This window comes from Coptis chinensis, chromosome 8 (genome assembly GCF_015680905.1).
Source record: "Coptis chinensis isolate HL-2020 chromosome 8, ASM1568090v1, whole genome shotgun sequence".
In the NCBI taxonomy this organism is placed as follows: domain Eukaryota; kingdom Viridiplantae; phylum Streptophyta; class Magnoliopsida; order Ranunculales; family Ranunculaceae; genus Coptis; species Coptis chinensis.
The window spans coordinates 36,239,554-36,310,919 of NC_141463.1; the positions used below are offsets into that span (position 1 = coordinate 36,239,554).

General features: G+C 38.8%; 4 protein-coding genes and 3 long non-coding RNA genes across 11 annotated transcripts; 3 read left to right on the top strand and 4 right to left on the bottom strand.

Moving 5' to 3' along the window:
* Positions 1-531: 531 nt before the first annotated feature.
* On the bottom strand, positions 532-9,580 carry ROC4 (rotamase CYP 4). Its single transcript, XM_086577025.1, has 7 exons — positions 9,278-9,580; positions 8,994-9,173; positions 2,191-2,332; positions 1,994-2,082; positions 1,836-1,890; positions 1,524-1,609; positions 532-892 (listed from the first exon to the last, which is right to left on the bottom strand). Exons 1-7 carry the CDS (start codon positions 9,326-9,328, stop codon positions 737-739), a joined length of 759 nt encoding a protein of 252 aa, XP_086433151.1. The 5' UTR covers positions 9,329-9,580; the 3' UTR covers positions 532-736.
* A 4,248-nt stretch (positions 9,581-13,828) lies between these two features.
* On the bottom strand, positions 13,829-14,760 carry LOC147481320 (uncharacterized). Its single transcript, XR_015203849.1, has 3 exons — positions 14,709-14,760; positions 14,252-14,380; positions 13,829-14,080 (listed from the first exon to the last, which is right to left on the bottom strand). It is a non-coding gene; the product is annotated as an uncharacterized LOC147481320 (long non-coding RNA).
* Positions 14,761-23,442: 8,682 nt separating this feature from the next.
* Positions 23,443-26,282, top strand: LOC147481321 (Polyketide cyclase / dehydrase and lipid transport protein). 3 transcript variants are annotated; one of them, XM_086576797.1, is made up of 5 exons: positions 24,299-24,437; positions 24,748-24,795; positions 25,154-25,221; positions 25,459-25,626; positions 25,968-26,282. In XM_086576797.1, exons 2-5 carry the CDS (start codon positions 24,771-24,773, stop codon positions 26,172-26,174), a joined length of 468 nt encoding a protein of 155 aa, XP_086432923.1. In that variant the 5' UTR covers positions 24,299-24,437; positions 24,748-24,770; the 3' UTR covers positions 26,175-26,282. The 3 variants fall into 3 exon arrangements, with proteins under 3 accessions (XP_086432921.1, XP_086432922.1, XP_086432923.1); XM_086576795.1 differs by lacking the exon at positions 25,154-25,221 and having other exon boundaries at positions 23,443-24,437; XM_086576796.1 differs by lacking the exons at positions 24,748-24,795; positions 25,154-25,221 and having other exon boundaries at positions 23,443-24,437.
* A 51-nt stretch (positions 26,283-26,333) lies between these two features.
* On the top strand, positions 26,334-36,970 carry LOC147481322 (uncharacterized). Of its 2 annotated transcripts, none has more exons than XM_086576798.1 (3): positions 26,334-26,717; positions 36,318-36,569; positions 36,706-36,884. In XM_086576798.1, the coding sequence occupies exons 1-3, from the start codon at positions 26,579-26,581 to the stop codon at positions 36,765-36,767; spliced, it is 453 nt and encodes a 150-aa protein (XP_086432924.1). In that variant the 5' UTR covers positions 26,334-26,578; the 3' UTR covers positions 36,768-36,884. The 2 variants fall into 2 exon arrangements, 1 of the variants encoding a protein (XP_086432924.1); XR_015204224.1 differs by lacking the exon at positions 26,334-26,717 and adding an exon at positions 31,550-31,689 and having other exon boundaries at positions 35,543-36,569; positions 36,706-36,970.
* On the bottom strand, positions 31,497-32,662 carry LOC147481323 (uncharacterized). The gene is made up of 2 exons (XR_015204225.1): positions 31,983-32,662; positions 31,497-31,644 (listed from the first exon to the last, which is right to left on the bottom strand). It is a non-coding gene; the product is annotated as an uncharacterized LOC147481323 (long non-coding RNA).
* A 13,357-nt stretch (positions 36,971-50,327) lies between the features above and the next one.
* On the top strand, positions 50,328-57,221 carry LOC147481324 (uncharacterized). Its single transcript, XM_086580130.1, has 9 exons — positions 50,328-50,466; positions 50,545-50,586; positions 51,247-51,795; positions 51,940-52,011; positions 52,117-52,455; positions 52,599-52,679; positions 52,785-52,994; positions 53,132-53,347; positions 56,362-57,221. Exons 2-9 carry the CDS (start codon positions 50,547-50,549, stop codon positions 57,027-57,029), a joined length of 2,175 nt encoding a protein of 724 aa, XP_086436256.1. The 5' UTR covers positions 50,328-50,466; positions 50,545-50,546; the 3' UTR covers positions 57,030-57,221.
* A 3,534-nt stretch (positions 57,222-60,755) lies between these two features.
* On the bottom strand, positions 60,756-62,286 carry LOC147481325 (uncharacterized). 2 transcript variants are annotated; one of them, XR_015206244.1, is made up of 3 exons: positions 62,207-62,286; positions 61,318-61,519; positions 60,756-60,920 (listed from the first exon to the last, which is right to left on the bottom strand). It is a non-coding gene; the product is annotated as an uncharacterized LOC147481325 (long non-coding RNA). The 2 variants fall into 2 exon arrangements; XR_015206245.1 differs by lacking the exon at positions 62,207-62,286 and adding an exon at positions 62,062-62,173.
* Between the last annotated feature and the right edge of the window lie 9,080 nt (positions 62,287-71,366).

Genomic DNA, 71,366 nt, shown 5'->3' on the forward strand with positions numbered 1-71,366 from the left:
GACTTGGAGCGACATATTTCAGTGTGTATCCACTACTTGGGATCACATCAGTTTCCGACCTCTTTAAGACAGGATTTTAGTCCATACGATTAATGTGGAGTTGATTTTAGTCCATATGATAACTGTGGAGTTTTGAAAAAAATAAGACCATTTGACTTCGTAAGAGTAGGAGAGTCGGTCTAAGGTGGTGTCCTAAAACCCAAACCAGTTGATCTGGTTTGGCCACGGGTACCACAATGTATGGGATTAAAAGGAATCTATAATATGCTAGCTACTGAACACCAAAATAAGTAGTAACTAGGACCAACGAATCTCCATAGTCGATTTCCTAGTAATGCAAGAAGTTCAATTTCATTTACATTTCATACCCTTGCATTGTGGGGTTTAATAGCTCTAGAAAAACCAACAATTATGTCAGGGCCTGCAAAAGCCATTCCAGGATGGCCACCCCATTGTACGACGAAATTTCTTGTTTTTCTCCTGAGCAGGTAGACAATTTAAATCTTTAAGATAAGATAGTTGTTGAGCTAATAGTATAAAACCTCCCAGACTTTATTAAGAAATAGTCTCTGCAAGAAAAGATCCACAAATTTTGTAGAATGTTTTCAGAGGTTATCTCAGTATAACTACCATATACTCCAGCTCATGCAACTAAGTTGCAACTCACTAAACCAAAACTCAGATAGCCCGAACAAAAATACCCCCCACTTTGAAATTGTTGATACATGTGGATCAATCAGCCATCCAACGGAAGCTCCCCACTGTTTATAATCCTGCATGGCAATTGAGGAATGTCTGACCTGCTTGTTTCTTGTGATTCAAGCTTTCGGACAAAATTCATACCCTCAACAACGTGTCCAAACACAACATGACGTTTATCCAACCATGGAGTCTGTTTCACATGCATGCAAAAGAATATCAGTAGTATGAAAATTCACCATCTAAATTGGATTTTGATCCCACAGATTCACTGCCTTCCTGCCCAAGGCAATCGTCTATGATTACAATTTAGTAAGACAGATGAGGGATGAATTGTTGGCGTTATGATCAAAAGATAATATGAGCTAATACAATTGATATTTTTCAAAAACCAAGCTGTAACCGAGAGGCTTAGACTCTAGGATTTTTGTTTTGGATAGCTCGTCATATGCTTTGGTATTGAGTGGGTGACAAAAATGAAAAATGAGAGGAGGGCCTGTCATTTTGAGGAGCTATTATTTCAGAGAGATCTTCTTATGATAGCTGAACTTTTTATCCTTATTCTTATTTCTTTGTTAGGATCTTTGTCCATGTTTTTCTTGTTTTTGGTCTCTCGCCATGTTTCAGGTGGTGACTGGTGAGCGCTTGATCTTTCCACCTCCTTTTCTGTTGTATTTGTTTATATCCCCCCATCAATAAAAGTTTTACTCGTTAAAAATGAAATAAAATGGTAATGTACTGCCTAGAGAGACAAGAATCAATATCAAGCACGATGATAATGGCATCCATAGAAGAATTCTTACTTCAGGCTGCAGTTGACTCACCTTTACAGTGCAAATGAAAAACTGACTCCCATTAGTATCAGGACCTGCATTTGCCATGCTTAATACTCCAGGTCCAACATGCTTTACTGAAAAGAGGTACACCAAAACACACATTAGCAACTTAGACACCAAACAACCACACGAAGGTATGGGTACTTAAATAAGTGTGACATTCCTTAGAATATAAACAATAAAGAGTAGAGGTCTCCTATCGCTCCTGTCAGCAACTAAGTACTCCCACATTCTACCAGCAGAGGCGCACATCTAAAGTGCGTTCAACTAGCCAAGTTATGCTATAGGTTCATAACTTACAGTTGAAGTTCTCATCTTCAAATTTAGAACCATATATACTGACTCCTCCAGTTCCCTATGGCCAGACAAAATTGCAAAATTTTAGGGAGGGGAAAACAATGTTTCATTTAAAATATGAACTTTCCACCCTTTTAGTATGGAAAGAAGAAAAAACTCACATTTCCTTTTGTAAAGTCCCCACCCTGGATCATGAAGTCTTTAATAATACGGTGGAAAGAGCATCCCTTGTAGCCATATCCTTTCTCTCCTGCATGTGTGAACTACTTGGCATAAGTATAAGAATACTTCAGAGTGAAAGAACTTCAAATGTAACAATGCGTCTGGAAATTGGCTAGAATGTTGAAGTAATGCTTGCCTGTACACAAAGCGCGGAAATTCTCAACAGTTTTGGGCACATCATCTCCATAGAGACCTATTACAATTCGACCAATAGGCTCACCCCCAACGTCAACATCAAAGAAACACTTGGTTGTTACTTTTGCTTGCAACTCTACACCCTGACAAGCAAATATCATGTCAAATAAGTAAACCACAATATAAACAAGAGAATGCATAGAACCAGAAAGAAACAATGTTGCAAGGGAAAACTCTAGTTTTCTTTTTAATGATTTTATAGCCACTACCACAAAGCACAGCTTTCAACATTAACCAAATAATATAGACGATTTTGCATCCGATTAAGTTGATGGCAAAGCCATAGGAGACACACAACGTCCAAACAATCTTTACAAATCACTATCAAAATCCAAACACAATAGTTTTCATTACAGCAAGGGGTGAAAGTGATGAAAGGACAACTTAGCTGACATGACACATGATACCCACTATGGAAGTCAATCGAGGTTGAGCTGGCAGAATTTTCTCATCTTTATAAGGGTAGTAGTGTAGTATATAATGTAGCCACCACTTTTTCCGGCTAAATTTCTCTTACTCCTTATTAAAATTTCTAGTTTCCACGGTGTATAGAAGAAACACGCAACACTGCTTTCTTTTCTCTATTCGTTGTTTTGTTCTTTGCATCTTGGTGAGCATTAAATTCATTGTGAAGACAAAGAAGAAGTGCTCTAACTCTCTTTCTACAGATTGACTTGCAAAGTTTGTGACACATGTTTCTTGAAAGAAGCAAAGTTTCTCACAATATTGGCGCACTTGGTATATCTGACTCTTGTCCAAACAAAGTCTATTATATTCCATCTCTCTTTGCACCAATTTCAACTTGTAATAGTTAGTCTTCTCTTTGAAGGATTTAATCAGTGATACAGTTCGTATGTTATTACATTGTGGTGTTGCCTTCTCATTAGTTAATAGACAGAGTTATTATCTCACGTTTTAGTTGGTGTTCAGTGCAATCCCAGCAAGCCGCTAATCTCTCGCAAGTCTTCAATTCGAAAATTCTTGGCTGTACTAAGTCGTCCATATATACAGGAGATTGAACATGTCCATTTCTACTAATTATAGGGGGCCTCCCCAATATTTCTCAGAAGCACTAGGTTTTCTTGGAGTGCCTCTTGTTACTGGATCCTGTCAGCTATGTCATAGCATTGGGCATCTTGCTCCCACTTGTCCTATGTTGCCCTGTTTTATTTGTGGCTCCACACACTCTTCTTCTACAGGTTTACATGTGGCATCTCAGCAGGCTTATTTCTCTGGACAACCACCTGGCTATACTCCACATCAGTCTTATGATCCTGCGTATTATCTAGATACAGGTGCCTCCACTCACATGATAGGCAAGCCGGTCTATCTTCACCAGCGTACACCATATATTGGATCTGACTCTGTACTTCTTGGCAATGGTGACCAGCTCCTTATTACTTACACGGGTAACATGACACTTCCTATTGGGTCTTCTCAGTTTCGTCTTAACAATGTCTATGTTATCCCTTCTATGCGCAAAAACTTATTATCTATTGCTCAGTTTTGTCATGATAATAATGTATAGCGTGTTTTTGATTCTCACCACTCCTATGTATTTGCTAAATCTAATGGTTGTCTCCTCTTTCAAGGTCAATGTAAAGATGGTCTCTACAAACTACCTTCGCTTCCACCTCGAGTTCAAGCTTTACATGCATCTCACCAATCTTCGTCACTATGGCATAGTAGGTTAGGACACCCGTCTAGCAAAGTTATGTCTTTCTTAGGGTCCAATAAATTATTGTCATCTGAGTTTAAGCACAAGCAGTCTTTCTATATAAATACTGTTTAAAATATCTAACGATATAAATACTGTTTCACCTTTTACTCTTGTCCACTCTGATGTTTGGCAATCTCCTACTGTTTCACATTCTGGCTACAAGTGCTATGTTTTGTTCACTGATGATTTTACACGCTTTACCTATTTGTATTTTATGAAACATAAATCGGAGGTGTTCAGTCATTTTCAAAATTTTCTTGCCCATATCAAAACTCAATTCTCCACTACACTTCAAAATTTCCAAAGTGATGGAGGAAGGGAATTTGATTATGGTAACTTTAAGCAACTCTGCTCCTCCCTTGGCATCCATCATCATTTTTCTTGTCCGCACACGCCAGAACAGAATGGTTTGGCAGAAAGAAAACATCGCCACATAGCTGATATGGCTCGTACTCTTTTGTTCACTAGTCATGTTTCTTTGACTCATTGGGTTGATGTCGTTTCTACTGCAATCTATCTCATCAACCATCTTCCATCTCCTATTTTTCAGTGGTCATCACCTTATTCTCGTCTCTATGGGAAGTCCCCATCCTACTCTGAGTTACGTATTTTTGGTTGTGCATGTTATCCACATTTAGGAGCTTATGTGATTAATAAACTTTTGCCAAGAACTACTGAGTGTGTATTTTTAGGTTACAGCCTGCAGCATAAGGGGTACAAGTGCTTTGACTACTCTACTGGCAGAGTATATATATCTCGGCATGTCCGCTTTGATAAGCAGACTTTTCCTTTTCAATCGTCTTCACCTTCAAGCCCTTCTACAGCTCCTACAAATTGGGTTCTTGTTCCAGTACTTAATCCAGCCACTAGACAATCCTCTCAGCAAGTTCCCTATAGCACTCCTGCCATTGCTCTTCCTCCAGTGAGTGATCCTGCTATTGTTCAGCCTACAGTGACTGCGCCAGGTCCAGTACTTGCTCATGATCTTCCTACAGTGACTGCACCACCTCCAGTCTCTTCTCAGCCTAGTAATTCTTCTCTGGCTACTAATTCAGACACCTCTCAACCACCCACTGCCGCTACTACAGATGGGTACTCTTCTGATCCAAGGTCTGGACCTTCTCCTATTGGATATACTATGGTCACTCGTCACAGGGATGGCATTCACCGACCTACGGTTCGCACTGATGGTACGGTGCGGTACCCTCTTCCTCCTGCACTTGCTACCTAGCTTACCTCCTCCATTGAGGAACCCACTTGTTACTCACAGGCTGTTCGTTTTCCTAAATGGCGTCAGGAAATGACAAACGAGTTTAATGCTCTTTTGAAGAACAAGATATGGACTCTTGTCCCTCCTCCCAAGGGTGAGCTTATTGTACCAAACAAATGGGTGTTCAGACTAAGCTGAAATCGGATGGTTCTATTGAGCGACCTAAGGCTCAGTTAGTTGCTAAAGGCTTTCATCAACAGCCTGGCATTAACTATGACGAGACATTTAGTCCAGTAGTAAAACCCACTACTATTTGGACAGGATTGAGTTTGGCTGTATCTTATGGTTGGTCCTTAAGACAGTTGGATGTCAAGAATGCATTTCTCCACGGTTTTCTTGATGCTACGGTTTTTATGTGCCAGCCACCTGGCTTTGTTGATCCTACTCGTCCCAATCATGTATGCCGACTTCATAAAGCTATTTATGGTCTTAAGCAGGCTCCTCGAGCTTGGTTTCAACGTCTCAGCACCTTTCTTATTCATTATGAGTTTCTTCAAAGCCGTGCAGATCCGTCTATGTTTGTTTTTCGCCGCTCATCAAAGATAATGGTTTTGTTACTATATGTTGATGACATTATTCTGACTGGAAATGTTTCATCTCTACTGTCCTCCTTCATCTCTATTCTTAGAGCAGAATTTGAGATTAAGGACCTTTGGATCTCTCTCATACTTCTTAGGTATTGTATTGAGATCACCTCCACTACCACTGGTCTTCATCTGTTACAAACCAAGTACATTGTTGATCTACTTTGGCATTACTCTATGATGGAATTTAAACCTTGTGGCACCCCTGTGTGTGCCAAGTCTTAACTCTCTACCTCGAGTGGGGACCCCTTACCTAATGCAATTGAGTATCGTCAGCTTGTTGGCTCTCTTCAGTATTTGGCTTTCACTCGCCCTGACATTACATATGCAGTTCATCACGTTGCTCAGTTTATGAGTGCTCCACGTACTCTACATTTGATTGCGGCCAAACGTATTCTTCGGTACCTTAAGGGTTCTTTAGAGTGTGGTCTACTGATTCGTCATTCTCCTACTCCCCTCGCCATTCGGGCGTATTCTGATGCTGACTGGGCGGGGTGTCCGGATTCTCGCCGCTCTACCACTGGGTTTTGTGTCTTCTTGGGTTCCACCCTGGTTTCTAGGACTGCCAAGAAGCAACCTACTGTCTCACGTTCCAGTGCTGAGACTGAGTACCGATCTCTTGCTCATGTGTGTGCTGAAACTATTTGAGTCTCTCATCTGTTGCAAGAGCTCTAACTGTTGGTTTCAGGCCCTATCACCCTTTTCTGTGACAACATAAGCGCTACTTACATGGCTGCAAACCCAGTGTTTCATGCCCGGACTAAACACATTGAGTTGGACTATCACTTCATTTGAGAGCGTCTTATTGTTGGGACTCACCGGGTCCAATTTGTTCCCACCCTGATCAGCTAGCTGATATTTTCACCAAAGGGCTACACAAGCCTCGTTTTCAACTTTTGCGGTCCAACCTCGTCTCTCCAAGGCAGTCGAGTTTGCGGGGGAGTGTTAAGGATACACACATGACATAGCTCATGTGTTTCCTTTTATGTAATAGTTGCTATATATTCTTTGTTATTTCTTTCCTTTATACATAGTTTGCATATCAAGATTCTTTATATATAAGTATTACCTTCAAGAGAGAAGAATACATCCAATTATCTTTCTCTACACATAACTCTGTTAATCAATGGAAAGGAACCAAAACATAAGACAAGGAAAGAATCATTTGTGCTTCTGCAAAGTTGAAACTTATTAGCAATGAGATCTGTAGAACTACCTTCATTTCAAATAAAACTAAAAGTGGGCATGTGAACTAATTAGGTGGCTTCTACCAATGAAACCTACGTAATGCCTGTCAAGCATGTGGCCACTTGACTATATTGGGAGCTGATGCCAAAAGTCCCGGGACCCCCTAAAGTTACGTTCTTTGTTAGATAACACACATGGCACAGAGTCCTCAAATTTCGTATTTATAGTTGACAAGGTCTAAGGAGATTACCCTCCAAGGAAAAGTCACATAGAATGCCGCCTTCTTATTCTTTTTGAAAGTAAGATTTTCACTTGTAAAGGAAGCGAGTAGAAAGAGATACCAAGAGGGGGTCACTACGCATCCATACGGTAACTAAGACAATTAGACTAAAGAGCTATCTACAATACAAAGGACTGCCAATCAAAAACAAGCACATGGAACAAAATTCCTTCAAACATAGAGCGCCTAATTTCCCAACTAAAAAGACATTCTCTAATGTTGACAAGCATATGTACCATCTCATTTTTCTGTTATTTAAAGATCCAACTGCTGTGTCCTTCCAGATATACCACACAATCACACTAGGAAAAGTTGATCCAGAGATGAGACATTTGTAATGCAGCCTCGTCATACTCATGGCACATTAAAGAGCTTCAAAAGACCCTCATGTCTTACTAACCACTGGGGATCTAACCAACAAATGATCCACACCCCACTCCGAATTATTGCATAAAAAAAAAAATAGCCACCATGCAAGGAAATAAACTGGAAAATGGACAATAATCTCATTATTTTGCAAGATGACTAACGCATAGCTTTTCATCACCATCTTAGTTCTTATCCAAGAGAGACTATTCCATGAATAAGATACAGGTTTATCACCATAAAAATTTGTTGTCATGCAGGCGTAAAAGCTATCCAATTCCCACTAGTGGAAAATGTTTTTTAACACATCGAAGATGAGGTTGTTTTAGTTGAAGGTATCACAATAAAATTACAGAATTACCATAACATCTTATTGATTGGTTCAAACTTCATACCAACCCAAGTGTCATGCCAAAAAAAGTTAGAATCTCCTGTCTTTCTTTTATGAACTTTTTTAGATAACAGTATGCAACGCTCCTCCAAAATGTCATCCCACAAGGGCAACTTGACCTTAACAGTGTTAACACACAACTTGATCTCTGTTGTGCCATACTTATCCAGGAAAATGTTGTGTCAAGGATGAGCTTTCAAATCGAGGGGGTCACCCCTTTAGAGATAAGGTGTTGGGGCGCAGCGGTAGCTGTATTTAATGATATAGACTTAGAATTGTAGAGAAACTTGGATGGAGATGCACGCCCCTAATGGGGTTGTGCAGACCTCCTTACTGAACTAAAAAAGAAGTACAACTCAATAACCAACAATTTGCATTATATAGTGAATGGGAGAGAAGTTACTACAAGCAATTTCTATCACAATATTTATAGCTAACATGGCAAACTCTAAATACACAAATTAAATCCAAGAGATTCCTAGAACACAAAGAGTCAAAGACTTGACTATGTAGACTATATGTACAATTTTTTTTTCGATAATTGACTATATGTACACTAGGGAATACTTCTGGAATAATAAATAAATGAGATTCTTCCTACTACGTCAGTTACTCTTAGTTCCGTCTTGTGGCCCTTTAAATGAACATGTGATTCACAATGCCCTTTGTAAACAAGGAGGTCATATCTGATATTATGCTCAAATATGAATTACTATTTTAGAATTCTTTTCTAACGTCATTGCGAACCTATAAATCACATTACAAGGACACTCAACATGTGCCTTTTCTCGACTTTGTAACTATCCTATCTTTCTAAAACAAAAAAATAAAAATAAAAAACAAATTATAAGAATATGCACCCATAATTAAAGATCAAATTCTTTGTCATTTCATTTCATCTTACTAAACACGTATCACAAACAAACTAATCAAGTAAACACTTACTTGGGCCATACTATTAGAGCACACCATTCTCTTATATCCAGCAGAAGGCACAGTACTAGAAGTTTGCTTAATATTAAGAAGTGCCCCTGCATATTTAGAGCTCGACGACAACACTCTCCCACGACAATTCAAAAACATATGTGGCTTACACACATTTGAAACATCCTTGCTGAAACCAGTCTGGAGAAATATTACAACAACAACAACAACTCATTTACTACAATATGGTAACTTATTAAACTACCCAAATATATTACATAGTATATAAGTAAAAAGGAATGTACCTGGAAAGCTAGAGTGTGGGAAGACATTCCAAGAGAAAATGAGGATGCCATTGTTTTGAGGATAAGAGGAGGAAAGGTAAAATATGAGTGGACTTTTTTTTTAGAGTTTAGTGCTGAGTTTATAGTAAGGACGGGGGCAACTAACGTGCAACCGTGTGTGATTTCCTTGGCTGTATCGATGGGCAAAAAACTTCAGTATATCCGCCTTTGTATTGGACTAGGATATTCCCGTGCCGTACGGCACTGATGAACTCTAGGCACCATCGGCACTATCTAGCATGAACTCGACACGTTTTTGGCACTATCTCCTCTATCAGTCTAATTGGTTATTATCCATAAGTCCAATAATATCAATTGGGCTAGCCCTATATGCAGTAACTCCTGAATCACTTGGATTCGCCATGTCATATTTTGTGAGGAAGATTTATAGCCGCCGTCTGTTTTGTTAGATAGATTATTTTTCCCATCTGTACAAGGAAACAGTAATTTTTCTCTCTGTTTACTATATTTTTTTAGGCTCAGTGGAGTACTGTTGCAAGTTGCAACCCCAAATCACCATTTGTATTGTATATCAATCTTCACTTTAGAAATCAAGAGATGAGGCTCACCTCCCTCATTCAAAACACGTTACACTAAGGCCCTGTTTGGTAGCCTGTATTGCCCAACCCATTCATGGGTTAGGGTGCACTATCCCGATTTTTATGTTTGGTTCCTATTTTTTGAGCCCAAGCCTGTAGACCTTAAGCTACTAGTTGGTTGGCCCAACCACAAAAGTATGAATAATGGTATCCATTGGAAAAGGTTGGATTTCAATCTACATCATAATAAATAAGAAAAGGACCCACAAAAAAAAAAAAAAAACGAGAAAACAGCCCTACTCTCTTCTTCTTCACCACTTCAACAATTTATTTTTCTCCACACCTTGCTTCTCTTACTTAAACAAAAATGAAAAGTGCAATATCTCAAAGCAAAACCCACCGTTTTTCATCACAAAAATCTCCATTTTATCAAATTTGAACATCTCTACTCACATCATCTCTTGATTTCTCCAATTTTGAAGATACAAAATGAAACCCACTTGATTTTTGCGATTTCCAAATTGTTGCTACTAAAGAAGTTTATGTAATATTTCTTTGTAAATTTCTTTCAAGAAAATAGAAATATATATGTGGTTGTTTTGGTATATTAATTTGGGAGTTTGATTAACCGTTTTTAAGATTGCACTTTGTATTGGGTTTTCTATTTGAAGTTTTTTCATGATTAACTTGGGGTGCAATAACTTTTAAGAAAGTAGGCAAGAACCAAGGCTCGGGACATGAACCACGAGAATTGGATACTCTAAATTTGGCTAAGTACCACCTAGTACAGCATAAGTTGTTACTGCCAAACAGAGCCTTAAGTAACCTTCAAATCGCTCATACCCACTAAACCCCCTCTTTTCAAGCCGTTTATATATATATAATCTCTCTGTTTTTGTAAAAGTAACTAAATCCGGTCTAATTTTAATCTCCTCACCAGAATTGTTTCTTTTTCTACCTTAAATATATGGGGAATACGAATACAGAGATTTAGGATTGAAGAACACCGAGGATTACGAGAAAAAAAATAAAAATGGAAAGCACAAATTGAATAACACTGAAACAATGATATTCTTGTCTCGCCATTAAATAAACAAACTTCCAAGAAACAAACTTCCATTTTCGATCTCTCTCTCTCAATCACTTTCAATTTTTATATGTAATCAATTTCGATAGGTTTAGTTTGAAACTATATTTTATTTTTCTAGAGAAGAGTTTGGTTTGTTTGAAAGATTTGATTTTGAATATATTAACTAATTTTCTTTAACCGTTTTAGATCTTCTTCAATTTCATCTTATTATTGGGTCTCAATCTTCTTCAAATTAATTGAATAGACTTGATGATGTCATCTCAACTTGTGGGTTTGAACAAATACTTCTATTTTTTCTCTTCTTCTATCTTTTTTCCTTTCTTTGTTTAATTTTCAGTGTGCAAATGTATTCTACATACTAGAAATTCTACTGTGTAGATATATATTTACACGTAATTTTTTCTATGTAAATTTATTTTTGCATACTCATTTTTCTATGCAAATATATTTTTGCATACCAATTTTGCATGCCAATTTTTCTATGTAAATTTATTTTTGCATAGTATTTTATATGCAAATTAATTTAATTTTGCATACTCATTTTTCTATGCAAATATATTTTTGCAAACCAATTTTTATATGTAAATTTATTTTTGCATGGTACTTTATATGCAAATTTAATTTTGCATACTTATTTCTCTATGCAAATATAGTTTTGCATGCCAATTTTACTATGTAAATTTATTTTTGTATAGTATTAATTTTTCAATGTAAATCTATTTTTGCATAGTAGTTTTATATGAAAAATTGTTTTTGCATAAGAATCATTGTACACTACAAAACTATCTTTGCGTTACGAATTTTACATTGTGGCTTCTTAATTTATTCGTTGAGGGAAATGCATCTAACCCTTTTTGGTTAAGGGCATCATCAATTTCTTAATCACAACCTTATTAATCTTTTCTATATAAAATGGGAAAAAAAATGTTTTGAAAGAAAAAAAAAATTAAAGACCTTGTTTGTTTTAAGGTATGGTTTTTGAGAAGGTATGTTGTTTTTTATTTTTATTTTAATATATGGTTTTAGTTTTTAACAAGATGGGAATATGGGCGTAAAGCGTAATGTGTTTTACTCGGGAGGTTTTATTTCGGAGGCAATTTCATAGTTTTAGACAATTTAAAAAGAGGGTTGTTTCATGAGTTGATCCGTTTAGAGGGGGTTTTAATGTACCGGTTTTTGTAGCAGGGAGATTAAACCCAAATTCTACTTTAGAAATTAGTTAATATCATTATTAGTTTTTTAAGAGATTTGTAGTAATCGAGCCTAATGAATATCTCAACGTGTTTAAGATAAGTACGTACTCCTCTCAAAACTAAGGGTGTGGATGCTATCCATTTAACCGGAATCGTAAAAAAAATCATGGTTCTGGGTTCGGTTTAAAAATATGTCTAAAAAAACCGGACCATATAGAATCAGAACCGAATAGTTTTTTAAACAAAAAAACCGGACCGGAACAGAACGTTATCGTACTTCTAATATAAAAAATATCAAAATAAAGAATATAAAAACTCAAAACATTCATTTATATATTAGTAAATTTTATTTATTAATGTAATATGTAGTTTTTATAGTAGTTAATGTTATAAATAATATAAATATAAAACTTACAACCTTAAATATATTGTTTTATATTTATTATTGAATGACATAATTATTTCCGACCAAAAAATATTTAAAAAGCGACTTGTTCGTGCGGTATTTTTGTGTTTATAGTACACATTTTTTAATAAAATCAATAAAAAAAATGTGTGTAAATAGTGAATATCTTAAGAACCGAAACCAGGAATACCCGCTAGGAACCGATGGTTATGGGTATGGTTTCACAATTGTAAAAACCGTAAAGAATCGGAACTATAAAATTAAATGGTTTTTGGTTCTTACAACACTAAGAACCGGACCAAAACTGGACCGTTGACACCCTACTCAAAACCCATTTAAATTTAATTTTGGAATCATTTGTTTCTTGTCTAACAAAATAATTATATGTGGCCAACAAAGATGCATCAATCTTTACTGGTAGTACATATTCCATTAGCTTTTGGTTTTGTGCACTCGTATTTTTCATTAAATTTCATGTAGAGACATTAGCTAACTTTTGGCCGACCTCCTTATAATAACTGCTCGAGTTCAAAATATTTAGTTTGGATGTCATGCACTGATAATGTTATATACTAAAAGCATTACTTTTGTATTAACTCTAATTTTTATATTTTGAATGAGAATTATATGAGCAAATGTTATGCATATTATATATGTTATTAGTTATATGCATGTGTCTAATCACTACTACAAAAAAGGACATAGATAGCATCCCAAAAACGCTATGAAATTTATTGGATAGCACTTACAAAATGCTATTAAACACGATGCTATCCTTTTATTGATAGCGTTGTTTCCAAAAACGCTATAGATTTGATAGCGTTTTTTAGTAAATACTATTAAGTTAATTGCATTTTGTTTAGCGCTATCAAATATTTATAGCGTTTTATGGTAAATGCTATCAATTTAATAGCGTTTTATGTTAGCGCTATTACTATTTCAATAGCGTTTTTGTCCAACCAGTGCTATCTATTTCAATAACGTTTTTTTTTTCCAGTTAGTGCTATAAATCTGTGGCACTTAATTGTTATAATAGCCACCTGTGCAAATATACTTAAAATCCACAAATTAACAATGCCCATAACACATGATAATCAGCAATAACTTCATTCACTAATAACCAAAATACCCTTAACACGATAATCAACAATAACTTCACTCATTAATAACCAAAATATAGCATGCCACTGTACAACGACAAAAAGAACAAAAAACGTGATTCAAGTTTTCACAAAAATTTATTTTAATAAGAAAAATAAACATGCTACTGTCAACCTACTTTGCATGGTTACGTGCTTTGTGGGCCATGCAATTGCGATCCCTTTAGCATCTCCTATTGTTTGCAATTAAAAAGTTTCTCTCCAAAGACGTGGTTCTGAATACGTTAACAACTTCCTCTACCCAAACTTTCAAGGCATTGTCTCCAAGAAGTACATCATGTACCGGTTTGATAAGATCGTTAGTCTCCCAACACCCTTTAACAACTAACTCATGTAGAGCCGCCCAATTCAATAACTTGCATTGTCATCTAGGTGCCTATATTTCCAAAAACAAAAGAAGAAAAAAATTTAGTATGTGACGAGTAGTCTTAGGCACACATTATACATTGCACCATGACACAATAATATATCTTAACTCAATAAAATATCATGCCAGACCAAGTAACCGGCCTACAAGTTACCCCTGCTTGTAAAAGAAATATTTTACATGTTGAAGAGTAGTTTGTATCCCCTGATCACCACTGCCTATGCCTTGACCCTAACACCGTGCGAGAAAATGATTTCATGTCTAGCTTGTCTATCCTTCTAGCCATAGCCTCGTTCTATTAAATTCAATCTACAAAATAGAAAAACAAAACAAAAGTAGATAGGTTCAATATATCGTAAAGCGACAAAATCCAATATAGTAAAAATGCAAACCTCAACTTCTTAAAAAATTTGCGCAATGTACAGCCAACAAGGAAAAGATAGCTAATCAGCTCGAGTAATTAGCGAGATAGCTGGATAGTTCTAGTTAAAGTTGTTTTATGCAGAAGGGCGGTACTTCAAGAATGGGGGTAGCATGAGCTTTATTTGAGTAGTGAGTACTAATTTTAATGCATTTCTTTCAAACTTAACCTTTTATCTACCCAATTAAATTTTAAAAATGCAAAAGAAACCCTTACCTCTTTGCAAACAGTTGTCAGCCTAGGATGTTCATGACTAAATGGTTTGGGGAAGTCTTCGCCCTCGGCTTCAAACGGACTCAGCCAGTAGATGTGTCACCTCCTTTCATCTGTTCCACAAAGTAGGAATGATACCAAAAAATAGAAAGCTATTACAAAACAATGTATTGAAGATGAGTTCCAAAATGTATCTTGAGTATTGATAAATTTAAAGGTCTTACGCCACTATGATGTGGCTTACTATAAGCAATTATCGTACGATCATTGATCACTGATAACAAACCATCACCCCACCCATCCATTCACACTGACTTCAATTCAACTTAGCTTAATTATCTTATGGTACACTACCACTACATTCTTCATACCACAAAACTTCACATTAGTCCAACCTTACTATCATACTTCATTCAAAATAAAGTATCTATTTCAATAATCGTCATTTTAAATCCTAAATCAGTACCTACACTAGCTAAAACTAGGGAAACTAACAAACCACGTCACAAAAATAAGTAACCAAACCACTCTAAACTTAAAGACAACAAATGTACCTTCAAAGTACATGAAGACACCATCGATGTAGTGGCACTGCGATGCTTTTAGTCCAACAGGATCAGCACCATTCAAAGAAACATTTGTGAAAAACAAAAAAATGTCGTCAATACCCGGTCAAACATACTAATTATATTGATGATCAACTTACTATATTGACATCAGCCTTAACTATAACTCTGGAAGTTACCTCATTTACAATAAAAAGAAAAAGAAAAAACCAACCTTAAACATTTTCTATGAGACACAGTTCTCATTATATACCTCGTGAACATAGTCTGCCCATATATCATGAAACAAGGATAATCAAAGAATAATCGTATACCTCTAAAGATATACACCAATCAAATCCTGGCACGTTGGCGATAATATAATAGTCCATGGTTTGGACTAAAATATGTATGTACCAGGATTTTCAGTAAATTAAAACAAAAAGCAAATCAATGTAAAAAAACTTTGAAACCCCATACCTGGCAGTAAACAACAAAGGGATTATGCCACGCATAAGGTGTAAGTAAATACCCTCAAGGCGTTCCTACCGTCCTCGTTGAGGGTAGGATGGCCAGGGAAAGTTCGAGGCAAATCCTACAAACTATAAGCTTTCAACTAAGCCAATACTAACCATGTTACTCGTCTGTAAACATACCAACAATTAAGTAGAAGATTTTTAAGAAAATGAATACCTAAACAAAAGTCGAAAAAGCTAGCTAGCATGAAAGCTTATTCTTCATGTACGAAGAATACAACACAAGTCCCACAAGATCAGGCCAACTAGATATTTTTCCCTGGAAATAAAACAAACAACAACAAACTAAGACTCTTGATTACTATTTTTTGCTTAAAAAATCATTTTTAAAGTGAAGATATAGTTATAAAATTAAAAGTTCTGATCATGAACACCAACCCTTTCAGTCAGATCATAGTATAATATATACTGAAACCAAGAGTTGATAGGAGAGCTCAATTAGGAAGTGTTCTTAACCATCACTTACCATCAACAAACATTTTCAAACAAACTAACCAGTTGAGGTCAACAATATATATAAAAAGGCATACCGGAGTCCTTGTGGAACATCATCAAAAAATTATGTAGAACCGCCAACTGCTTAAGCTTTATCTTTTTCTCCCCCCCTTCACAAATTCCACATAAAACTAGTACTAAAAGTTTATAGAAAATAGAAAATTTCTCCCTGAAATATGACATACATAAGTTAAGATACAATATTGTTTGCTCAAAAACATCCACCGATCCAACCCTAACTACATATTCGTATAAAAGACTTCTTGAGTATATTGTACAATGATTTTCAAATAAACGAAATAACTAGTGATTAAATTAATAAACCGAATAATTGAAAAAAAATCAAAATACTAGGATAGGAAAAAATAGCACAATAACAGGACAAGAAAAAATGAAAATTGACTTACTCTGATGATCTTAATATGGTTGAAATTGCTACTAGTAGAGACTTATCCAATGCTTAAGTAGGTATTGACTCTCTTCCATTAACATCAAACCAAATGTCCACACTTACATGAAGAGTCCAAATGGGCATCTTTCTTCTGGGAGGGCATCCAAACACTTGGTCGGAAAAACTAGCTTGCTGGACAATATTTTCCACCAAGTGGTCATTCAAAAACATATTCAGCAACCCAACCATTATCTTTCTACTTGCTATGATCAATTCCATAAGGGGTTAGAGGCACAAAGACGCAAAAAATTGGCTAGAAGAAATGATCCCCTTGTTGCTTGACAAGATTAAACTATTATAAACCCATCCACATTAAAACTATAACAAATGCATACGTGATACTTGGAGAGATGCTATTACCTATCTGAAATCATATTAAACTAAACAAAATCTGAATAAGATCAATATACAATGAAATAAACATCCTTCGTGAAGGGACTAACAATCAACAGAATATTTCCGCACATGCATACAATCAACAAGTAGCCAAAATAACAATATGCAAAATAGTTTAATGATTTTAAACAATGTCACCCAAGGATGAAAGAATATGTGAAATTAGATTCAAGTAGATATTAAACTAAAAATGGATGAAAATCAACACAATAAGATTAACTATCAAACAAAAGTCACATGAACACTTCAATTGTTCAAAATTTACCTTTCCCGCACTTCACAGAATAAGCCAATCCTCTCAACCCCTAATTAGGATGATCCACGATATACCACAAGTTAACCTCATTCTACTTTAAAATCTAACTGAAGAACCACAAAAGAAAAGTAAGTGAACAAACAAACAAATAATATGTACCGATTTTCATCTACAAACCTCTTAGAAGAAGCGTTAATCCTCTAAAGTCTCCACCGAAAGGAATTCATTAGCAACAAAGAAAAATGGGTAGAAACACACACACACACACATAGAGAGAGTATTAACAATATTAGAACATTAACTACATATGCAAGGTGGATATGAAATCAAAGAGTAGTGGGCTCAGTTGGCTCACCTAACACATAACCCTTGATGCTCAGAACTAGTATAATGCTTCTACTTCAACTAACAAATTTGGTCTCCCCTAACTCCGATTGCATTAACCCTAAGCAAGGAAATCTGAAAAAAAAATAGCAAAAAAACACTCCCTGAACATGACACACACACTTAAATTAAGCACATAATTGCATGTGACTCATAGAATATCTTGGACACAAGGAAATCATGGATACAATATCGCACAGTAATGTAATAACAAGAGGTTAAACTATATCACACAAGAAATAAATCACCATATAGCTAGCTATATGATTCCTTATGACTACTGAAAACATCAACAACAATCAATATTACACGTATAAACACAAATATATAAACAAGCCAAAAATTATACGGAGATCCCATAGAAAATCGCGTGTTGCACTAACCACATTTCTTCATATACACCATTTTCTTTTATCGAGTGACTATTTTACCGATCCAAAAAAATCACATCTTGCATGGGAATCAACCATATAGTTAGAAATCAAACCAAAAAGCAATATCTTCAAGGTTTCCAATTTTTTTCTCGCTGGATATTATTAGAGCAAGCTATTTAATTGAATTACCTTATAGATTGAGACTGTGGCTTTCAGAGGCGCTAGTTTGTGTGTGTGCGTGTCACCAAAAGATTCGAATGTTAAATAACTCAATAAAAAATAAGCAGTAATATCCATTATCTTTCAGAGAAAGGCACCAGTATACATCAACATTTAGAAGCGAAAAACTTACTGAATGGAAATGGAGAATCTCAAATTGATAGGTATACCTCTGCGATCTATTGCTGAAGGAGCAATATTCAGATTACCTCGTTCCTTGCCTAAATTAGACTCCTGTCTTTTCTACAGTAAATAATAAAGTATTAATGAAATGGTACATAAAATGAAATAAAATAAAATTGAATCCACTAAAATGGAGCGGTAATGGTAGACGTGATAGATGAAGTTTTTGCTTTCTTTTGAGATGAGAGAACGAAGGAATTGTGATGGAGCGGTAATGGTAGACGTGGTTGTGGGGTAGTCGATGGAGAGAGGGTGGATGGTGGTGGTGGAGAGAGGGTGAATCCAAAATAAATTTTAGAGATGGTGGTGACTGTTTTTCGGAGAGGGGTTTTTTTTGGGGAAAGAAAGAAAATAGAAATAAAGAAGCCGCCTCTTTCATTTTCATTTCGGGGAATTTCAGTTGAGGTGGCCTGGTGGGCTTAAATTTTTGGTGCTGAAGCCCAACAAAGGCTTGCCGTTTATAGCAGTACGCAACAAACGCAATGAATTTGATCGCATTTTCTGTCCAAACGCAATACTTAGTGTACCAGTTACAAACCGTAGGATAACACTAGACGATAAACGCTATCCTCCAAAATTTTATAGCAGTTTTTTATAAGTGCTATTAAATCAATGCTATCTATTTACAGTTTTCTAGTAGTGAATACTTTATATTGTAAATGATATGGTGTGTGGTGACACACAGAAGATCATGTCATCAGTACCTTATAAAGTATAAGTAAACGTTCACAACCTAGATGGATTTGGATAAACCATTGGTAAAGTTGTAGTATAATATGGTATTAATCTATATTGTCTACAGGATTACACTAGTACACTTTGTGTGTATTGAACAGGACCAAGTGAGGTTGTTTATCTTTATACTGACTATATAAGAGAACAAACACCTCTGTTATTATGGATGTTTGTCCTCTTAATCCGGATATAATAACGGGCACTTACGTGCATTGTACATTGCTTTAAATCATCAATGAGTGAGATTTATTTGTGAATTAACAAACTCGACAGATTGGGTAATGACATTGTGTGTAAGGTGTGTTGTTGATTATAGAAGGAATCCGTGACCCGCAGAAAGTCAGGTTGGTGATGTCCCCTTGAGGAGCTCATAAGGATTGTCATGTAAACCCTGTAGGTGGATTTAATCCGACATGACAATGAGGTTGAGTGGTACTACTCAAGGACATAAGAAGTTGATTAATGTAGTTGTCAGTAACTTGACTTAATCAATGGGCATTCGATATCTTAAACACGGGGAGATCAACAATCATATAATATGGAGCCCATAAACGTAACATGTAATTTAGGATTAGGGCGGTAGTGCAACAATGACCTTTAGTGAAATAAGCCATTTGTTGACGGACTTGGGCCGTGTGTTCTGGGCGAACATGGGAAGCCCAAGCCCGTCAGGAGGCCCAACCTTAATTTCTCCTCATGGTCCCTGTTGTAGCCTATAAATAGAAACCTCTTTCTCTGATTGTTTTTTGCACAAGAAAAACTCAAGTTTTGCTCAAGGAAAGGGAGATCCAAAATCGGTTCTAACTTTGTGAGTGAGAGAGGCCAAGAGAGAAAGAAGAGGTTGGAAGATCGTTGCCCACACAACGTCCATTCTAAGGATAGGAATATAACAGAAGATCAAGAGGTTGCTGATTCATAGATCTTAGATTCTCAGACTTATCTTAGCCGATCTAAAGGTATGAATTCCTAAACCAAACCATGAACACCTTTATTCCGCTGCGCATGGTGTTTCGCGATTCGTAGTCATTCGATGCAACCATAACGGTTCCTACAATGCACATGATCAGTGGCCTGCGCAAGGCGCTAGTTATAACTAGAAAGTTGGCCTACTATTGCGACTCACTATTTGGATAACGTTGGTTTGCACTGCAATACACACGGACACATATCTCTTTGTAAATCAATGATTATGACTTTTGACACATCATTAAGTCCAAATAGTAGGTCAAATAAGTGTGTCAGTCTAGCATTACTGAGAAAGTTGTACAAGTATTATTCATAAAAGTTAAATTTGAATCTATTATTTCATTTTAGCTAGTAATACTTACAAATAACTGCTCGAGGCACTATTTCAATTTAGCTAGTAATACTTACAATAAAGCTTGATTGAGCTATTGCTCAGTTTACATTAATTTTAATTTGGTTTCCGTGTTCCATGCAACTCGCAAGCAAGTTGCAACTGCATATGCATTACCAACTTATTGCTTTTGTCGCAATAATTTCAAAGGCACTTAACGTGACATGAATCCTAAGGTTTTGAGCAATCTAATCAACGACATACCGAATCCATTCCAACAAATTAACAATTTGGACAAACTGAATCATTTGATATGTGATATCAGTTTGTTCTCGCAGGTTGGTGCCTCCAAATTATAATATAGCTCTAATAGGTCATCGACTCTAACTTGAACTTGAACACTAACACTCCATGCCATATTTGAGTTCATATCTCAAATAGACTCAATACATAAACTCGAAGCAATGCGGGTTTACTATTTTAACATTTTTGGAAGATTCAATACCAATCATTTTTGGTACAGACAGTACAATATAAGTAACATGGTCATTTGGTGGCATAAGTACCACCTTGCAGGTCGTGCAACACAAAGTGCCTCCTAATTGCAAGGGTTTAAATCAATTTTCATGGTCAAGTGGAGTTGAACCCAAACTAGGGGTTGAAAAATTGTGATATGATGGAAGGAAGGAGCGAACTAAGTCATGTACATATCAACCTTCAAATGTGCAAGTGTTCGGTTAAACTATCGACCTTGATTATATATTATACTAATTTCTATGTCCACAGCTTGATCATTCACAGGTCGATTGCACCCTAAACTGGGCCTATCTATAGCTCTGCGCACATACAATCCAGCCTTGCATGTGAGCTCAATGCTCAATTTATCTCCACAATTACTATTTATTTTGTTCTAATTCCTTGTTGGTATTAGCTCGATATAGTGCACGTCAATGAAGCTCCAAACTGGGGGATAGCCATAACCATTTCCAAAGTGGGGCTAATTATCGCCATCTAAGCATGTTCAATTCGGTTATTATTTGAGCTCAATGCTCTATACATCTCCATAATTACTACTGTTAGTTTACACTAACTCTTTTGTGCTAGCTCGCATTTTTACAAGTTAATTAAACTCCAAAAAATAAATTGGGGCTAGCTACAGTCACGCCAATTCAAGGCTAATCTCCAAATCATGATCTCCAAATTACTATGGATCTCCAAAGTTGGTCATTAGGCTTATAGATCATACAAAATGACATGCAACAAAACTTTCCATACCATACCATTTCTTACAAAGTTGATACCCTAATAGCAAAGGATCAATCAACTAGGAATTTGTCAAAGTACTTTGATTACAATTATTCATCGAATGTTTGTTCAAGAGTGAAGCTTGCGCTGGGCCTTGGAAGAACCGTGAGGGGCTCAAATGAAGAATGGTGTTACATAATTAATCTATGTAGGAAAAAGTCTCCCAAAGCTGAAGTGATCAAAGCATATGTATGTGCCACCATTGGCTATATTTGGTATGAGAGAAATGGTAGAAGATTCAACAACCACTCAAAATCTTGGCAAAGTCCTGCCAATCATGGACCAAAATATCGCCGATATATCCGATATATCACCGATATATATCGGTATTTTGGTACAACGACATCGATATTTACATATATCCAACCGAATATAAAGACATGAAAATCTTTCTGATATGAAACTTTATAGATATAATCAAGATAATCGATATATATCGGTTGACTTTTTGACCATTTTAAAATATAAATCCGATATTTCCGATATTATATTTCCAATATATTCAATATTTCCGATATTTTAAATAGTTTGGACTGGTTACCAAAAAAATGAATATATCCGAAATATCCGATATATCCGATATATATCGGTTTTTGGGTACACCGATATATTCATCGATATCGATATTTTGGGCCTTGCTGCCAATACTATACTCAAAGACATGAAAATCTATCTTAGCATCAAGATAGACACTGTCCTTGACACATCAGAAATCAAGAGTTTGCTGACAAGACTGGACATTCAAGTTAAGTATAGACTCAAGAATCCAACTTTATGCAGATGGAAGTTGCCCCCTTCAGGTTTCTTCAAACTTAACACTGATGGCTCGGTCACTGATCAGAGATTGGGATATGGTGGTATTACTATCGACCAAGAAGGTAATGTGATCTTCACCTTTATAGGAGGCGGGCATAAGAAATCAATTCTTTACCAAGAACTGAAGGCAATTGAAGTTGGCCTCTCGATTTGCTTGCAGAAGCAACTCAGAAAGATTCATGTGTGTTCTGACTCAAAAAGAGCAATACAAATTCTTAAAGGCCAAGAGGGAGCACCATGGTACTGCACCAACATTGTAGAAGCTACAAAGGTATCAGTAGCACTTTTGTTTGAATTACTATTCTGCCATGTTTACAGATAGGTGAACAAAAGTGCTGACTATTTAGCCAGTTGAAGTTCTTCACTAGATGAGAATTATACTTGTAATAGCCCGCCACTTGATCTTCATTTAACATAGATTGTTGAAAATGATGTCAGTGGGTGGGTATATTTGCAATTCTAATGTAGGTCCAAGGGTCAGCCTAACCCATTAAATTGTTTTTAAAATTTTTTTTTTGTCAAAGTAGCATCAATTGCATCTTCAGTTTCTATCCCGCGTGTGGAATTACTCTCTCATCAGGTTGCCCCGCTCACCTAATATAAATGAATAATATACACAAACAATATATATTATATACGTTTCCAACACAACTCATCACAGAACTATATCAAGACCTCAGCCAGGTTACGTTACTCATATCAAGACCTCAACTAGGTCGCTTAAATACCCAGCCATGTCGTTTATATCAAAACCTTAGGCAGGTCTTGTAACGCACAGAGATGGAAAGACAGTCGTTACAACAATTCTATAACAATAGTCATGCATACACTCATTTATCCTCCATTTAAGCTCATTTAAGAGCCACATTAAAAGTCATAGGCTATATCTCACAAGGGAATTACCCAAAGAAAAGGAGAGAAGGGGACGGATCTAGTCTATTCTCTTCCTCCACACTAAGCTTCTTCTCCATGATCTTCTCCATCTCAAATTCAATCACTCAAGTCCAACATGAGATACAACTGACTTGATTCCAGTTCACCAGAGAACTGGATACGAATGCAGCTCACACAGACCTGAGTTCAGTCAAATATTTAATACAACCCCATTTTTCTAGAATTTTAAGGTTGTGCACAAAATGAACCTTTACAGGGAATGCTCTAATGCAGGGGAGAGGTAAGTGGGAAGATAGCAGTAATAAAATCTTGTCCAATCCTCTCCACCCATTTTTATCACCACAAGTTTCCAGCTATCCACTGAAAATCTGAAATATATAAACTATTTTATGTCGCTAGGAATATACCGGAAAAAAGAAATATCGATATTAGTTACCCAAGTAACCTGGTATATAAAGCACTGAAAATGTGATGAGGTAGTCGTTGTGTAAGATGTACACATTGGTAGCCCCTATTTCCCACTCACCTTTCCCGCTCCTTGCTCATCATCATAATCATGACTCGACTCGTTTCTCTTCTTTCTTCTTCTCAAACAATAATAAAAGCCTCCTCCTCACAAATGTTTCAAAAAACAATTCCCTCCGGACGACCGAAGATATTGAGATTGAGATTCTAAAGCTAGACAAAAATGCACGGAGAATATCTTCTTCTAAGATGGGGATAGATGCAAGTCTCGAAACAGTTTGGAAGTTGTTGACCGATTATGACAAGTTGGCTGATTTTATTCCTGGTTTGGCTGTTAGTCAACTGTTGGAAAAAGTTGATAATCGTGCCAGGCTCTTCCAGGTAACTACTATTTTCATTTTCGTGTACGTGTTTGGTTGGAAACAATTGTTATTATGGGGGCACTCACTAGATTTACTCAAGAATTGATAGTGAATCCAAAACTGTTTCGGACGTAAATTTGATTTAATATAAAATCTTTATATAATCTAGTTAAGGATGTTCACTGAAACAGATACGATCTAACTCAAAGTTTTAAAGCCCTCTTTCTTATTTATAGTCCCTGTTCGACCCACCCTTGTTGTTAGATTATGGACACCATTGAGTCCATTAACACTAATCTTAAGTTAATGTCCTAGATCTGGTGTTTCAGGTTTTGACTCAGAACAACAATATATGGGCCCAGAGGCTTACAGATTCGGTAGGGAGAAGGGGCCTAGTGATCTCAGATTATATCCCCCTGATTTTTCTTTTCATGCTAATTTGGTTTTAGTGAAATTTTTTAAGAAAAGAAAAATGAGGAATAGAAAGTGAGAGTTATTTAAATAGTCACACCTGTTCTATTTTTAATCCAGATATCACTGTTATCACCAAAACCACCATCATGGCATGATGATTTCGTCATATTGTTCAAGGCAGGCTGCCTGAAAAGCAGTTATATGTTAGACCAAAACATTTTGTTTATATATGTTCTTTTTGAATAGAATATGTTTTAGAACGTGTTTAATCTCTCTTAAAATTTTAATCATTCTTCGTGGAAACTGATCTTACGTTAACAGGATCTCATGTGAGGGTTGTATCTGTAATCTTGAGTCACAAAGGAGGCAGGCTTACCATAAAAGAAAAGGCAATATTATTTACTGTGGGCTACACAATTATTGTAGTTTGAACTTTGAACTTCTAGACATGCAATTTTTATGTAAACAAAGAAGTACAGTTACTATTAATACTCGTTCGATCAATAAATAAAGCAGTACATATTTAGAGGGAATTAGAATATCTTCAAGTTTTATCATCTCTTTTTTGGTTCTTTTTCTCTTCTACCTTGGACTTTTCATACATACTGATTGACTTCTTCAAACAGATTGGACAGCAAAACTTGGTGTTTGGCCTTAAATTTAATGCCAAAGGAATTGTGGATTGTTATGAGAAAGATCTTGAAAGAATTCCCTTTGGCCAAAGACGGGATATTGAATTCAAGATGATTGATGGGGACTTTGAAATCTTCGAAGGAAAATGGTCTGTAGAAGAGGTATAAGCTTCTTTCTTATTGGTTATGATGGACTTTCTTTGAACTTCTGATCACAATTATAGCAATCATGCCTCAGTTCTTGGTGTTTTATTTAGTCAGTAGCAATTCAGAGATGTCAGAACACTCTAAACTTACAACCATTAAAAACGTGGTGTATTTTCTTAATAAAATAGAAACTTGTTTTGGTAATATTTATTAACTCGTCTCATAGTATGAGACATAGACTTGTTGTAACAAGGCGTAGTGTCCCGCAAAACCAGACGAGTGATGGACCAAAAATAAATTGCACGAAAGCAAGTTGTTTTTGCATCATGACACCTTTATATTTGTTTGTTGAGCAGACCAATTGTGAAAGTCAGGAAGTCATCAATTCTTCCGTAGAGCAGGAATTTCAGACTACCCTTTCTTATGTTGTTGATGTGAAGCCGAAGTTATGGTTGCCTGTTGGCCTTGTAGAAGGAAGGCTCTGCAAGGAGATTAAATTGAATCTCTTATGCATCAGACAACAGGCACAAAAAGCTATTCATGAAGAAGTTCATACTTGCTAAATCTGCTGTAGTGAATGTATTTGTTACTTGAAAAAAATTCTTCTATTTGTTATACAAACGGTCAATAACTTCCCTTGTATAATATTCGGGGGTTTTTCTTTCTTTTTACATGGTCTTCAAAATGTGTACCTGCAGGCCCAACCTGCTGTTCTAGTTTCTTAAGGTTTTGGGATCCCAGTGGTTGCTAATTGCACTATGCTTCTCTTGCACAAAGCAGATTGCAAGAAATCGTGCTATATTGTTATAAAACATTAATTTCATGGGTTCAAGGATGTGGCCATTCCGGGTATATACCTGATTCGAAGTCATGCCATTGGAAGACAAATCCAATCAATATTGTATAGAGTTTTTAAATGGCAGGAAATTAGTGAGTGGCTTGAACTAAGACGGCGGGCCTTGGAGAAATGCTAATCCGTTCGAACAACAGAAACAATCTTGCTCTCTACATGTGGGTGCTGCGTATAATTGACAAGATCTCTAGTTTCTACAGCTTCATAAACCGAAAGTTGGATTGTTTCGACTGGTCAAGTGAACAGATTTCAGGTACGGGTTTGAAACACTAAATACTACGTTTGCATGTTTATTTGGGTTCAACAAAGCATAATAAGAAATTAAGAATGGTCATAAAAAGTAAAACATAAAACATAAAACAAATTGTGGGCATTCTCGTTGCAGTCCTAAAGAAGCAATAAACTTGTAATGTTCTGAAAATCAAAAGAAGCAATTCAAAATGATCAATCGTCTACATATTAATACGAAATATTAATCATCCACACTGGAGCAAAATGATTAATCGTCTACATATTCTGAAAATAAATAAACTTGTTTATTTATTTTTATTTTTTATTTTGGGGGTCGGTCGGGGTCGCTTAGATGACACTGGAGCTGCGTTTGTTTACTTTCATAAAGAAAGAAAACCATGAGTTTGTCCACTGTGGAATAGAAAAACAAATAATGTAATTGTTTGATGTGTCTATTTAGTGATTTCGTAAAATGAAAGGAAAACTTAGGAATAGAATCAATCGGTGTTTGTGAGGCCAAAACTTAAGAAAGAAAATGAATAGAAAACGACATCTTATTTCTTGAACACCATTTCCCTTTTCCTTTTCTAAAACTTAGGAAGATGAAAGGATATTTTTCTCTTTCCTTTCCTCTCAAATCCAAGGGTTGGGCCACCGACTCAAAAAAACATTTCATTTCCATAGTTTTGATTCGATAGCGTGGATGGACCATTTTTCTGACCATACCAAACAAACACACCAAATTTATGGAAAAGGTAGACTACACGTCCACACTATGGACACTTTTCTTTTCCTTCCCATCTTTAAGTCCCATCCTTAAGTGAGTAAACAAATACAGCCCAGATATTTCATTACGGGTGTGCATAAATCCGCAACAACAGACAAAACCGACCAACCCGACCCAAACTGAGTCAAATGAGTCGATTATCCCTTTAGCATCGGATTGAATCAGTTTGAAAATATGAAAAACCGACTATGTCGGTTCAGTTGTCGGTTATTATTTGTGAAATCCAAAAATAATCGACCCAACCCACCATCTGCTGGATACATTGAATAATATATATTCTCTTATAGTACACCACACATCAGTAAAGTAATAAATTAATACGGGACCTAACTAAAGTTAGCACGTTCGCTGGGCATACAATATATACAATCCTTATCAGGCCCCAACTAATAAAGTACGTAGAGACAAAAAAGTGAGAAAACTAGAAAATTACTGAGAGAGAAAACTATATGAACACCATTGACTATTCCATTCTCAATTCTTCAGTTCTTCCATACCCAAATACCAACTAAACAATTCAAAATTAAGTATCCGAAGCAAAACGAATCGTATGAACAAAAAATTGCTGCTCCATCAACCTTCTCTCCAAAGGAAACCAGTAATTTTCATTATTTGATTTGAATTATAAAGTGATTGCAGTTGATCTCCAAAATTTTAAAAAGCAACAAATTGGTCTAGACTTCAGAGATAAGAAGATGTATTTATTGGCTTTTGACAAGTTGGTTTTTATTGATTTTAATGGAGTCAACATCTTAAGAGAAGAATGTCATTTTGGAGTTTTCTAACTTTTCATTGTCAGTTTGGATCGGATATCAGTTAGGTTGGAGATTAATCGGGTCGGTTTCGGATCGGTTAAGTTATGGGTATCGGTTCGGTCAGTGTTGTACATAAATCGATAGGGTCGGTTCGGTGGTCGGGTTTTACCCAACCCGACCCGTGCACACCCCTATATTTCATCAAAAAAAAAATAGGGTTTTTTAGACCTGCCCCCCCATTTCAAAGATGAATTAGACTTGCCCCAAATTGAGGAATGGAGACTTGCCCCAAACTCGGACTCGTCTAAGTCAATGCAGTTTGACCGTCATCTCCTTGTGAAATGTCCTAACTACCCTTTGACGGAATCTGAGTTTGGGGGGGCAAGTCTAATTTCCCTGAATTTGGGGGCAAGTCTAATTCATCTTTGAAATGGGGGGGGCAGGTCTAAAAAACCCAAACATTTTTAAACTTGGAAACATGTACGGTCTTCATACCTGAAACCAAAATTCGTTTCAATTGCTGCTGTAATTTCAGCTATAATCTTGCAATACATAATATGTGTTATAGAGTGGTTAGATGTACTACTTTCTTTTTTCGATATTTTCTGTTTATAGTTCAACTAGTTGAGTGTAATTGAGCACCTTCTTTAAAATATCTTCATTCTAAAGTCGGTTTTTCTCTCTCTATATACATTGCGGATTAACGTTGGGGGGATCTCCTCCTTTTATCATTCGCTAGAAGACTCTAGGTGTCTGTGGTGAAGCCACATTTCCTGTTGATTTATTGGCATGGCCCAGTTGAACTCAGTCCAACGTATTTGACGTGCCATTGCTTTATCTATGTGCCACAGTACACTGTGTTCCTTCTTTTAAGCAAACAGGAGTAATGCTGAACACAATCACTAATTAAGTGAAATTAAGTTAATTCTTTGTGGAGCTAATTTCTATCACGTCTTAGTATAAATCTAGTTGGAGCACTCATTGATCTAGTGGCAGCAAAGTTGGCTACCATGAAACAGATCATATACACGGATCCATGAAACTAAATTACACCAGAGAAGGGTCCAAAGGAACATGATATCCGAAATTGATTGGCTTGTGTTTTTGTACGACAGCTGACGACATTGATTGGCTCCTGTTTTTGTTGTGTATATATATTTCTTCACTATTACAGGTTGGCTCATTTGGTATGATTTTATGCAGCAATATTCGAGAAAAAAGTAAGAGTTGGTGTCATGGAGAATCAGAATAATCTTGAAGAATATACTGATTGCAATGAGAAGGAACAGGAATGGGTTGTGCCATATCTTGTGGTGGATATCATATTCAACGTCTTTGCCAGGCTTCCTGCACGTAAAGTTTACGAATTGAGGTATAGTTGCAAAGAGTGGTATAATTTGTTCCGTAGTTCCCGTTTCATTCTCGCCCACTTTCATCATTCAAATCATAGTTTGATATCCATACCGAGGACAAAGGCATTCTTACAAAAACTGGGTGTTCGTTATGCTCGTCCTGATATTATACAATACGGGAAACTAAGATCAGTGTTCGTAATTTAAGTCGTGAGTTTGTGGACAATGCTAGCAAGTTTGTGGACAATACTAGCAAGTTTGTGGTCAATACTTGCAATGGTTTGGTATTGTTTGAGGACAGATTAGGAAACTTAACTGTATCTAATCCTGCTACTGGTCAGATGCTCACACTGTCCCCTTGTAGTCCACGGAGTGATTCTCTGAAATATTTATGTGGAATCACATTTGTTGATTCCACTGGGGAGTACAAATTGCTGTCAATTGCTGTCAATTTGACTGGATTGCTCGGATGTGAAGTGCTTGCTCTTGGCTCTAGTAAATGGGACTGGATAAAGTCACCTTTTCAACAAATAATAAAATGGTTTCCTCGTGAATATACTTCCATTACCGTTAAAGGCGTGTTTTATTTCATGTTGAGTGGGTTGGATATGATGTACGGTGAAGCAGTGTTATATGTGGCATCTTTTGACAGTGTTGAGGAGAAGTTTTACTTGTCAAACTCCCCCTCATTGTATCTGTCAAGCAACAACCGTTACATGAAATATATGGTTGCGTATCTGTTGTTGTACCAAACTACGGACGCATATGTTATGAATGGGAAGTTTGGGCTCTGGAAGACCTTTGCACTGGAGAATGGCACAAGCGATATAATGTAGGAGTGTGCGGTATGGAATTTTTTGAAAACTGGTTTCAAATGCGTGTTAACTCTACTCTTGAAAATGGTCGATTTTGGATCTTTGAGAGAGAGGCTGCAGAAAATGAGATCATTGGAACTTGATCCAAGGGCCACTTACATTATGCGACCTTATATAGAATGGGTTGTTCCATTGCCTATGCGATAGGACGTGCTTCATGTTTACCATGCTAACTATTCCATGTTTAATTTGTTTTTAGGGTTTTTTAGACCTGCCCCCCCCCATTTCAAAGATGAATTAGACTTGCCCCCCCAAATTCAGGGAAATTAGACTTGCCCCCCCAAACTCAGATTCCGTCAAAGGGTAGTTAGGACATTTCACAAGGAGATGACGGTCAAACTGCATTGACTTAGACGGAGTCTGAGTTTGGGGGGGCAAGTCTAATTTCCCTGAATTTGGGGGGCAAGTCTAATTCATCTTTGAAATGGGGGGGCAGGTCTAAAAAACCCAAAAAAATATGACACTAGAAAACCTGGGCCAGCTTCTTCATCTTCTAGAGCCTCTGGGGCTGATCGAGCTGTCTTCATTATCTTCTAGAGCCGAGCTGTATTGGTCATCGTCTAGATGGTAACAAGTGTTTGCTCGATCATAATAGTCGTTGTATTTCAAATCAAAACAACTTAACTCTGTAGGTTTGTCCTGATATTTTAGACATTCTATCCAACCCTTCATACGCCCTACCCAATATTCCCATTCTAAAGTGTTGAAGTGTTGAGAATAAATATTCGCACCTTTTTCTTCAGATATTCACCTTTTACCTCGCAAACAGCCTTAGCTAACTTACTGATGTCCTTCACTTCTTTAACTTTACATTGAAACGGAATTTGTTTCTCAAATTCTTTAATCTTTCTTCTAACAATTTTAGCCGTTATGGTATCCCAATCTCTACCAAATGGAAGAGACAGCAGAGATATCACTAGCGACCAGGGAGCTATAAAGTTCTACTTTTTCTTCTGACAGATGCTGTATTGTCGTCTTTAAATCCAATGTATGTTCTGGTTGTAAGAAAAAAAGCAAAACAACAAAGTTATTGATTTAAACGTATGTTCTGGTTGTGAGAAGAAAAGCAAAACAACAAAGAAAGAGAAACGGAAAACTGAACAAATCAGCATTACCTTTCAAGGCACAGCACCAAGGTCAGTTGATTACTCAAGCTTCTCCATCGCTTTACTGACTTCACCTTGAGAGAGCAGACATCCAGCAGAACAAGACAGTTAATAACAGGGTGAGTGAGAGAAATGGCTACAATAAATAATATAATTACATGCACTTCATTATCACAATCAACCATATTACTCCTGATTCATGGAGACAGGGTGATATATATGGACAATGGACATGCTGACGCCACTTAAAAATCAGTTCAAGTCTGAATTTTGGGTGACGTTGGTGACATGAGAAACAAATAATCACGTGCAGCCTAACATGAGCAATTGAGCATGCAGCTAGCCAGCTAGTGTACTGAAAATGAGTACAATTCTTTGTGAATACCATGCATTTAAACCGCTTGAAAAATACCTGCTGATAGATTGCCTGCAAAAGTCGTCTTCGCTTTTTTCCCTTTCTTACTTTCCCTCTTCTTCAATGCCCGTCGCCGTCGGCTTTATCCTCTTTTCTCTTCTCCCTTCTCCCCCATCGTGTTTGTTTCTTGGGTTTATTCCAACCGCCACCGTCTTTTTATACTTCACTACTTTTGCACATGTGTATTAGGGTCCAAGAAAACATAAGAATGGTCGGGCTCTAAAAGGCCAATGGACTTGATCACAACCTTTAAAATACCCAGTAACACGGTTTCGTACTAATTATGAATAGCGTAGGACTTACGCAATACTAACGTTTAGCTTGAGATTTAAGCTTTCCTCTTTCCCTCCAGTATAAATAGATAACTAGAGTAGTAGAACGTATCTTCTCCATCAATCTCTCCCTTATTGTATTAACAAGCCATAATGATATTTGGTATTCCTCCTTATAATTCGTCCACCAATAGCAATAGCAATGGTACTAGTAAGTTTCTTGTATATTCATTATGTTTCTTTCTTAGCTTGTGTTACTTTGTTTCTTGATATTGTGCATGCACATATTAGGTTCAACTTCATAATGTCTGGTTTTATTTCTTTATGTGTATTTTTGCATACTTTATTTTGACAGCAGTGTTGGCGCAATCATCGCCAACTACTGGTGACATTGTTTTTCAATATCCCACTACTTGGCCGGCACTGTGTTGCATGGAATGCGTCTATTATTCGGTGTCAGGTGTCATGTCGATCGACGATCGCGACATATTCCATTACCCGATTCGATTCGCATTTGAATCTATTTTCAGTTTCAAAGAAAAAAAAAAGAAGATTAAGAAAGAAGGAAGATTAAGAAAGAAAGAAGAAATAGAGAAATAGAATAGACTAACCTGAATTCCCGAGTGGTGGTGGATTGATGTGGACAGACCATCTTCTTCTATGGCCGGCGACTCCAACCCAGATCTAAGATCTAGGGTTTGTTTGTTAACTTTGTTTTAATAAGGGATGTGGGCTTGGGCTATTTTGTTACTTTTTTCCATAGATACTTAGATAAGATTAATTGGGCTTTTAATAAGCAATGTGGACTTGGGCTTTTTTAGAATGGTTATATTCAAGATCTAAAGTTAACAAAAACTGTTTTAAATGGCTAATGGGCTTTATCAAAATATATATATATTTTTTCTATTTAAAATAATTTATATTTTAATAAAATATAATATTAAATTAAAATATTAGCCGTGTCCCCATGTTTTGATTTTTAGACCTCACCGTGTCCAAACCGCCGTACCCGTGTCTAAACCCGACACTCGTACCCGTACCCATACAACACAGGCGCCGACAATTAACCAATTAGGTTAAATTCCATTCCAGCCAACACCTATATATTAATTTATTTTGTTTTCCCCCTCTATTCAGACTGAGAATATATATTTACTTGTAGCACATAACTTTATTTAAACATGTCGTACGGTCGTGCATTGTGTCACATAATAAGTTCATCAATTTCGTACTGGACTCAGATTGTTATTTCACAATCATATCGTTGGTGTTACAGTACAGGAAAAATATATGGCTTTCTATTCTTTGAATCTAAAAATAGAACTTTACTGTGTCACACCTAACAGTTCAGAATATGAATTTCATATTATAGTTATTATTGCGTTTGACGCAGAAACTATCACAACAACTACCAACAAGACTATTCAACAACTCTCCAAGCAACAACCCAAGATCAATACAATATCAACACAATACATATAAGCTAAATAGAGATGATAAAAGCATACTCACACAAGACCAAGTTTTACGTGGTTCGGCAATTTGCCTACGTCCACACGGCAAGCTTTTGATAGATTAAATGTACTAGATACAATATTACAAAGAGGAGCACTCAACACTCACTTAGAATGTATCACTCACACTCACAAAGAATGTTCACTCTCTTTTCTTCTTGGTTTAGTTCTCTTACAATCTCTCTCACTTAGAAAAAGATTTCTCTCACTAAGAAAGGTTGAAAATTCATTATTCTCACAAAAAAAAGGATGAAGATTAGGTTAGGTCGTGCTTGGGCCTTGGGGGGCAACTTGGGCCTTGAGCTTTTTCAGGCCCAAAACAACAGTTATATATTTTACCATTGTTAGATGTAAATTAGAAGAGTCCTGTGAGTTTTAGGGAATGGGCGGATTATGACTTTCAAAGGGTAGAACACATACTTGAAAACTGACTTCACGGCTTGCAAGGCGACTAGGCAAGGCTGTCCAATTGCTTATTTACAAGCTCAAACTCAAGTTCCTAGGTAACATGGGACTATCTTACACCTCTTAAAGTCTCGATGTCTCACATGGAAAGTTTGCTAATGCCAATGCCAATGTGCAATATACTCCTCCTCAACGCCAGGGCAGGAGGCATTCGGCCCTCCCCCTCCACGTGAGGCTAGAGCTGCAAACGCCAATTCAATTGTTTTTCTTTTTTGGCCCAACCATCTCTTGTTCACCTGCTCCGATACCATGTGAACAAACCCATGAGTAAAACTTATCCTTGAAAACCGACTTGCAAGGTGAGGGTGCCCAAGTGTTTACTTTCATGCCCAAACTCAAGTTCCTAGGTGATGTTGCACTATCTTAACACTCATGATTAACTACTCGACTAACAGTGGAATCTTTCTGAAGACAACTAGAAAATGAAAGAGTTTGTGTTTGGATTGTTCTGTTTTCATCAGTATGCAAAGAACTTAACAGTTTAACTAGCAGTAACGTGAAAGACGCTGTGATGTTATCTAATAGACGTGTATCTTACTTACAGCTCCCATTATTTGAAACATTAGTTAATACACCAGCTACATAGCTAGTTAATTACTATACCTAAGAAATCATAGGGCTCCGTAGTCGTTGGGGAAGAAAGGACAAATGTACTTTTTTAACAGCCAATGCATGATTTTAAAACGATCAAGCTAGTCTGCTCTCCACGACTCCACTAGAGTGAATTGGACATCGACAAACACCTATTCTGCCACTCTTCTCTGAAATTCTGGTGTTGGTTAATTGCTGGGAATAAGCGTTAGTTAATACTATCAGATAAACATGGTAAGGAGAATCTATTTTGAAACTTTCTTTTGACTAGATACTGAAGTTCTTCTGAATCATCTCGATCTTCTTTTTCTTTGTTTGGTAGTAGTCCGTACTCTGTATCCCCAGGGGACTATGCTCTTTTATCCTCCCACGGTTGGTGCTCAGTTGGTTTACTCTATCCTTCTAAGAGACCACATTGACCTCTAACAAAATTAAAAGCACTTCTTTCCTGAATGAATTACTTTCAGAATGGAAAATGCTTTTGCTTTCCTTGGTTCATCTACTCTGTTTTTTGATTTTCATTCTATTACTATCCTCATCGCTATATAGTTTTTCCTTTATTTAGCTGCACTATATGTGTGCGTATATGCATTGAAAATTTGAAATGCTATATGTGCAGAATTGCTTGTTATCTCGGATAGGCATATATGATATGCCCTTGCTTCTCTTGCATTGAATTCTTTTACCTACTGAATGTTTATTCTTTTTGGAATAGCTCCATCTCCTTTTGAGGCGCCAAACTTTGTTTTTCCGAGTAGCAGTACAATTGCAACCAAGGCAGCAACCACCAGCGCACCTTTTAGTGCTTCAGGCAGTGTATCATTGTGTTGTGAATATATAAGTGCGGAAACAACGTTATCCACAACAAACGGATCAATCCTACACAAAGATTGATCCTTCACACTAGACAAGACTTCAACACCCTCCAAGTAATATCCCAACACTTCTCAATATCAAATAACAAGCATATAAAGTAAAACAATTAATGTAAAAGGAAGAACAAACCACAAGACGAGATATATCGTGGTTCTAACGAATTTGCCTACTTCCACTACAAGCGAAGTTCCAAGCTTTCTTGGATGTCCCGAAGTAATGATTACAAGTCTCTCAATTCACTCACAAAGAATGAACACTTAACTCACAATGTAATTCTTTCTCTTATAATCTCTCTTTCTTGGTTTTGGAAAAGTTAGGTTTTCAAAAAAACTGATTTGTTTTTTTATACCAAAAACCAAAATCGCGATTCTTATAAGCGAAGCCCACAAAAAGGACCTCGAGCTGGTCGCGCTTAAAACACCGGAGCATGAGCTGGTCGCCACTCTGAAGCGCAGGCGCTCTGAGCGTGAAAAACAAAAAAAACTCTTTTTTCTCTACACATTGAGTTTTGGATCCACTTCTGCATCAACTCAAGCAACATGTGGAGCCCAAAGCCCTCCTTTTACTGCTTCAGGTACTATGTCATTGAGTTTTAGCCCATCAAATTCTGGCAGCACACTTGGAACAACTCCAGCTACCTCTGGAGCCCAAAACTCTCCTTTCAGTGCTTCAGGGACTGTCACTGAGCTTTGGCTCCACTACTACATCAGTTGGAAGCAGCCTGTTCAGAGTGCCTCCAGCTACCTCTGGAGCTTTTGGTGCTTCAGGTACCGTGTTATTGAGTTTTGACCAATCAACTCCAGCCCAAACATCTCCAGATGATTCTTCACGTCCATCTCATTTTGGTGATCATTGTACTGCATTTGGTAAGTATTTTTCCTTGGAAACTTTTTTTTTGGAGATATGTCTCTTGTTTTAAAGTAATAGAAGCACTAGTAGTCCAGAGTTGATCTTTTAAATCTTATGGCACATTTTAAGCTCTCTTTTCTGACTATCCTACAGGTTCAACACCGCAATCTGGACCTTTGGTAGCTACAATCTCTATGGGAAGGGTAACGTCATAATCTAGTCATCATATTATTAGACAATGTAAGAAAGTATTACAAATACTTTGAGCCCGTTTTAGAAAAATGACTTTGGAAATGGAATTGGATATATAAATTTTGGGATTATTGTTTGAAGGAACGAAGATTTCTCTCATTGAGTATTACTGTGCTGTGGCAGCATCATGAAATTCATTAAAATTTTAAGAGTATCGATTTTAATATGTTTGGGGTAACTTCATTTTACGTTTCTAAGAATTTGCAAGTCACAACCTCAATAACGAAGTAGAATTCCAATCCTCTGATCATAATGATTCTAGACTTATAATGAATTGCTTCTGAAGCTGTTTTCAATCCAATCAATCTCGTTACAGGTAAAGAAGTGGCACCCCATCTGGAAGCCCATGGTCTAGAGTTGGTTTCTATTTGACAATGACACGATCTTACCATGTCTTATAGGGCAAAATGGCAAATACCATGTCTTATATGTGTTTCCAAGAATTTGCAACGCACGATCTTACCATGTCTTGTATTTAACCGCTTCCATTAGTTTTGTTTTCATCTTCTGTCAAAATCAAATACATTACTACGTTCAGCGTTCCGTCTTTGTTTTTTTTTCTTCTTCAAACAAAATCCTAATTGTAAAGGATCGTTTAGGTTTTTTCCTGATTACTGTAGATAAAGGGGTGGTTAGGGTTCGGATTAGACCGAGTTCGCTCCTGAGCGAGCTGCCTATGTATCTTCTCTTGATCTCTTTTTGGGGAGAGAAGAATCAGGTCTGACGTAGTTCCATTAGGTGGTATTTATAGGCTTTGGGGGGCTTGGATTTTTGGGACATGGGGACCCTGGTGGACAAGTGTAGGGAGGAGGTTATTTTTAGTTGTTTTCTGATTGGGAGTAGGTGAGATAACCCCCATTTCCCGATGAAGGTAAGATTTTGGTAATGATTACACATGATGGGGTATGCCTTTATCCGCGTTGGTCTCGAGATTACGCTACCGCTTTGTGATGTCTCGGTGAGTTTTAGCATTACCACCTATACGTATGATGAGCTCCACAGTCGGTCTTGGAGGTCGATGTATTGAAGTCGCGTATGCAATGTTTCTTAGAGAGCTGCTTCATAGATCGGTCCTGGAGGTCGTTGTATTGAGATCGCTTATGTTTCGTATGCAATGTTCCTTAATGGGGATATTGCTCCCCTACACAGCCCCCTCTCAGTAGATTGGTTGTGTTCGTGCAAGCGATCTGCTTAGAGAAGAATCAACACTTGGGTGAAGCATGATCGAGCTATGGTGATCGTTCTGACTGAGATGGCGCTGAGTTCGAATCTTGTAGTATGATGGTTTTGGCGGGAAAGAAAAATTAGGGCGTGGGTGGCACGTGACGTAATCATAGCGGTTGGAAAGGAGTCGCGGTCGCCGCGTTATTGAACCGAGGGAAAAAAGAGGTCCTTGGACACGTGTGTGGGCTATATGATAGTCCGTAATCATAACTTCTTGGGAAGCTGAACAGCGGTTGTGCAAAATCAAATTTGGGATAACCAAAAGGCATTTCAGGTTTCTTCTTCCTAAAAACGCATAAGCTAGGGCTCTGCGTGGTGAGTGCTTCATTCTTTGTTTGCTTTTCATTTTCACTTTGCTTTCTTCGCTCCGGTAGGGTTTGTTAAGTTGGTAGGTCGGTGTTAGGTTGTAGGGTTTAAGGTTGGGTAATTTGAGAAAAAGGAAATACTACAATGTCGGATTTCGACGACACTTTCGCTTCGGAAGAGGTCGGGAGATTTCACCGAGCCGCGGAGAGTATGAAGAGGGAGAATGAAGACTTCGTTGAGTGGGTGGTGGTGGTGGTGGGGTGAAGTGGATGAAGAAGTTAGGGTAGATGAGGTTAATAGTCGATCCGGGTCGAGGAAGATGACGTGGCTAGTACGTCGGGTCGAGGGGGATGATGCGCAAAGAAAGTGAGTTACCCCTAAGAGCGGTAGAGCATCGTCTTCGCTAGCTTGTTTCTGAGCTGCGGCGGCTTTATGGGATCAATGTGCCCGACACGGAAATATCTGAACCCACGCCGAAAGTGAAGATGTTCAGTAGTGAGAGGTACAATCCTCGAATGGTGGAATAATCATCTGTGAAGGTCGGTGAGGCGCATGCGCATACCGATTCTCGAAATTGGTTTGTGACTTCTTGAGTCACGTGGGAAATCTCCATGCCAGTTCGTTGGTAACACTTGGCGACTATTTAAGGTGTTCGACCTGTTGAATGCCAGTGGTGAATACCACATAGGGGTGTCTGACATAATAGAGCACTACGTAATGAGGCGGTCTGGTAATCTGAACTTTAGCTTGCAAACCATGGCGGCAGCGTTCTAGCGTGCTTTCGATGGTGTAAGCAATGAGGCCTGGACGAAGAGGCTGTTGCTGCTAGTTGGCAACTACTCTGCTAGTGGATGTAGGTTGCGAACTAGGATGTGTAGCCTAGCCGGTGGGTAGGCTTGTCTTGCTTTTTGACACTTTAATGGGTGATTTTATTTGTTGTTCTAACCGGTTCATCTCTTTGTTTTGTTTTGCGAGTTTCGTGCGGACACGAACCCCGTCGGGAGATAGAAAGGTTCGGCGCGGTTGAGTCGTTAAGCTTCCGGAATTTGCTCATTTCTTTGAGGAAAAAGGAGGTCTTTGCGATCCGGGAGAAAAAAAGGCTCAAAAAGAAGCGAGCTCTAGGTCGAGCAAGCGGGTGGTGATGGAGAAGCGTACAAGTGATCGATAACGGGAGGACCGGATCGGGCGTGGCGCCCGAGGCATCCTCTGGTGGTGGAAGAGGGCTTCGGTAGTTCGAGTTTTAGATCCCGAAGGGTTAACAATTGGACGCTCGTGGAATCGAGATCGTGTAGCCTTCACCGCCTTTCGTCGAGGCGGTCGGAGAAGAGAAAGCCGAAAGGTGAGCGAGGGGGCTCGAATGGCTAAAAGGCCGTCATGAACTTGGGGAGAGCTCTAGTGGGGGTGGTGCTAGCGGTGGCCGGAGTCGGGCGAGGCGGGAACTGGCAGTCATGAACTTGGCGACCCGGTGTGGGATCTAGTCCGTCTCGGCGAGGGCGGGAACCGATCCGCTAAGCTTAAAGCGAAGGCTCCCGCAAGTGATGGGAAAATTGTTGTGGGTCTTTGATGACTGGTATTTCGTGTATTTAGATGAACACGAGCACGCTGTGACGATAAAAGCGTATTATTGCGGCAGCAGTCGAGTAAAGGTATCGGCGCGCTTGCTGGAACAGTCGCGTTAGATGGCAAATCGCAAAAGGAACTGGATGAGAGAGGGATGGCGGATAACATAACGGCGGATGGAAATCGCGCAATGTCGATGTAATGGGTTTGTCGTCCTTTGATATAAGCGTGTTTTGTTATGTTCGTTGCTTTGATTTGTTTATATACGTGGACTATGGCGGCTTTTGTCGGTGGTTTCCAAAAGTTGAAAGAGATTGCGCTTGATTATTTGAAAACGGATAGAGTCCGTGTTGAAGCCGTCGGAGGCTGAGAATGTGAATGACGCCGCTAAGATGGAGCTAAGATGGAGTGGAGCTTGAGGACCGCGGAAGGCTCATGAAACTCGAATCGGGCGAAGATCTTTGAAAGATCTTGAAATTTGAAGATCGAGGCGAAGCTAGAAGCGAGCCGGGCGGAACGCGTTCATGCCGCGAATCGTGGAAAGTGGAAGGTTGAACGATTATGCCCTTCACTCCAAGAAGGTTGCTTAAGACGCTACTAAGGCCTATGATGATCTGGATGCGGACTTCGGAGATCTGGAAGCGGATTACAAGGCTTTGAAGGAGGAACACGCACGCTACGCGTCCCGTACCTCAGTGGAACAGGTACGAGGAGACGGTGGTGGGGCGATTGCCTCCTCCTTGATCATGCCAAAGCCGTGGTGTCTGAAGCTAGAGCTGTTGCACCTGACGCGCTGATGAGTTTGGAACTGGATGGCATATCGATCGTAGTGGACGGGAGGGATGCGGAGGTCGATGAAGCTTTTGAGGTATGTAGAACTAAGCGTGGTGCGGGGGAGGCGAAGTTGTAAATTTGTTGATTGTCTCTTACCAGCTTATATGCTGCGATACAATAGAACTGGTTTCCTGGGGTAACCTGGGCAGTTCGCCTTTCTTGCATTTCTGTATTCTGTTTTGTTGAATGAGTTGGTATCCCGTACTAGTTCGGGGTAACCATATGAAGTTAACTTTTGCGTAGCCGGGTTGGATTTCCTGAGTAGTCTCAGCAGCCCGGCTAAAGAACGAACTGTATGAAAGTGCTGTTTAAAGAAGGTCGTTATTTGCTTTCCTGCGATGTTGCACACTTGTTTCTCTTTGTGCGTTTTCTGTATCGATGATAGCAGATCGCTTTGATGGGAATGCCACGTGTAAGACAGCGAGCGGCTCGAGGGGCGCAATGATGGCGGACAGCTTGGCTGACGTTTGGCGTCTCAAGGTAATTATGACGTGGTTTGGAAAAGACGTTTACTTGAGAAGTGAAACTGTTCGCGGAATACCAAAGGTGTTTGAACGGCTGTTTGTTCCAGCTTCTCTTCTTCTTCGCACTGTGCATTTCCACTACCGGCTGCTTTGAAAGGTAACGCGTTGCTCTCCCTTTTGAACATGTCTTGCTAAGCATAATCACGCCCGGTCTTTAACTCCATTGCGTCTTCTTTGTTAAGTAGGTGTAATTATGGCGAGAATGCAACAAGCGGAGTAAAGGAAAAAGCGTCGAGAGAAACTTCTCCACTGGTCATGGAGGAGATAGAGTTCTCCCTCACGTGCATGGAGACCGTGGAAAGCGGAAGGTCGCTTTGGTGGGGGGGGCGACAAAGCGACCTAGGGAAGGTCGGTCGTCCGGCCTGGTGGCGTTGCGGATCGGGTCGCCACAACACTTTGGCATCGCAGACGATGGTGATGATGCAGAGCGTGGACGATCCGAGACCGTGTCGTCAATTTCGATGAGAACTTCGTTCCCGACACAGGGATGTGGGGAGCGAGTTCTACTACATGGGGAAAACGGGGAAGAAACGCCGCGATTGAAACGCGTTAGATCAGTAGTTTCCACTCCGCCCCATAGCGAAGTAGCCTTCCGGCGGGGCCGTCTTTGGATGGTGATAAGGCGGAGGTGGAGGATGAAAGCATGGAAACGCTTCTAGGGACGATGGATATGGCGGCTTGTCTGGTAAACTCGTGATGCAGTAGGCGTTTATGCTAGTTTCGAATGTCTTTTCGGTCTGTTGACTTTGGTTGTGCAGTTTCTTGCAGGGTATGATAGGTGAAGAATGCTGTGCAAGGCATTGAAAGTCGATGATAACTCTCATGTGGATTTCGGGTTGTATCGCGGGCTGCATGGAGAGTGGTGAAAAGGAATTTGGAAGTAATGACGACGAGATATCGTAACTTATTATTTGGCAGAGAACGCTACCGGGTTACGGACTTGACTGAGCTAGATAAGGAGGTGGCTAAAGTGACTGCTTATGCCAAGAAATGCCAAGGGTTAATTTCATGAGGCAAAGGAAGCATACACCACGGCTTGTGTTCGGTCGAATATGCCGCTATTTGGACGAAATATCATGTCTGAAGAGAGTGGTGATGGTGGTGAGCGCAGGAACAAGGTATCGCGGGTGATCTTTGAGGTCCGCTTTCGACATGGTCTTTGGCGAGGAGTCGCGACCCCACAATATAAGCATGTCTTAACTGATGTTTGATGATGTACTGTATTTCTCTTTGTGGGAATTTGTGATGATGTGTTGATTCTGCCTCTCTTATATGGGAGTAAACAATAGAGTTGTACTTTCAGGCTTGCCTGAGCAGTTCGCTACACTGGTTTGAGAACTGGTTTCCACGGAAGTGGCAGTTCGTTGTTTTGTTTAATATGTATCGATCTGGATTTTCTGGGTAGCCCCAGCAGATCGGTAAAACGAGCTGTAATGGCTATGGCCAAGCACTAGTATGGATTGGATTTAGAACACATGGCTACTGTTGATTGTTTGCATCTATTCTCCTGCTTATTATGCGCGTGGTTTGTAGTTCAATGCTTTCGCCGCTGAAGTGCTTTCGATGTAATCAAGCATCAGACTTCGTTTGTCACCTTGTTTGTAAGAGAGAACTGCTAGGAGCCTGCTTAGATAATGTGAATCGAGGTTGAAGAGTTCGTCGTTAGGTGTATTCTTTCTGAATTTATAAGTAATGCTGCCGGGAATGTCTTGCTTAGGCAGGGCGTGTTAGCGTATATAAGCGTAATGCCCATTGGTATTGTACTCATGTGGTCGACCCTAGAGCATAGGTTTTCGACGAGTGATAAGTGAAGAGACTGTGGAACCTGTAAGCTCCAGAGAGCTGTATGGGCGCGGAGAGCGTTCTCGTGTGGTCGATTTTAGAAATATAGGTACTCGACGTAACAAGAGTTGGAGAGGTCAGAGAGCACTGTGAAGCTCGAGAGTCAGATGCTTGAGAGAGCGTTCTCGTGTGGTCGATCCTAGAAATATAGGTCCTCGACGTAACAAGACTTGGAGAGGTCAGAGAGCTGTGAAGCTCCGAGAGCTGTATGCTTTCATGGAGAGCGTTCTCGTGTGGTCGATCCTAGAAATATAGGTCCTCGGCGTAACAAGACTTGGAGAGGTTGTAGAGCACTGTAAGCTCAGAGTCAGTATGCTTTCGCGGAGAAGCGTTCTCGTGTGGTCGATCCTAGAAATATAGGTTCTCGGCGTAACAAGACTTGGAGAGGTAGAGACTGTGAAGCTCAGATTTGTATGTCATGCTCGCTGAGCGTTCTCGTGTGGTCGATCCTAGAAATATAGGTTCTCGGCGTAACAAGACTTGGAGAGAGGTAGAGCTGTAAGCTCCAGAGAGTATGCTCATGAAGCGTTCTCGCTTTGACGTCTTCTTTGGCGAGGATGGCGGACCTAGTAAACGTGTTGATTATCTATGCTGTGTAAACTGTTTGACTTGTCAATACAAGTAAATAGATTATATTGTATTAGTTAACACAAGAAACTTATTTTTCATTAATGTGAACAAAAGGATATACAACATGAATGGCGCTACTGGTAATTTTTTTTCAGTAGATAGGTATTCCAAGGTTGAGGCAACATCTTCCCTTCTTGGGTTCTTATCCAGTATGCTCCATTGCCCGGCGGCGCGTTCCACGATGTAGGGGCCTTCCCATGTGGGTGCTAACTTGGAATCGTCTTTGCGTCTTTTTCAAAGACTAGGTCGCCAGGTTGAAAAAACCTAGGATGAACTTCGCTTGTTGTAGGAGTTCTTGAGTTTTCTTGATAAGATCGACTTTGATGGCAGCTAAGTCCCGCTTTTCTTCAACAGTCGACTTGTGCTAACCGAGTCGTTGTGTCCGACTTCGACAAGTTCGGTCGAGTCGTAGTATTTGTCATTTCGGTGGGAATTACGGCTTACGTGCCATAACATAAGGAGAATGGTGATTCGTCGATCTTGGATCGAAACGTGGTGCGGTGAGCCCATAGAATATTCTCAACTGATTTGGCCATTGGCTCTTATTCTTTTCAATCTTTTTCTTCAAGTTTTCCAAGATTGCTTTGTTCGGGCTTACGCGACCATTACTCGAAGGCATCTTGTGGAGTAGAAAATCGTGAACGATCTTCCACTTGGCTAGAAACTCTTTAACCGTTCGCCTTTGAACCGAGGCCCATTATCCATTACTAATGTATGTGGCAAACCAAATCTGGTGATGATGTGAGTCCAGATGAAGTTTCTGACATGTGACTCTTTGACGTGTGCTAAAGGAATAGCCTCGACCCACTTGGTGAAGTAGTCGGTTGCATCTAATACAAAGCGGAAGCCCGTACTTTTCTGTGGGATGAATGGTCCCATGATGTCCATGCCCCACATGTGGAATGGCCATGGGCTTGCTATACTGATCAGTTCGCGAGCAGGTTGGATGATATTGTGGCTAAATGTTTGACACTTGACACATTTGAGGACGTATGCTTTAGTATCGATCTGCATACGGGGCCAAAAATATCCTTGTGAAATGGCCTTATGGGCTAAAGAGCGACCGCCGGCATGATTTCCACATTCTCCTTCGTGGATCTTTGCGAAAACTAGCTGACCTTGCTCTGGAGTGATGCACCGCAAGTGTGGGCCACCAGCAGATTTCCTGAACAATTTGTTATGGAACCAACAATAACGTCGTGCTTGATAGGGGATCTGCTTAGCCTTGGTACGCTCCTCAGGGAGCGCGCCATGCTGGATATAGTCGATGATAGGCTGCATCCATGTTTGACTTAACTGACTGGCTGAGAGAGGGAATAGGTCGCTTATTGTCAGGGTGTGCTCGACTTGGTACGCAGGTCGATCGACTACTTCTATGAGTAGTTGTCTTGGGGTGCAGCTCGGGGTCTGGGTTGCTAGGTAAGCTAAACTGTCCGCATGACGGTTTTCGATCCGCATAAGAAATGATGTATGTGTATCCGCTTAAAGAAGGCAATAATTGATGAACAACCTGAAGATATTTTGAAAGATTACCTTCATGGGTAGTGTACTCTTTTGCAACTGGCGGGCGAACAATCAGCTGCGAGTCACTAAAGACTTGGAGCTCTTTGACACCGAAGCTGCGGTATCTGAAGTTAAGTCCCGATCGGCCTACCATTACTCCTCGCCGTTATTGGAAGTTGCCGAAGTCGATCGAAACGGACTTCTCCATCACCGTTCCATCGGGTGAAACTAAGACGACCCCTATGCCACTGCCGCCAGGATTGCTAGAACCATCTACAAAGAGAGACCAGGTGGACTTGATGTGCTCTTTCGAATATGGGAGGTCGGTTTCTTGTTCCCAATTGTGGTCATCAATAGGGAAATCCGCTAGAAAATCGGCGACGACCTGTCCTTTCTGAGAAATCCGTGATACGAACTCCAGGTGGTGTTCGCCGAGTTCTTCGGCCCAAACTGTCATTCGAGTAGTCTTATTTTCTTTGTGGAGGATTTTCTTCAATGGGAGGTTGGTAAGAACTTTGATTTGATGCGCCTGAAAGTAAGGCCTGAACTTCCGTGCCGAATACAACAAAGCAAGTACGGCTCTTTCCAGGAAGGAGTAATTCTTTTCCGCTGTTGTGAGCGTCTTGCTTGTGAAGTAGATCGGTTTTTCTGAATTATTTTCCTCTTTGAAGAGAACTAAGCTGATGGCGAAATCGGATACTGCCAGATAGAGCCCCAGAGTCTCTCCATCTACGGGCTTGGCTAAGATGCGGGGCGTGGTGAGGTACTCTTTGAGAGTGGCGAATGCTTGATGGCACTGATCGCTCCATGAGAACTGTTCGCCTTTTTTAAGGAGTTGCAGGAACGGTCTACACCTATCGGATGCCCTTGATATGAATCGGTTGAGTCGTGACCATGCCCGACAATTTCTGTATTTGTTTCTTCGTATGCGTGGATCGGGCATGTCTAAGAACGCTTCGGATCTAGTGCGGATTCGCCGATCCTCATTTGAGACACTTGATACCCTAAAAAATTTGCCGGAGGGCGCTCCAAAAGACATTTATCCGGATTCAGCTTCATGCCCGTACGGCGTAATCTAGAGAACGCTTGTTCAAGGTGGTCGAGGTGATCACCGGCTTTTTTGCTTTTGATGACCATATCGTCGATGTAGACCTCCATGGTGTCGCCTAACATGTCTTGGAACATGTCGGTGAAAGGCGTTGATACGTTGCTCGGCGTTTTCGGGCGAAACGGGAGAACGTTGTAGCAATAGATCCTTTGCTCTGTAATGAAAGAGGTCTTCTCTTGATCCTCCTCTGCGAGTGGGATTTGGTTGTACCCACTGTACGCGTCTATGAAGGAGAGAAGCTCATGACCACAGTGCGGTCGACAAGTCGGTCAATCGCGAGGGTAGGGGAAAACCGTCTTTTGGTGTGGCCCGATTTACATTCAGTAAAATCGACGATAGCGCTTAACCGTTTGGATTCTTTTGGGTACTACCACGATGTTAGCGATCCACTCGGATAGTCTACTTTTCTGATAAAACCGACTTGCTTGAGTTTGTCGACCTCGTCGTTGATGGCTTTTTGAAAACGCAGGGATAGTCGGCTGGGTCGTTGTCGGACTGGTCTAGCATTGGGATGAACATTTAATTTATGGCATGCGATTCGCGGGATCTATTCCGCACATCGATATCGACCAAGCAAAACATCTTTATTCATAGATAAGAAATTTACAAGGTGGGTCCTGATTGTGGGGTCGAGGTTAGCCCCTACATATACAAACTTGGGGTCGTCTTCGGTGCCTAGGTTCACTTTTTCTCTTTCTGCCGCTGGAGGTTTTGCAACTGATGGCGAAGCGCTGCTTGGCGATTCGCTATCGGGGGATGTCTGAACACTTTGTGGGACGACATGACTGGCCGCTGAGGGTGGAGCGACCTGTGCGGCAACGCTGACAGGGATACCCACGACCTGGGGAGTGGGACCTGGCTGAATGCACATTGATGGTGTGGCTGCTGCTGTCATCTGTGGCGGCCTAACACGAGCTGAGACGACCTCTGATACTCTAACTGACGAAGTTACTGACGTTGGATCAATGCTGGAGACCTTTGCTGGCGAAGTAAGGACTCGGGGAGCGAGTGCGGGTATCTGCATTGGAGAGAAAATCTGCTTGCTAGAGCCCCCAGCGTTTTGCTTGGCAGTTCGGGGCTGGACTTCGGCAACTAAGTCATGTGCCATTGTGTAACTGGTGGGTTCATGTGTGGCGGGGGTCGGTTCACGGGCAGGCTCACTTGTTGACATGATCTGGTTACAATAGTACGCTTCAAGCTGATTGCTTCTAAGTTCCATAATTCCTTTAGGTCCTGGGAAACGGAGAACTTGATGCAACGTTGACGGTACCGCCTGCATCTGATGGATCCAACGTCATCCGAGTATGACATTGTATAACGACTTGTCGCTTCAGAACGCTTGAACCGTGTATTGCGGTGATCTTGTCCTCTCTAGATCCCACCGACCTTTGGAAGTATAATATCACCAATGGGATCGGCCCTGGAACCATTTAACCCATAAAGGGGGGCGATCGGGTCTACGAGGACGGACTTGGGAAGGTTCATCTCTTGCATGGTGTAGTAGAACAAGATGTCACAGGAACTGCCGGGGTCGATCAAGACGCGCTTGACTGTCCAGTCGCTAATTTTGACATGGACTACCAATGCATCATTATGAGGAAGGCAGACTTTGCTTAAGTCGGCCTCCGTGAAAGTGATATCGCTGCTGCGACTGAACCACGCACGTGGGGTGCCTGTGAAGTGAAATGATAGACTTCGAAGAGCGCCCGACCACGGCGTCTTTTCTCTCGGATGAGGTTACGGAATCATCAGGAAAGTAATCACGTGAATAGTTCAATCATTGTCACGATCGGATGAGTCTGCGCGCCATTTCGTGGGGCGAACGATCTTGTGGGCGCCCTATCTTTGCGAGGGCGAGCTTGAACCTGTTGGTAGTGGCGAGGTGGAGATCGACTCACGATACTCGGGCGCGCCATCGGCCAGGACGCAAGTCGCCGTCGGGGAATGCTAGTGTAATTGTTTTATATGGCGGCTTCCACTAGATCCACGGAGATAATGTTTAAGCCCCAAAGATGCATCGGTTTCATGGCATTTGCGTTGTGAAATCGCCAAAATGGCTTGTCGTCGATCATCGGTTGCCCTCACATCGGTAGGAAGAATGGGGCTCGCTTAATCTTACCCGAATGTAACCGGGGGCGGTCGATAGCGAACTCTCTGTTGTTGTCGATCGGTAATCGGCTTTTGGTACAAGCGACCTAGGGCTTCTTGCCCGTGGAGTGGAGATCACGAAACCGCCGCCGCCACCTCGGTTCTCGTCTAAGCCGTGGAGTTTCAAAGTTTCTCGCAACTTGATGTACTTGTCCACGCTGAAGCGTAGAGCTCGGACGATGTCTCGGCGTTCCTTCATCAACGACACGGAGAGTCGATTGTTACTTTTCGGCAAGCATTGGAAAAGGCCGGTGTGGCGAAAAGATTCTTTCAAGCCGCTTTCCATGCACAACAGTTCGCCTTGAACCGTCCCTAGGAACTCACGAATAGTTTCGTCTTCCTTGAATGATAATTGAAACAAAGAATCAAGATCCGCCTTCTTCCGCTTTGTTGTGGACGCGTCGGCCGGGCGAACAAATTAGTAAAATTTGTTGAAGGTTTTGATAGAATCGATTCGATTGAAAAGAACCAATCAAAGCGCCATCCTTGAAATTTTGGAAATAATCTGCGAGTGGAGATGATCAAACTTCGGGAGCTGTAAAGTGCCAAACTCGAATGTAGCGAGCCACATGCTGACCGAGGCACGTCGCCATCGCATACATGGGAAAGCGTGGGTGGATAAAGTCTTGTGGAGAGGGTTTATTGAGGACCTCTCTACCGAAGCGGAGACGCAGCGATATGTCTTAAGCATCTTGTGCACAAACTGTGTCGAATCCTTCTTTATGGCGTTGACCAATCCTTTGTGATAACTTCGTTAATCCGTTGATTAACGCCGTTGATCTTGTTTCTGCTCCGTTACCTACTTGTTGTTCTTTGGTAACTATCCACCGAGCTCGTAAAGTAGCATTTTCCTCCCCGAGCAAGGAAATGCTCGCTCGATTATTCCAACTGGTGGGCAAGGTGCTGGACTTGAGCTTCGAGGCTGACCATGCTTCGTGGGCTTGAGAATTGGTGATGGATGAACTGATTTAAGGTGGTTCTCAAGTAATCGAAACCACAGACGGCGCCAATGTAAAGGATCGTTTAGGGTGGTTAGGGTTCGGATTAGACCGAGTTCGGATTACTGTAGATAAAGGGGTGGTTATGGTTCGGATTAGACCGAGTTCGCTCTGGCGAGCTGCCTACGTATCTTCTCTTGATCTCTTTTTGGGGAGAGAAGAATCAGGTCTGACGTAGTTCCATTAGGTGGTATTTATAGGCTTTGGGGGGCTTGGATTTTTGGGACACGGGGACCCTGGTGGACAAGTGTAGGGAGGAGGTTATTTTTAGTTGTTTTCTGATTGGGAGTAGGTGAGATAACCCCCATTTCCCGATGAAGGTAAGATTTTGGTAATGATTACACATGATGGGGTATGCCTTTATCCGAGGCGTTGATCTCAAGATTCACTTTGCTTTGTGATGTCTCAGGCTGAGTTTTAGCGTACCACCTATACAGAAGGAGCTGCTCACAGGTCGGTCTTGGAGGTCGATGTATTGAAGTCGCGTATGCAATGTTTCTTAGAGAGCTGCTTCATAGATCGGTCCTAGAGGTCGTTGTATTGAGATCGCTTATGTTTCGTATGCAATGTTCCTTAATGGGGATATTGCTCCCCTACACTAATGTTTGTGTTTGGCTACCACTACCACTTGAGAGGTAGCATTCAACACAAATGCAACGGGCCAATAACTTATGCCAATTCAATATATACATTTTGATCAAACATTAAGACATTTCCTGGTATAAACCTCATTCCAAGTCATGCGCATTACTTAAAAACAATGTCAAAAAGTCAACTCGACCGACATATTGTAATTTTCAACAAAGGCCCATGGACCTGATCAACAGGCGTACGTAACAGTTAGCTTGAGATTTAAGCCATCGTCTCATTCTTTCCCTCTCTGTCTTCCTTCTTATTTTCTTCCCTACTACTCTACTGAGAAAGAAGTAACAACAACTAACTTACGTCAAACAAACAATGTTGCCTTAATCTTCTTACAATGCTAGTGAGTCCCTTCTTCAATTATCTTTCCTTTTTTTTTTTTCTCTTTCTCTGTTTACCACCTGTTTCTATGTTTTTACAGATATGTCCACGCCCTGGAGATATAATCATCCTTATCCTCGTGGTAACTTCTTTTTTTAATTTTTTTATTTAGGTTTAATATTTAATCGAATCTTTAACTTAATATTATAACTAAATTACAATGTCTAATTTGTAAGTAGTAATAATTCTATGGGGAAGAAAGGGTGTGTACTTTAATGGACAGGGAATGAGTTTAGGGCTCTAGGCGAGTGATCTACTGGTTAGAACCTTACACTTTGTTCATTTCAGCCCAAGTTCGACTCCGGGTAGAGGCATTTTACACAAAACTGGAATCCATTGATAATCTTTTTTCTACTAGATACAATTTTTATTTTATTTTTTTTCCCGTTCTTCTCTTTCTTTATTGTTTGGTACTAGTCTGTAGTTTTCCCATGGTTGGTGCTCAGTTGATTTTACTCTAATTCTTCTCAGAAGAGACGATAACCTCTAAAAAAGCACATTTTTATCCTGCATGTAACTTTTTCCGACTGGAAATTATATTTTATTTCTTATTGCTTTTAGGTTCTTCAGCTTCGGTTACTTGATTTCATTTAATTACTATCCTCGTTACTGAGCTTTGCCTTATTTAGCTGCACTGTATGTGTGTATATATTACACGGGATATGCATATGTGTATAATTTCTTGTTTTCAGAAGCTTATAACACTGATTTTCTATTGTATGGTATTGTTTGGCTTTTGAAGCGCCAAGCTCTAGTCAACCTAGTAGCAACCTATTTGGAACCACTCCAGCTACCTCTTGCGACCAAAACTCTCCTTTTAACGGTTCAGGCACAGTATCTTTGAGTTTTGGATCCACGATTGCATCAGATCCAACTACATCTGGTGCCCAGAGCTATCCTTTTAGTGCTTCAGGTACGCTGTCACTGAATTTTGGCCAATCAACTTCTGCATCTGCCAGCACCCCCTTTGGAACAACTCCAGCTACTTCTGGATCCCAAAGCTCTCCTTTTATTGGTTCTGGCACTCTGTGCCTGAGCTTTGGATCCACTACTGCATCAGTTGGAAACAGCCTGTTTGGAGTGGCTCCAGCTGCCTCTGGAGCACAAACATCTCCTTTTGGTGCTTCAGGTACTCTGTCATTGAGTTTTGGCCAATCAATCCCAGCACAAACATCTCCTAATAGTGCTTCACGTCCTTCTACATCCGTTGGAAACATCTTGACCTCAAGAGCAGAAAACTCTAGAGAGATACAAACATCTCCATTTGTTTCCAGTCAATCTCCTTTTGGTGGTAAGTCTTTTTCCTTAGAATTTTAATATTTTTAGAGACACACATTTCTTTTCAAGTATAAGAAGCACTACTTTTTTTAGGATTAATCTTTAAATCTTCTGCACTTATTTCTAATCTAAGTTCTCTTTTCTTACTATCCTACAGGTAAAGCACCGGCTATGTTTAAAACAGCCAGACCATTTGGAACAGCTTCTGGAGTCAAGGATACACCTTTGGGTAAGCTTTCTTCCTTTTACAACTTGACACAATACATTATAATCCTTTAAAGAATTTCATTCAAGCTTTTACCATTTCTAAGTTATGTCATTTCGTCCTATTCAGCACATGCCACACCGACATTCAATCGCGGTGGTTTTTGGCAGTCAGCTCCTGATGGAATATTCATGGGGAGTACGGTAGCAGGATACTCGCAAACAGCTGAACTTGGCCTTGACAACACTTTACATGCATGTGGCAAGCTTCAATCGATATCAGCCATGCCTGTATATAAAGATAAAAGCCATGAAGTGTTGAGGTGGGAGGATTATCAGCTGCAAAATAGCTCATATCCCTCTGGAGCCCAGAGTTCTTCTCTGGGTAACATCTACACCTCAAGAGCAGAAAACTCTAGAGAGATACAAACATCTCCTTTTAATGTTTCCAATCAATCTCCTTTTGGTGGTAACTCTTTATCCTTTGAATTTTAATATTTTTGAAGACACATTTCATTTTGAAGTATTGGAAAACCACCTTTTTTAGGATTAGTCTTTAAAATCTTCTGCTCTTATTTGTAATCTAAATTCTCTTTTCTGACTATCCTACAGGTAAAGCACCGACTATGTTTAAAACGGCCAGACCATTTGGAACAGCTTCATTTCTCTCTGGAGGCAAGGATGCACCTTTGGGTAAGTGATCTTCCTTTCACAACTTGTAACAATACATTATAATCATTTAAAGAATTTCATTCAAACTTTTACCATTTCTAAGTTATGTCATTTCGTCCTAGTCAGCTCCTGATGGACTATTCATGGGGAGTACGGTAGCAGGATACTCACAAACAGCTGAACTTGGCCTTGAGAACAGTTTACATGTGTGTGGCAAGCTTCAATCAATATCAGCCATGCCTGTATATAAAGATAAAAGCCATGAAGTGTTGAGGTGGGCGGATTATCAGCTGCAAAAGAGCTCATACTCCTCTGGAGCCCAGAGTTCTCCTCTTGGTGAGTCTAAACCTTATAATCATAAATAGGAGGGTGAACCTCCTATACAAAGTATTAGGAGCTCTAGTGGTTCATGCTAAATACTTCCTTGATTCTGCTTCCATTTCTGAGCGTTGTGTTTCTTGACTGGACCGCAGTTATGACAGCAACACTTGGTACCAGAGGTGTTTGGCCATCATCTTTTGGAAATCAAGGCCGGGGAGGTAGAGTAGCAGGGTACAGCTCAACAGATGATATTGATGATGGCAACGGTATACAACCTGGCATGCTTAAATCAGTATCAGCCATGCCTATATACAAAGATAAGACTCATGAAGAACTTAGGTGGGAGGATTCCCAATTGGGAGCGAAAGGTATGTTTTCAATTCTCTTTACCAAGTTACTAGTGGATTGTTTTTTGTAGTCTATTTTAAAAATGGGTTTAACTAATCGTATTTGGTTTTCCCGTAACCTGCTTTTTCTGCACTATGGTCCTTCTTTGTTTACTTTTGTCAAATATTAAATTTCCACGTGTAAAAGTTTTTTTTTGAGTCATGAGCGGGGGATCATGAAATTAATTAGTTAGTGTCCATCATGCGTTCACGAGTCTCATAAATTAGTTGGTGTGGTAGGATTCCTAGTTGGTGGGGTAATGGTATGGGTTAATTTTTGTTACCCAAGTTACTAATGGATATTTTCCTTGGTCTATTAAGAATTGGTTTGTATTGATTTTATATGTCTTTACTGCAACCTGTTTGTCTTCACTATAAATTTTATAAGGGTTCATTTCTTTTTTTTCCACGTGTAACAGTTTCGTGAATTGACATGTGTTAGTTTCTCTTCAATATTGAACTTGATCCACCATGGTAAAACCAAAATCCAGAACCCTTTGGAATAAGTTCAAGCAACTCGTTATTTTTGTTTTCCCAAAGGAATTTAAATTTGTTTAGCATGGAGAAAGGCAGGCGATAAATGGTAAATTACTGTTTTACTGGCATGCATATGATTTGAAGTAAGATGGGATTTCTTATGTTAGTCAGTTTCCATGCATTTTTCCAATTCCATTTTTCAACCTCCACTAGTATCTTGTCTGGAATAGGTTCTGAAAGATCAATGTCTAGAAGAACGCTAGCATAGAAAACGTTATCCGTTTCAAGTAAATTTCCATCCACTCGGATTGGACACCCTAGGGTCCTTCCCATGGCCATCAAGATATCCACTTCCCAGTACTCAAAGGGTAAACCAGGGAATTTCACCAATACAAGATCTGTGGTTTGCCTGTGTTTCTCTATGCAAAAGTTTGGAGTCCATTTAGATAGCCTAAGAAGTTGCTTGTCTAGGTACCATGTACCTCCAAAAAAGACTTTTTTAAAGTCTTCTTCATTAGCATATCTAATCAAGATGTAACCTTTACTTAAAGTGAGATCTTTGCAGGACCAGATAGCCCCCAATCAGTGGCTCAATTGTACCCTGTGCGTTCTTCCCTATTTTCTATCGCATCTTTCGCTTACCTAGCCAAAAAAAAAAAGTTTCCATGCATTCTGTGTATTTGCTCGTATTATAAGAAAGGTGTAGACTCATAATCCCACAGTGGGAGACGTAAGTAGATACTGACATTATTCGTGGAAAAGAAAAATGGTGAACATACTTGTTATGTACAAGTTGCTCTTATAATCCAATGTACCTAGGAATTGAGATTGATGGTATTTTGATCTTATGCATCAACACCAAGTATGTGGCTTATTGTACTATGTATCTCTCTTTGTGTCTACCGAGTGTTGCTTATTCTCTTCCTCTTTTAGTATTGTCAACCTATATGTTCCTTTTAAATGGATTTATAGGTCTATGGTGAAGAGAAAAGCCACTTTTACCTTATTTTTTACGAGTAGAGCTGTGTTCATTTCTCTTCACTATTTATTTAACAAGATTCACAATTTTTGTAAATACTCTTGTTTTGAGCAACTTGTGATATTTATTTTAAAGAGGAGGGATCCATATACAACAGTTTATACAATGGCCTGTATCTCACTCTACAAATTTAATTACGACTTGATTTTTTGTGGACGTCATCTTTCCACCATGGAGAACGACTCTGCAAAAAATGGGCTCATTTCGAAATTTCTAAAGACGCCAAAAGAAGGTTCCAAAATTTTAAATCTTGACTGTTAAAAAAAATCACATTTTCAAATCAACTTTTGAAAGTGGTAGAGATTTCGAAATTAACTTTTGTGAATATGATCTTTATAGTGATAAGATCATACCCACAAAGTATTAGCTCTTAGTTCAACTTACAAAAGGATGTATAAAAAGTGTTGTATATGGATCCCTCCCCTATTTTAAATTAGGAGTTCGGTAATGAAGTTTTATATCCATACTTACAATTAGAGTGGCAGACGATAAATGGTAGATAGATGTTGTTGCAAGATCGCATGTCTTTGTACTTGTTGTAAACAAGAACTCGTTAGGCAGTCTAGGCCAAAACCTAATTCATTTCCTATTTATTGACCCCTATCACAATTCCTTACTTCCTGCAATATATTCCATTTTGCACTTTCAATACATATTGTCTATTTCCTAGGATCATAATACAGACGTAACACACTTGTGATCCTTCACTGGGAGAAGTAAATGGTGACCGACATTATTCTCTAAAATAAGAAATTGCTAAAAGAAACATCGAGCTTTCTGATAAAAGTTTAACTTCGCATCTGTCAATAGCTATGTAGTTAGAACTTAGAACTGTTAAAGAGAACTAAAAATTTGGTTAATTGAGATACTTTCCATAATGATGTTGCGATCTTCACCAAGACTATGTGGGGTGCCATGAGTCTCAATCATTGTATGTGCGCATCTACATATGTGGTTATCTGTGAGAATTACCCTATTTACGTTCAGGACTTCAACTTGATAATGTTATTGTGTAATTCTATCATACAAGTATGCCAACCGTGCTATGCATCGGTGTTTTTTCAAGTCTTTAAACCTGTCGCTCTAACATCTCTCGGTTAATATAATTTTTTGAATTCTAGTTCTAATCTAAAAAATAATATAAAAACATTAGGAGGGGTTGAATATAATTTCAGTGACGCGAATGAGGTTTTCTAAATTATTTTAAATAATATGAAGCTAATTCTAATTTCATTAAAGTGAGGGAGTTTTTTGTAAATTGTTTAAAAAAACCAAGGAACTGATTAGAATAATTAAGGGAGGTGGTTCTAAAATCTTAAAATAGAGAGATTAGAAATACACTGTTCGGTTGAGAAGTGTGCCTCCTCCTAAAGACACGGCTGTCATATAGTGTAGAGATATGCTTATGTCTGTCTTATTTTCCACAGTTGTTACAATTTTTGTTTTTGTTCCATGCACTGAAATTTTGGAAATTGTGCAGAAGGTGCTGCTGAAAATGGCTCAGATAGGGAGCAGACTAATGTGGCCAGAACTGACCAGAGGCTAAATGTGCATTATGGCTCGGCTATTGCACCTATTTTCGGCAAAGCAGGTGAGGCTGTCCTCACATATGACCATGGTGCACACATTGATGCGCTAATGCCAAAGCTTAAGCTCACTGACTACTATTCAGAGCCTAATATCCAAGAGCTGGCAGCTAAGGAGAAGGCTAAGCCGGGATTTTGTGGACATGTAAAGGACTTTGTGGTTGGACGATATGGGTATGGCAGTATCAAGTTCATTGGGGATACTGATGTTAGGGGACTTGATCTTGGGTCCCTTATACACCTTAACAACAGGGAGGTTGTTGTTTACACGGATAAGAGCAAGATGCCCTCTATAGGAGAGGGCCTTAACAAACCTGCAGAGGTGACTCTTCTCAACATCATGTGCTTTGACAAGAAGACAGGACAGCAATACACAGAGGGCCCGAAGGTTGAGAAGTACAAAAAAATGCTTATGAAGAAGACTCAAGAGCACGGTGCTGAGTTTATATCTTATGAACCATCAAACGGGGAGTGGAAGTTTAGGGTGAACCACTTCTTTGGGCACGATCAACTGTCTAACGGTAAAGTTGATTTGGACAAACAAGTCTCCCATCATTGTTGACTGGGAGGTAACTTTGGATGCTAGCTTTGTTGTGAACATGTACAAATTTTCACTCGTTGATTTGTGGAGGTGATTGAGTCTTTATAGAAGCTATAGGAAGTTGAAGTTCTTTTTTTGCAGTCTTGCAGACATGTGACCCGGGGTATGCTTTCTTTTAAAGTGTTATATATGTTGGATAAGACTTTTCTCCTCTTCTTATCATCTATGCATCTATATTATATAATACTAGTATTTGCCTGTGCCGTACGGCACAGATACGTATGCCTTTGGCGCCCACAATGCGCATCTGCCTGTACGGCACAGATACATGCGCCTTCGGTGCCCCCGATGCGCATCCCCCACCCCAGTACGTCATAGACACGCTGCGCTTTCGGCGTCCCGATGCACATCCGCCCCTGTACGGCATAGATACGTGTGCCTTTGGCGCTCCCGACGCGCATCCGTCCCTAGTACGGCACAGATACACGCGCCTTTGGCACCCCGACGCAAGATCCGCCGCACGGCACAAGCGAGATGTGGCGCCGGTGCCCCCGCCAAGATCGCCCCGTCGACGGCACGGCATATATACAGCGTCTTTTTGGCCCTCGATGCACATCCCCAAGATGCAAGCCGGATATCGCGCTTTTGCGATCATCCGCCCTCTATCATGTTTTCAGAGCCCAACATCCCATAAAAGTTTAGCTTAAAAACAGTCAAGCTTTTTTTTGGGTGGGGTGGGTGAGGTGAGAAATTTTTTAAACTCACCCCAGGAAAACAATCTAGTAGCTATAGTGAGGGGGTGACACGACCAAATACCACCTTATGAGGTGGAATTTGTCGTCCCACTCTCCCTTTCTTTGTTATATAGACTAGTTAATGCCCGTGCCTTCGGCACGGATTCCATAAAATTATTATATATTGTAGCCCCCCTAACAATCATTGATCTCAAAGTACAATAATTAGGCAAAGGAAGAAAACTTTTTTTATTGGCTTTTACACTTAATTACTTGCCTATGGATAGACTTCAACTTTGCAACAACATTTAAGAGCTACACCTCTTCCTCCAGAACACGATAGTAATTAACTATTGAAAATAATTTAAAAATTGAATCAAAGCAAATACTTGAACATCATCGAGAACTCGTACTCTTCACAAAATACTATGTTGTATAGCAGTATGTGAAAGACCATTATCTTCTTTAGTTTCGTTACTTGTTTGCATCTTAATCAGTAACTCTTGGTGATTTTCCAAGTAATTCTTTGATTCTATATACTTGTAAGTTATGTTTATTTATGTCTAAATGGTAAAATTAAGCTAAATATTGTATATTGATGAATTTGTGCGTAAGTCCCCAAATGACTACAATGAATATCATTAGTGGTTGCTAGATGTTAGTACCGAGAAGTGTAAATACTCTCCATTGTTTCAACAGTTGGTCTGTGTAATGGTAAAATACAGTAGCATGTAACAATTCAATTGCTCGACAACTTTTCACAGACTACAGATACATTCAAATCTTACCAAAGCAAAAATAAAAAATAAAAAATAATAATAAAAAAAAAATAAAAAAAAAACCCACAGAATACAGATTGCGCTGAGCACAAATCACACTTGATCTCACTCACTAACACACATTTTTACTATTAAGATTGTGCTAGCAGTATCTATATATATTACACTTTTTCTCACATTGTCAATCGTACTTTTATTCTATAAATCAATTTCAAAGAGGAAGCAGATTTTCAGATAGCAACGGCAAGATACCACCAACTAACCAACACTACTTCCAATGCCGATTCCAATACCTCCATCGTCAGCGGCAAAGTGAGAGGTGTAACAATCCGATGAATATATTTGATAATAGTATGCCAAAGTACCAAAGTACCAAAGTCGGAACCAACGACCACCAAAATAAAATAGGCGACTCCTAAACATACTTAATAAATGCATCATTTTAGATCGTTAGATGAAAACAATATATGCACTAAGTAGTAGTCAAAGGTGTAACACATCAATTTATTAAGCGTGCCTATATTGCTAGTAGCATAGCCATCGAGAATCGGGAACAAATGAAACAAAATATAAGTTACTTGGTCAAGCAGTTTTATTTACAAATCGTGTAAAGTTTGACAGCTTGCACTTAATGCCTGGATATAGGGATGTCACTTTTTCCAAGTACCATCTCTATGAGATCTATAATGATTTGGAGGAATGGCCATTCTTTGTACATTGCTTGCAAATCTTGGTATATCCCGCCGCATGCACCCTTTAGGCCCGGACTCAACACCAAGCCAAGCGGGGAGAACAAATATTATGCGTGTCCATGCAAATACCCATGGTATTGCCGCGAAGATGTCCGATTCCTGTTGAATTCTTGCTTCGTGCTGGTCTGCTTCCTATGTTGAGGAAACCAAGCTCAGCTTGTGGCGTAACCTAGTTAAAGTAGGCAAGAAAGTCTGGGTTGTCATATACAATACTCCGATAATTGTTGCAACTGAATTTGGAAATTTCTTCCATAAGGTTACACCAATTTTCTTCTCTAGGGGGGATTGGAGGCTATAACCGAGTCAGACAAAAAGATATGTTTAAACAAAGGTTACAGAATTTCTAATTGAACGTGTTCTAATGAAGAGTGTAACGTTCAGTGGAAAAACCATTTGACGATTACTATAGACTTTTATATATAGATTCAAGAGGATGAAATAACCATGAACGCAGGCGATTTTTGAAAAGGTAAGACACTGTGCTATTCTTGAGCGTTAGCTAGCAAAAGAATTATCTAGTAGTATCCAAGTTCGCGAATCGCATGATGGACCTACTACCATTTGAGAACCGGTGGTTGGGATTTGAATGGCAAGATACGTGGGTCCACCACCACGCCCAATACTTCCTCCCCGTCCATGGAATAGTGTTACTTTGATGCCATACTCATTGGGGTAGCCACAACGTCCTCTTGGGCTTTGTACGGTTCCCCGCTGCAGTGAAGCGGTCAACATCTTTTCGAATCCGAAGTACCCAACCATTACCTGGCCCACAATAACCGATTGGAGTTACTGAAGTTTCATATGGCCTAGACAAAATTATCCCATTTATTTATGATCGTACCTCTTGTTGTCCATTGTGGTTTTTATGATGTGCTCCCGATAACAATCAATTGCTAACAACTTTTCGATCATCGAACCGGCTCCTCTCAAGTCCTCGACGGTTTCAAATAGAGGGACCACTCTCAACCTATAAGCAACCAAAGGGGTCGTGGTACCGGATAGAGCTGGTTGGTCTCCTTTCCTGAATAGAGCTACTTGCTGCCGAGCCAAAACGACTCCATAGCTACCGGCCGGATAGAAGAGTGAGACCTTGGCTGGTATTTTCGATGTTCTTGTAGCTAGAAAAGGCAACGGTTGATCGGAGATGTGATCTTCTCTCGGAGGAAGCACTCAATTCGAGGCCTTGCCTAAGAAGCTAACTTTGCATGCGATACGAGCATCGGGCTTGTTGGCATCCGTCGTGCCGATTCCAACGCCCATCATCACCCGAAAGTTCAAATCTGTTGTAGGTTGAGAAATTATGACCTTGTGATGTGTTGCTTGAAAGTCAGTGTTAGGGGGTGGAATTATACATTCCTGAATTTTTTGCTGAGCAACCTTGTTAGCTGTCGGACCCAGACCTTCCACAAACTGCAACAGGCTCTCCTTGTATCCATAGCCGCCCATCCTTCCTTTGTCAATTTGTAGAGTCTCAAGAATGTAATCACCATAAACTTTTAGGAACTAATTTTTTTTCACAGTGATAAAGAAGACTTACGCGCACAATAGATTTGGAGCAAGTGGCTTCCTTTGAAATTAATGACTCGGTTTCATTTAGGAAAGATTTAAAAGGCTTGTAACTTGAACGCGGTTGTCCTTCTCTAGTTCCTGGAAAAAAGTAAAGGAAAAGAATAGAAAATAGAAAATCCCATGGTCAAATTTATATAACAAATCTAACGGCATTTTAGTATATTACATTGATTACATAAAAACAAAAAAGGTATTTTTACATTTGATATAATATCAGTTGGATGGTTCAACTTGCACCCTACATACTAATTACTATACATACTTTTTCTCTAGGAGTCTACTGAGGGCAGATGCTGATAGTCATAGAGTGACACAAAAAAAAGTACGTTGTGCCAAAATTTTAGCAGCAAGTCTTCTATACAAATATTTGAGTTAGTAAAAGCGATATAAGGCGACTTCTTGAAGTGTTGCGTGGATAAATTTTAAGCATATGCATGGATGAAATTTGAATCACCATATCAAGAATGTGGCTTACCGTTTGATGCGACATTGGAAGTCATTCTACTCAGTCTACCTACTGTATTAAGCTCAGGTTGCAATGTAGAATTTAAACTTCTGGTTTCAAATTTGGGCTTTCTGCCATGTCTTTTTTTCGTCAAGAATTCGTACTCAAGGTTTCCAGGCTTCGTTCTGAGGGTTCGAACCACCTGCTTAGCCAGTTCGTCTATAGTTTGAGCCTGAAAAACTCATCGCATGTTTTCGTAATAAAGGTAAGCAGGTATTTTAGGTAAGCAGGTATTTTAGGCAACATTCTTTGTCAAAAATGACTAAGAACTGTTGAGACTAAATAGTAAAGCAAGCACTGATGATTTGAAGAAAAGATGGTGTTTTGAGCATTGAAAAGCATCGCATTCTCAAATATCAAGAAAACGTCATGCTATAAGTATTCAAATAATTAATCAATCACAGTCCAACTATGCTCCCATAAACTCAAATATAGAAACTGAGTCATGTTTCACTAATTAGATATCACAGGATTCGACTAATAATCGAGGCATAGGGTAAAGATCTTGGAATTTATGTTAACCGCACTGAGTGGACTACTAAGACACTGATTCTAAGAGATTTGTAAGCTCCTTGCTTTGTTTTTTTCTTTCATAGTCATGAAATCCATTGGCTCTTTAATAATCTCATAGTATCCCTCAACCTTCCAAAGCAAGAAGTCCGCTATAAATATTATTGAACTTTGACATTGGGGGAAAATAAATCAAGTACAAACCTCTACAGGATCAACTGGTACAGCGAAGATCTCACGTGTCTTTCCCAAAAAAGAATCCAAGAAGTAGAATACTCTCATGAGCGAGCTATGCCCAAGTATTACCTTGAGTTTCATTAATCAAGGATTTATGTTCATAAATACTAACCTCTGCAGTATCTCAAGAACAACGTGCAACGTTCTTTTCTCTGGCATCTGAGGTGTCGGTCGATCTGTTGATGGTTGACCTGATACAGCAAAAACTACGTTTTACATAGAGACTCATTGTTACAAAACATTAGCATAGAACGTGTAGAATTTTACATATTTATGGCAAAACGTAAGCTCACCATTGTTGCCCAAAGGGATTTTTTCATTCTCTACCCTTTGGAGTTCCTGCAAGAGCAAATGAGACTCTGAGCAAAACCTCACCGAGGACATTGGATTGTTAACGCGTCTAATTGACCTTTCTGGCCAAAGAGCAAGTGAGCTGTTCAATGATCTAGGTCTATAGGACAAAATTTGAAATACTTAATAAAGCATTGGTAAGATCTGCTTGCAATAGGTAGAAGCCATGCTTGAAGTACAAAAAGTAGAGAGAGAGAGAGAGAGAGAGAGAGAGAGAGAGAGAGTACCTGAGTGCAATGTGAGAAAGAAAGGTAGAGAGTGCACCAATGACCTGTTTAATAACAATATGCAATAAAACTCATAGAAAACAATACAAAATAGACAAACTCCTGAAAAAATTCCTATTTGAAAACATCATTTGCACTGAAACGCCGAATGAAAATATATTAATTTAAACAGTTAAAAACATCTCAATATCTCAATCTTCAGATTATGGTAAAAAAAATATGATGTCATGAGAATATAATTGAAAGCGCAGAGAGAGATGGAGATTACCTGAGAAAGAAGTAGCGATATGGGGATCGGAGAGAGGAGTTCTGGTATATATACGAGATGGTCGAAGCACTGAGAGGTGGAAGGAGAACCCAAAAGGTTGTGAAGCTTTTCACAATTAAATTCTAATCTCGGAGAACGAAAGGTTTGGATACGAAGGGTTTTCACATTTAAGAATTTGATTTATATCCCTAATCTCACGTGGAGGCAATTGTGACCCTCGATTTATACCCCCTGAAAACGAATCCTTGCCGCAAGTCAGGAGTTGTGTTCATTGTCAAATAAAATTTAATTATAAAAAATAATAATAATAATAAAATAAAGAAAGAAAGATAAGGCGTCCAACCACAAAGCCTTTACATCTCTTATCAAATGTTGTAGAATGACTATAAATGGAGAAGCACTTATTTGAAAGAAACAACATGATCAACAAACTGAAAAAGAATCAATTGTAGGCATATTATCACTACATGCATGTGTATGTGTCTTTGTGTTTTTTTTTTTTTTTTTTTTTTTTTTTGTTTTTTTTGTTTTGTGTTTTTTTTTTGTTTCTGAAATAGTAATTGATGGTATTGGTATAAATGAATCCTCATAAAATCTGTAGGGAGAACGATAGCTACAAATAGAATAAATTAATGAGTTTACCATAGTTCATAGTTAAGAAGGTGGTTAATCGATTTCCTACAAACTAAAGAAAGAGTGTACAAACCAACTCACACGCTTTGGTGGCACTATTGTAACCCTTGATTTATACCCCTGAAATTGAATCCCAGCCGCGAGTCAGGAAAGTGAGTTGTTTTGTTAAGTCGGCATCCCTAACTTCCGGAATAATTAGGATATGAGTGGGAGCTTGGGGATTTATATTATTGAATGCAAAGATCTGTTGGAAGAAAATCGATCAAGAAAGCAAATGACAATAAGAATGCTAGTAATACCATAAAGAGAGAGGGTGGGCATTTTACACATATATTAGTTCCACCAAAATTATCAAAGGAATATATATATACAACTTAAGTCGGGTCATTAAGCATAGGAGGAATATATAATATAGTAAAGGGTGCATCATACACAAATCATCTATCATGGATAATAACATTTTTCAAACTCTAATACTGAAAAAGAAACATGTAAGAATATGTTATGAGGAATTTCATTAAGAAATCAACAATTTAAAAAGAACAACATTATTCAGATAAACTCAAATTCCCCTTAAGTCTTGTTAACTTGTAACATCCGGTGGTCTTATGAGGATAAAACTTTATTCACAGTTATCTTGTATCTACATTGGTATGTTCATTGCAAATGAGAGCCGTGAAAAATATTTGAAGCATGGGAGAAGTCGAAACCACAGTGCTATTATGAAAGCGTTATGCACAATTACCATACACATGTAGAAATCTTTAGTAAGAAAGTGTGTCGAGAAGAAAATTGAAATGATACCACATTAGCAGGAATCTCTTTCCTCATAATTTTGTCAAATCTACATATAATGTATGAGAATCATTTTACTTTATAGCATATGCTAGAGTTATGGTAAAATGTTATTCTTGATACAATTATTAGATACATCTAACGTTAGCAATAACATTGAACATCACAGTATAAGAAAAAGAAAAAGAAAAAAGCTTACACTGTGGGAGTATTCTCAGCAGGAAGTGAAGTAGCTGCGGCAGCTTCTTCTTCAGAAGCCATTGGTGAAGAAGAAGAAGAAAAAGACAAATGATTGCTTATAACCCTAACTCTACTCTTAAAGGGTTTGAAGGGAACGGGGGTTTATTTTATTTCCAATTCGTTGATTGTGAAGACCAAAAGATTTATCTTTGATCGGTTTCCATAATTAAGACTGGGAAATAACCAAGGGTTTGCACACAAAGGGTTTTCACAATTAAGACATTTAATTAATTCATAATCCAACGTGGTGGCATGGTAACCCTCAATTTATACCCCCTCAAATTGAATCCTAGACGCGAGTCATAAACCGAGCTGTTTTGTTAAGTTGATATAAAATACTAATTGATGTGACCTATAGTGTTAGGTCAAAAAAGTTCACATGAATGCTATTTAGAGTATCTACTTTGAAACCTATACTGGGAAATGTATCATAAGCTAGGCACCTAGGTTAATTGTAAATTAACATTCTAAATTGAATTAGCTTAAAGCACATATTCTAAGTCAAGTTAGTCAGGATAATAGCGTCTAGCTATTGCCTCTGTAGGATTTGGACATTTTCAAAATCTGGCAGATCAAGTAGGTCTTGAAGGTTCAACTCTTAATCAAGGAACTCTTTCTTTAATGTGCATACGGATTTAATACTTCAAATATATGGTACTAAGTCATGTTAATAAGTATATGAACAACATTAAGAACTTTGAAGCGTCTAAGCTTCACATATTAGAAAACAGTAAACTTAATTTTAGCATTTAACCTTAAATCCTTAATCAATAAAATTAATCTATCAAAGAAGAGCAGCAACATTGACCTTAAGTTGTTATCAAAAGGTGTGTCTAGACTGGTGTGATATATTTCTAGTGGCATTACACACTCAAAATATTAGTTGAAATATGCATCACTATGAGTACTAAAACTATAACAAATATGTTGGCAATGAATAACATTAGTCATAGCATCAGCGTAAAGAACATACACACCAGCCAAAGACACCCCCTCCACAGTGAATGAATTATTTGCTCATAAAATCAACCTATCTTCTTCCTTCTTGGGAAACCTTGGAAACACAGTTCAAAGAAATATAACAATTAAATTACATTGAGGCTATTGGGCTGAGAAATACTTTCCAATTAATTTTCATTTGTATAAACGACAACATCATATGCACACATGAGTTTGACCAAAAAAGAAGAACCCAAATCTTACCAAAAAATGCCACTTTCAATGGTGGTACGGTTAACTCCAAAAAACTGCACAGAGTTTTTAAAAGAGAGGTAATGAAGAACAATCTTGAAGAAAAAAGAAAAGAAAAGACGACTAAAAATGATACGTTAAATATTTTGTGAATGTATTAATCATTTATCTTAGCTTATTCCAACTCGAGGAAGTTCAATACTTGACCAACTAACAAAATGCTTTAAAAAAAAAAAAAAAATGCATCCTACTTTACCAATCCTTCTCAACACTTCACATATAAATACACAATAACCTCAGTCAATCATCAACTTCATAAAAAAAAAGGAACAAATTTAGAAAGGGGTGTATCCAACTAACTATACCATTTATCCTTTGCCACCAGTAAACCATTTATTCCAACTCTGAAATTGTTTTTAGAAGTATATGTACGTATCCCTGAAAGTGTAAATGGAAGAAAAGATAACTGCCATTATTTTTTTAGTAAACATATTTATTGATAACAAAATCGAGAAAATCATATATATCACAAATATAATAAGCAATTGTGTTCTTGCAATTATGAATTTATTCACGATTTGGGTTTGATTTATGCCTACCTTGTTTTTGCTTTTCCTGATCTTCTTTTGACTCCAATCAAAATCGGTGATTTCCAAAAGTGACACACAGATTAGAGGACGATGATTTGAGATGACTCCAATCAATCTATGGCAAAAGAACGCAACACGAAATAATTTGCAGGAAAAATAATAGCAACCAACCTTTTTAATTATACACATCTCTTTGCACTCACATGTTGTAACTCTATTTGTATAGAGACTAAAAGCAGGTGGAATCCCTTGTTGTATTGTTGCTTCGCTTTTGCCTTTGAGCATAGTGGATTCGGTGTCACGCAACAGTGAATCCTGACATTTGTAGGCAATAGAAGGACTGTCAAGGATCTCTCAAAAATCACATGAAGAAGAAGTGTGAGGGTAGAGTAAAAGCGACGGGAAGAACTTTGGAGAAACGAATGGTTTTGAGGTTTCTATTTTTTTTTTCTCATTTAATTTTAGTCTAAAACCTCTGAGAGTGAGAACGAAGGGTTTGCCGATTCTTTTCCCTTTTCACAATTTTCATAATACGGCTAATTAATTAATTTCTAACCTCTCTCATCTAACCTCTCTCATACTGTGGCATTGTAGACCCTCGATTTATACCCCCTCAAAATGAATCCCAGCCGCGAGTCAGAAAACAGCTCTATTTTGTTATATTGATATATATATATACGGTCCGGCTATCTTGACATACCAAGCCAACCGTTAGATCTTGTTGAATCTAACGCTCTAGATATGCACTACACCTAGGCCTCACATGCAATTTCAAGAGGACAACAACTTAGAATGAATAAACTATAACCAATAAGAAAAAGGAGATGTACTATCACAACAGCACCATGATATAATGATAGATGTAAACTGTTTAAGGTTCCTATGCCGCTACCCTTAAGCAGATGTAAAATGAATTGGGAAAAATAAAGACAAAACAAAATGAATTGCAGGGGGGGGGGGTGGGGAAAAAGTCCTTTTTGATAAAACTAACTGTTGGCAAAGGGGTGCTTTTTTGCAATGCTAGAAGAGGAGGTGTAGCTCTTAGTGGTTTAATTTTCCGTGTTTTTTTTCCCTTTTTTGTTGATTTTACCTCTTGGCTTGGTGCAAAAATAGTTTGTAAAATGGAGTTATGTTATTATCATAGTCAACTTTCCTACATATTAATCTTAAGTTCTAAATAAGTTGCAATTTTAAATTTAATATAATACAAAACCTTTTTATTATGCAGTTTTGACTGGATAATATATGACCCAACCAAATCACAGACTCAACATCAAACAAATTAAATAAAAACGATGCATTTTTTTTAAATGACATTTGTCTATAATAGGTACGTACCTTAAAGAAAAATGGGAGCGCAATCACTAAACTGAAGAGCTATATGGTTTATGACATTACAGGCTTTAAAGGACCTGAAAGAACATACCCTTTAGAATTGAATAAATATCGAGAACCATTCTCTCCTTCCGAACAACTATTAAAGAATTTTTAATAAACAATTGAAAAATGGAATCAACAAAGAAATTAGACCAAAGTTAAAACGCCACGTTACCCCCTCCCAAAGTTCAAAGCATCCTAGGACTAATAAGGTTCCTAAGAAAAAGCAATCATAAATTAAAGTTTAAGCTATTGAGGCTTACCAATTTTGACGTAAAACGTTCGCTTTCCAGTGCTATTTTTTATTTGTGTAAACTTGCTATTGAAATTTGTCTCGCTTCCCTTCACCGTTCATGGTGTTGTGGCTTTAGTACAATATTTGATTGAAGAAAACCATCAAAGGATTTTAATCCAGCTGCAGTTATATCATTAGCAGAAAAATCCACTTCTTTTGCAATCTGAAGCAATTCAAAAAAGAAAAAAATAATAATTAGAAAAAGAACATTGACAAACCTCTGACATAGCAATCAAAAAATGGGGAAACTATCAAGAAGAGAATCAGATGAGTAGATTCTTTGAGCACATAGAAGAAGTAACCTGGTTGTAGCCTAAGCTCTCGATTGAGAAAGAACAGTCCATCCCCAAATTTTAGACCTATCAAAAGCATGTCTTTGGTGAACAGAGAGTATAATTGTACATGAATTTAATAAAACTAGTCCATAATCCAAAAGGAGCTATCTATCATAGAAATTAATACTAAGATATTTGACCCTCTTTGACTCAACTTATAAAATTTGACTCAACTTATACCTTCCCATAATAAAACAAAATCAATGAAGAAAGAAAGAAAGAAAAATTAAAGAAAAGTCAAAATAAAATTTGGTTAGTGTTAAATGTTTGTTTACTTCAATTGTTTTTGGTTAGTGTAATGCGCACTATCTTATCACTTGAATCGGGCTATCGCCTATCCGCTAGAAAGTTGAGCACCATAACAGCATTCCACTTTTCAGCCGATAATGCAACTCTAATTAGTATGAGTATCTCCATTTACGGGTTTTAACATTACAAAGAAGCGTGTAAAGCTTCAATGCCATCACCTCTAATCTACAACCAAATTGTTCAAACCTCAATGCCTACCTCGTTCACCTGGGTTCTAAACCATGCAACAAAAAGAGCACCCACCCCAGGTCAAACGCCACTTAGACATATTTCAGGAAGTCTCTGCTGCACCAGCTGGAATGGATTGAGGAAAGTACGGTGGCCTCCTATATGCCCCGGTAACATCTCTGTAACGACCTTTCTGATCTCTGTCTCCGAATGCTTCTGCTGCGTGCAACTAAGAGCTCATCAGAATCTGGCAACCTCAGTTCCTATCTAAACTGAAAGCGAATCAGAACCATGCCAAACATCTGCTGAAATTAGTGGACATCTACAATGAGTAGCTCCCCCTGGAGCTAAATCGGGCTGTTCTGCGACGAACCACGTGATGCCACTATCTGACCAACCTGGATCAAAACACTGCGGGTACGTGGAGATCAATTTCAGTGACGTCCATATTTAATCCATTTTAAAACCCAATAGTTCAATTGAATCAAAACAGAAGCAAAAGAAGAAAAGAGGATAGAAACTTTACCTTGTAAATGCATCAATTCATCGCAAATTTGGCACGCATTAGTTATGTCCATGCCAATTGATTAAGCGCACAAATCTTCATGAAAAATGCTCAAGCCTGCACCAATTCCCAACAGTTTGAAATACTCGAGTTCTCAAAAGTTCCACAAAAATATAGTGGAACACCAAAAGTAAGAAAAGCCGACATGTGAAAGAGGAAAACAAACATATTGATACAAATTAACACCCAGTGATGCAATCAGGCCTGAATCAAGCAGTGAGAGCGATTTATTTAACAATATGCAAGCAAGGAAATTAAAAGGTATAAATAATCGCATAATCGAACATGAGTATGTGAAATATCACAATTGAAGGAGAATTTCGTGGGAAAACTTACGCATGCGTGACAGGAATTTAGAATAATTTGATTGATGAGTTATCCATGCATCTTTTTTTCTTCAATGGAGTTGCTTACCCAAAAAACTTGAGTGAAGTAGAATGAAAGCTCAGAGAGAGAGAGAGAGAGATTAAGTTCAATATTGGGGAAGATGAAAAATAGAGAGAAACTAATCCACCGCTGAGGAGAAGTAATTGCCATAATGGCGAAAGTGAGAACGAAGGGGTTTGCACTCCGAAGGGTTTCATACTATTAATTATTCCTAATCGACGTGGCAGAACGATGGCCTTTGATTTATCCACCCTTAGATTGAATCCTAACCGCGAGTTAGGAAAGCGAGCTATTTTGTTAAGTTGATATATAACAAATATGCTTGTTTAGATTGTAATGGACTATGTACAGTTGATGTTTTAATGTTATATAAGACATGTTTTTACCGGGGGAAAGATTGTAATGGACTACGGATAGGCCCTATTAATATTCATCAAGGACCGAAGACTAGGGAGTTTTCAATGACACTAAGGCTAAGTACAATGATGCGGCAAAATACCAAATGTCATGTAAATTGTGATCCAATGGTGCATGAAATCACTAACTTGCTAATGCTATCGGTATAAATTTCGCTATGTATACAACCAATTTTAACGATATAGCGTATGCTCTGCATGCCAGAATGAGTGGCAGCCACACAAAAAATTCGAAATAAATCTACACGCATCTGTGGGTAGTGGCTAGAATTCGATTTAATTTCGAAACAAATCTACACGCCTATCACTGCGGCAGTTAAAATGGAGAGGGCGTGAAAAAACAAAGAACTATACGTCAATGTGAATGGCGGTTACAAAAGAATTTTTTTCTTTTTACGCCCAGTGTGAGTGGCGGCTAGATGGGGTGACTGTTTTTGGGCTTTTGCTACACGCCTATGCCAATGGCAGGTAAAAGAAAAACCATTGGGTCGAACAACACTATCCCGCTAACAGCATATACTGTGTTATTGTGGTTTGTTGTTTTACTGGTCCAAACCAGTGGACTCAGCCTAAGAATCAAGATGCAGTTTTCCTACACGTTGTATAAATAACTGTAGTGAGATTTTTTTTGTGCAACTACACGTTGTCAATTTAACAAGCAGTAGTGATCATTGTGGAGGTTTACCATTTTCTATCTTTGTCACTGTGTTATTTTTTTTTGGTGAATTGTCACTGTGTTATCTAAAGACACCCTTTGACAAAGAAAAATATATAACAACTCCATTTGTAAGCAAAATTAGGACAAATTTTTTTGATGTTTTTCTATTTGACTTGGAACTCACTTAAGTGGATTATAAGCCACAACGCCATAAGAAACAAAGAAAAATGAACACAGCAAGAGTAAACAACGTAGCTTCAAGTAATTGTCATAGCCTAAATCATTTAGCCTGAATCTAGCCTGAATGTCACCGAATCTCAAACTGAAGACAAACAACAGAGATTATGTGACAGACTCTGATGCATATGGAAATTACAAATCTGGAGTAATATCTGAATTAGATCTACAAGTGTATAAGGTATAGTGTAATGAACAAGCTCAACATCACACCTCTATCTGGAGGAGTA

Bases quoted from the DNA above. Each gene is read 5' to 3' on its own strand.
- LOC147481321 (XM_086576795.1), top strand. From the start codon at position 24,084: ATGTACACATTGGTAGCCCCTATTTCCCACTCACCTTTCCCGCTCCTT. The intron at 24,438-24,747 runs GTAACTACTATT...CTGGTGTTTCAG, and splicing joins ATCGTGCCAGGCTCTTCCAG to GTTTTGACTCAGAACAACAA. The intron at 24,796-25,458 runs GTAGGGAGAAGG...TTCTTCAAACAG, and splicing joins CCCAGAGGCTTACAGATTCG to ATTGGACAGCAAAACTTGGT.
- ROC4 (XM_086577025.1), bottom strand. From the start codon at position 9,328: ATGGCATCCTCATTTTCTCTTGGAATGTCTTCCCACACTCTAGCTTTC. The intron at 1,891-1,993 runs GTGAGTTTTTTC...GTCTGGCCATAG, and splicing joins GGGACTTTACAAAAGGAAAT to GGAACTGGAGGAGTCAGTAT. The intron at 1,610-1,835 runs GTAAGTTATGAA...ACCTCTTTTCAG, and splicing joins TGAAGATGAGAACTTCAACT to TAAAGCATGTTGGACCTGGA.
- LOC147481324 (XM_086580130.1), top strand. From the start codon at position 50,547: ATGTCCACGCCCTGGAGATATAATCATCCTTATCCTCGTG. The intron at 51,796-51,939 runs GTAAGTCTTTTT...ACTATCCTACAG, and splicing joins CAGTCAATCTCCTTTTGGTG to GTAAAGCACCGGCTATGTTT. The intron at 52,995-53,131 runs GTGAGTCTAAAC...ACTGGACCGCAG, and splicing joins AGCCCAGAGTTCTCCTCTTG to TTATGACAGCAACACTTGGT.
- LOC147481322 (XM_086576798.1), top strand. From the start codon at position 26,579: ATGCTAATCCGTTCGAACAACAGAAACAATCTTGCTCTCTACATGTGG. The intron at 26,718-36,317 runs GTACGGGTTTGA...AAATTCTGGCAG, and splicing joins GTCAAGTGAACAGATTTCAG to CACACTTGGAACAACTCCAG. The intron at 36,570-36,705 runs GTAAGTATTTTT...ACTATCCTACAG, and splicing joins TGATCATTGTACTGCATTTG to GTTCAACACCGCAATCTGGA.